Consider the following 72,089-nt stretch of genomic DNA (forward strand, 5'->3'; position numbering starts at 1 on the left):
TGATTCATTATTATGCTAACTGATACTGCAATGATGTTCTTCTTCTAAGTCATTTCACCTCTTTCACTTCCTTCAAACTTTGTTAGTATTCTCTCCTTGCATTCATTCTCTTCTTGTGTACTATCTCATACATTTTTGAATTATGGGGTTTTGACCTCCTTAAAAAGATTTCATGACATAGGGTTAGGTATGAATCTATGATTGAGATTCATCCATCTTTCCTGCTCAAATCTTTCCAATTTTTCTAATTGTTTTCGTGTTGATTGCATAGGGAATCAAATAGATTCAATCTTATCTTTTAATCCTTCAAGATTTATCATATGTCGGCTCGAAAATGGTTTACATCTTAGTTTGTGAGGGCACAAACTCTTATGTTGATTCTGTGTTACTTGGTACTTATTGATTACTGATGCTCGGCACATATAGAAATTTTGTGTTGCTAAGCACCTATAGGTTACTTGGTACATATACTGGCTCAACATCTATTAGTCACTCGACAGTTGAAACTTGCTCGGCACTATCTATCTACTCGGCATTTGAATGACTTGACACATATTGAATTTTTGGCTCGGCACACATTGTAACTTGACATCTATATTATACTTGACATCAACTTAGAAAGTTTCTAAAGTGTGTTGACACTCAATTGTCAAAACCAATCTGAGATCAATAATTTCTCTAAATTAGTTGTTGAGTTGTCGGAGGAACTATTGTTATCTCCACATATACACTCTCCACAAAATGTATTGCACCATTACCAATTCTTGATAGATGTTATCTCATTAACAAATTTCATGCAAGGAATTTCTCTTTGTTCAAATTTGGCACCTTCTTTTGTACATCATGATCTTTAGATTCAAGTACCTTCAAAATTCATCAAATTGAGGGGCCTACAGGGTCATGCTCTGGAGACCCATATGTGGGGGTACATTACTGCAACTATGTGTACCATTGCCTTAGTGTCAAGCACATTCAAGATACTAACTATTCATATGTCCATTACCAACATCGACCTTTGGTTTTCTAGTGTTTGGGTAATACTTTACCAATGATAAGTCTCAAGTTCAAACCCCAGCCCTCATTGTGTAGTCACCGGATTGAGGGGCCTACGGATTTGTGCTCCGAAGACCCATATGTGGGGGTACATTGTTGTAGTTGTGTGTACCATTGCCTTGGTGGTCAAGCACATTCAAGATATTGACTATTCATATAAGGTCCATCATTAACAACGGCCTCTGGTGTTTTGGTGTTTGGGTAATTCTTTACCATTGATAAGTCTCAAGTTCAAACCCCAGCCCCCATTGTGTGGTCACCAGATTGAGGGGCCTATGGGTTCATGCTCCAAAGACCCATATGTGAGGGTATATTGTTGCAGCTATGCATACCATTGCCTTAGTGGTCAAGCACATTCAAGATACTGACTATTCATATAAGGTTTATCACCAACATCAACCTCTAATGTTTTGGTGTTTGGGTAATACTTTACCATTGATAAGACTCAATTTCAAACCCCAGCCCCCATTGTGTGGTCACCAGATTGAGGGGCCTATAGGTTCGTGCTCCAAAGACCCATATGTGGGGGTACATTGTTGCAGTCATATGTACCATTACCTTAGTGGTCAAGCACATTCAAGATACTGACTATTCACATAAGATCCATCACCAACACTAGCCTTTGGTGTTTATGTAATACTTTACCACTAATAAGTCTCAAGTTCTGGAAGCACTAATTCTCTAATACCAATTGTTGGAATGTTTAGAATAACTGAGAGGGGGGGTAAATTAGTTATCCAAGGTCCATATGTACCAATTGATCAAACAAATACTTAAACTACTTAATATATGAACATCCATTAGCTCAATCTCTATAGGAAACTTTCAAGGACGTAAACTAGCAGTCCACTGTCTTAAATATAATTGACTTACATAATATAAACATTGATAGTAAATCATTAGAAATAACATCCACGTAAGTTTGACACTAGGATTTAACGTGGATACCCCATTTAGGAAAAACCACCAATAACATGTCACCAGTATTTTCACTCTTCTAAATTGAGCTCTTTTAGGAGCCAACCCTATTAAAAGTTACAAAACACACTGTTAAATGTGACCTTGTTAAAGGATTTAATCACCTTGTTAGGAGTGGCTTTGTTAGAGGATTTTACAATATTCCATTAGAATAACACCTTGATTAAAGGATTTACAAATGACTGTTAGGTCAACCTTGATTAAAGGATTTCAATACTGATACAATGGTTAGAAAGTAACATCAGATTTTGATCTTGAAAACACAACTCACTTTGCAGTTACAAATTACAATTTATCTCAAATGTTGATCCACTAACTCGACTTCATTGTCATCTTAGTCTTTGATTCTCTTGGCAACCCTTCAAGCAATCACTCTTCACCCCTTCTCAACTCTTCACAGCCTTATACTTAAGTTTGCCAATCAATAGCATCAACAACTACTCCAACCTTGCTAGGTTATCCCTTGTATCTCCTTAAATAGGTATTATGACATTTTTTCCACTTAAACATTAGCGTAGATCTTAGGGTTATGATCATATTAAATACATACAATGAATTTTTCCACCTTCTTATTAATCCTTTTCTTTTCTAGAAACTTCTCTTTGAATCCTCATATAGAAATGCATAAACATAGTTTCCCTTGATTTAAATGTTCCAGGTCATCCATCCTTATATTCAACACACTTTACATATTCCAATAAATTAGCTCTGTCAACTAGAAATCATGATTACCCATAAACTATTAAAATGTTTTCCCTTGGCCAACATTGTGTTCTAACACTCGATCATCATTGGATTACTTGATCGCTACTAACTTTCTATTCAACACATATACTATCACTCGGTCAATACTAATGCTCAATCAAGACTATTTTTTCTTGACACATACTGGTACTCAATCAACACTAGCATCACTCAACATATATTGCAAGTTACTTAATCTTCTACTCTATTTCTTAGTAAAGCCTATGCATTTGGTCAATCTTTGATCACTTCTTCAAGGCTTCAGCACAACTATCGTCTTTACTTGTAACATGATTAAACAATCACTTTATCTTGTCAAAGTCTAACAAATAAAGTGCCCATTATACTTTATCCTCATAACTCAACCTTTGTTATAGGTGCTTTTTTTATGACCAACCTCTCAAATCCTCTTCATCAATCATCTAGATATGGCATTTAAATCAAATAGAAAATTGTCTTACCGATAATGTTTGACATCAATGACAACATAGGAATTATTCCAATTGTATTTTCCAACATAATTACCCATCCAATAGCTAGAAAATCTACAACCAAATATGACCTTACAAGCATCCTTCGAGGCATAGAACTCCTCATAATTTTCTAGCTTTCCCATCAAAATCTAGTTATCATACCATAAGTCAATTAAAGCACCATCACCCACCTTCCACTTGATATCTCTGGCAGCAATACCTCTAGCTTTAAGAAGAACATTCCAAATGATAGGACACTCAGAATAAGATTTGAGATTAAGAATTCCTAAGAAGAGGGATTATTATAAAGATACTTGGAGGCCAATAATTCCCTCCATTCACCCTTATTAAGAAAGATTCTCCAAGATTGTTTATCCATTAGAGTTTGATTAAAGATTTTGATCTTTCTCAATCCAAGACCAACTTTACTCTTAGGAAGGAAGACGTTGTCCCAAGAAATGAGGGGGAGTCTCTTGTGATCATCAACTCGTGACCATAAAAAAAAATTTTGAATTCTCTCTATGCCCTCCACAAACTTAGAAGGAATTGGGAAAAGACTTAGAGCATAAGTAGGAAGATTCTAAAGTGTGGCTTTAAGAAGTTGGATCTTACCTGCCTAACTTAGGACTACCCCTTCCATCTTGCCAACTTCTTATTAAATTGATCGACCAAGACACTCCAAAAGGAGTTAGGGGTTTTACACCAAGAGGTAGCCCTAAATAGATAGTATGGAGATCAGAAAAGTCGCACCCTAAAATGTTTGCAATACACCTTTGTCTATATTGGGGAGTATTGATAAAATATAGAGATCTTGTCCAAATTGACCAGCTACCTAATAGCATTATTAAAACAATTTAGAACCCCTTTGATATTATTGGCTTCTTTGATACTAGCAACTCCTCCCATAATAGTATCATCAATAAACTGTTGATATGAGAAAGTGATGCCAACATAAGAAGGTTGAATGCATTGTAAGTCTCCTTAAGTAATACCAATGTTGATCATTCTTCCTAGGAATTCTACAATAATAACAAACAACATCGGAGAGAGAGGATCTCCCTGTCTTAGACCTCTAGTAGGTTTGAAGAAAGAGAACGGAGTACCATTAACCATGATGACTAGAGAAGCAGAAGAGACAAGCTCACAAGCTTTATGGTCAAAACCAAAGGCCCCAAGGACTTTAGAAAGAAAATTATAGTCAACACAGCCATAAGCCTTGGAAAGTTCTAGCTTAAGGTGGAAACCTTGATTAAGAAAATTAACCAAAGAGTGGATCAATTCATGAACAAAAATAATGAAATCAAGAATTTGTCTGCCTAGAAAAAACCTTGATTATTGATGAGAGATAATTGATGGTAATATAATCAAATTCTTGAGAGTAAGGACCTTCAAGATGATCTTATAGAAGGAGCTGCACAAGCTAATGGGACAGAACTTTTTCATTGAGTCAGTACCAGCCACCTTTAGAATCAAAACAAGGAAGGTCACACTAATTTCTTTCAAAAGGTTTCTAGATCCAAAAAGAATAGCTTTGATGACATCTCCTTTCAGAAAATCCCAAAAAAATTGGAAGAAAAACATGGGGAAACTATTAGGGCTCATAGCTTTGTCTCCTTGGAAGAAAAATATGGCCTTCATAACTTCCTCAGCCTTCAGGATAGTATAGATCATCTTGTTTTGAGCTTTAGTGATAATTGAGGGAATATTCTAGAGAAGCTTGTCCTACTCATCCAAAGAAAGATTAAGATCGACAGAAAGAAATTCAAAGAAATACCTTTTCACCTCCTAAGTGATCCCTCCTTCATCACAAAAAGTACGAATGCATCTTCTTAATTAGATATTCTATTAGTCACACTATGTTTAAGAGAAGTAAGATGAAAAATTTGGTGTTTCTATCTCCCTCCTTAAAACGAATAGGTCCAGATATTTTCTTCCAAAACACTTCCTCCTTAGCGATAATATCATGATATGAGGACTACAAATTGTTTTCCTTGGAAATTCTATTTGTTTTGCATCCCAATTGTTGAATTTCTTCTTGAATCTTCTTAACATTCAAAAGGATGCTAGCTTTGGTATCACAATTTTTGTCAAAATCAGTACTATTCCACTACTTGATTTTTTCTTTAATAAGCCTTAGTTTCTTAGAAACTCTGAACAGTATTGTGCCTTCAATCCCCACATTCTACCATTCCTAGATTTTATCCCTTAAAGATGGATGGCTCAACCATATTTTCTTAAATTTGAAAGGAAAATTATTTTTCCTATCTAGGAGGTCTAAAACAAGGGCAATAGGGGGATGATTAGAACCAAATCTAGCCAAGGCCAAGAGGGAAGAAGAAAAAAAGAGAGATCCAGTAAACTAGAATCAAAGCCCTATCCAATCTTACCTAAATACATTCATCTCCTAGGCTCCTATTTGATCGGGTAGATTTGGCACCCTGAAGATCCACATCAATAAGCGCCAAATCATTAATAAATCCCATGAGGTTCATTCTACTATCTAGGTTAGCAACTCACCCCCCCCCCCCCCCCCCCCCCCCCCCCCTTTTCTATTTTCCTTAAGAGGAGTATTAATATCTCCCATAATGATCCATTTATTAACAGACAAAGAATCACTTATATTCCTGATTCTACCTCAATATTTAGACCTCACCCTCTTAGATTTGGGAGCATAAACATTGGTAACAGTCCAAAAATCCCCATCTTTGACATTGGTAACAGTCCAAAAATCCCCATCTTTGACATTGGTAAATTTTAAAAACATGATGTTCTCTTCTTCATATAGGAGTTCATCTTTAAATTTTTTTTTATTCGACAAGATAGCTAGACCACTAGAATCCCCATCTAAGCTAGATCCAACAACAGAATAGTTCTTAAACACTTTAAGGTATTCCACTCTCCCTGGTCATTTTAGTTTCCTGGATCAAAACAATGTATGTTCTATGATCTCTAATAAGATGTATCATAACATCTTTCTTGTGTGGTCCATTGAGACCACAAATATTCCAAGAAATGATTTTCATTTTTTTCTTCAGAGAGCATGCTTCCTAGATGGTGAGTTGGGTACCATCCACTATGTTCTTGCTTGCTTCTTCATCCCTTATTAAGTTGGCTCTTTTCCTGTCATGAGTTCTTGCTCTTTCCCCAACATCCACTTTTTGCCTTCTCCTTGTGGTAGTTGGAGACATGGGAGAAGTGTCAATTTGTGGTGAATGATCAAGTAAGTGCCATACGCTTTTCACAATTCCACGATGAGATTTGGGGTTGATTCAGGTCCCGAGCATGGGTTACCCAATACAGCCATGGGCAATAACAGTGATTGTTGAGAGTTCGAGGGTGTAGCCCTTGGAAAAATAATTAAGGCTATTTTATCGGCTATTTTCCCATGGGCCAACATGTTGTAACTATTCTAATCCTAATTTTGTAAGTGGTAAAAATCTTGTATAAAATGACTTAGGGATTTCATAGAGTGTAATGTGATAATAGCTTTTGGCAGTGATTCACTAGAAAATTAAATATTGGACTCATTGCTTAGTGGACGTAGTCCAAGGATTGGTGAATCACATTGCATCTTTGTATTTTGTGTTCTCTTCTATGCAATTTATTATTTTATGATATTGGTTATATTTACATGTAATTATTATTTATGTCTCATTAATCCTAACAAGTGATATCAGAGCCTAGTTTTTTTCAGTTATCCTTTGTAGGAAGATCCCACGGTTGAGCGAAGAGGAGGGTAAGCTGAAAGTTGAGAAGTTTAATGGGCAGAACTTTCAGTTATAGAAAATTCAAATGGAGGACTACCTTTATCAGAAAGATTTATGGTGGCCATTGGAAGGAAAATCCAAGAAACTGACAACTGTGACAAATGAGGACTAGGATATTTTGGACATAAAAGCACTTGGAAGTATTTGTCTATGCTTAGTGCAATCTATGGAATTTAATATTACAAAAGTGAAGAAAATTGAAGAGTTGATGCAAACCCTAGCAAGGTTATATGAAAAGCCCTCTACTTCAAACAAGGTATTTCTGATGAAGCATTTATTTAATATGAAGATGGCAGAAGGTGGATTTGTTGCAGATCATTTTAATAAGTTTAATATGGCTCCCAGTCAATTATCTCTTGTAAATATTAATTTTGATGAAGAAATTAGGGCTCTCTTGATTTTGTATTCTTTGCCTGAAAGTTGGAATGGCTTGGTAATGGTTGTGAGTAATTATGTTTCTAGATGTAATACCCTAAAATTTGATGATGTGATTGGTGTTATTTTGAGTGAGGAAACTCATAGGAAAACCTCGGGTGGATCTACATAAGGAAATATTTTGAAGCCACAAAGTAGAGGCAGAATGAATGAGAGGAAGTAATTCAAAAAATCATGAGAAATCAAGAGGAAAATCAAAGAAAAACACATCTTAATCCAAAGGACCAAGAGATTGTTGGTATTATGGGAAACAGGCACAAGAAGAAATATTGTTGGACTCAAAAGAACAATAACGGAAACAAATAAGATAGAAACAAGGAGGAAAATGTGATAAGTAACAAATCTAAAGAGGATGCTTTTAGATTTAGTGGCTTCATTTCATGCTACACCCTATAGAGGTTATTTTATTGATTATGTCCAAGGGGATTTTGGGCTTCTTTATTTGGGGGATAATGAACCCTGTCAGATTGTTGGAAAGGAGAGAATTAAGATTAAGTTACAGAATGGGAATCAATTGGCAACTGCAAGAGGTAAGACATGTTGCAAGGTTGAGTAGGGATTTAATTTCAGTAGGGGCAATTGGGTGATGAGGGTTGCACAGATACTTTTAATGATAAAAATTAGAAGGTTTCAAAAGGTTCCTTAGAGAAAAATGTGTGAAAGAAGGCACCTTATATCTTTGTACAGGTCATGATGTTTCTTCTGCTTTAATTATTTCAAAGAAAAATGAATGTTTACGAACAACTGTTATAGTTGAGCAAGGAGAACAAACAGTTGTTGTAGATTCTGAAACAGCACTACGAAACAATAGAATTGAGCACATGAGTGAGAAATGTATGAAATTAATTCATTCAAAGAAAGTTTTACCAAGTCTAAAATCTATTAATATGAATTTCTATGAAATTTGTGTATGGAAAACAAAAGAGAGTTAGTTTTGTGAGGAGTGGGAAGGAAAAGAAAGATGAGAAATTAGAACTTGTGCATACAAATGTATGGGGACTAGATCAAGTATCTTCCCTTGGTGGCTTTCATTATTATGTTATATTTATTGATGATGCAACTAGAAAAGTATGGATTTATTTCCTTAGCTAGGAAACTGATGTATTTGTAACTTATAAGAAATGTAAAAGCTTGGTTGAAACTGAGATTGGTAAAAGGAAAAAATGTCTCATATCTAATAATGGTGATGAGTATTACAGAAAATAATTTGAATATTATTGTTCCACCAATGATATTCGTAAACAAAAAATTGTTCCAAGGACTCCACATGAAAATGGAGGGGTTGAACACATGAACAAGACAATAATGGAATGTGGAAGGAGCATGACGTTACATGTTGAACTACCCTTAAACATGAGGGTTGAGGTTGTCATAATGTTGTATATTTGATCAATAGAGGTCCCTCTACTCCTTTGGATTTTAGTATTCCAAAGGAAGCATGGATTGGTAAGGTGAGGTGAGTTATTCTTTTCTCAAAACCTTAAATTGTGAAGCATTTGCACATATAGATTCTAAAAATAGAACCAAGCTGGAAGTGAAGTCAAAGAAATGTGTATTTGTTGGATATGGCATTGATGAATTTGGTTATGGGCTTTGAGATTGAATTCTAATAAGCAGGGATGTCCTATTCATTGAAAGTGGTGTACAAAGAATCTTTTGCAGCACCATGAGAAAAAAGAAAATGATTATGTGGTACGGGATGATACTCCAAAAGTGATGTTTTAGTAGTTCCTTATCCTCTGCAATAACAGCAACAACAAATACCACAAACCCCAGTGAATGTTAGACTGTCAACAAGGCTAAGTAGACCTCCAAAAAGATTTTTCTCCCTCTTTGTATTCTATTTTATTAATCGATGTTGGTGAACTAGAATGTTCTGGTGAAGCTATGCAAGTGTATATAAAGATTCAATGGGAGTCTTTCAATAATAGAGGTAAGAAAATATTTATAGCTAGGTTAGTTGTAAGAGGATTTGCAGACAAAAATGACATTGATTTTGATGAGATATTTTCTCCTATTGTTAAAATGACTTCTATCTGCATTATTTTAAGTATTGTGGCTACTAAAGATTTTCATTTGGAGAAGCTTGATGTTAAAATGACCTTTCTTCATGGTGATCTAGATGAAGAAATATATATGGAACAACCATAGGGATTTGAGGTCCAAGGTAAGGAGAATTTAGTGTGTAGATTGAAGAAAAGTTTATATGGCTTGAAGCAAGCACCTCGACAATGTTATCTTAAATTTGACAGTTTTATGAATGAAAATGGTTATACTCAATGTCATTCATATCATTGTGTTTATTTTATGAGGTTGGATGATGACAACTAAATTATTTTATGTTTATATGCTGATGATATGCTTGTAGTTGGGTCTAACATGGATCACATTAAGGGGTTAAAACAATAGTTAGCACATTCATTTGCTATGAAGGATTTGGGGGAAACAAAAAAAATCCTTGGTATAAAAATTTGCAGTGATAGAAAGAACATAATATTGACATTACCTTAGGCCAATTATATTGAGAGGGTGTTGTAATATTTCTCTATGGAGAATGTCAAAATTGTCAACACACCTTTGCCTGGTCATTTAAAATTGACTAAGGAGATGTGTCCAAAGACACAAGAAGTGGAGGATAAGATGTCCAAGGTACCTTATGCTTTAGTTGTAGGGAGCTTGATGTATGTCCTGGTATGCACTACGCCAAATATTTCATATGCAGTGGTAGTTATTAATAGGTATATGAGTGATCTTGAGATTGAACATTGGAATGTAGTCAACTAGATTCTCGGATATTTGAGAGGAACATTCAATAAATGTTTACATTATGGGTGCTCTACTATTGATTTACAACACTATGTTAACTCAGATTTGGCAAGGGATCTTGATACCAAGCAAAGCGCTACAAGTTATGTATTTATTGTTGGTGGGATAGCAATGAGCTGGATTTCTTGGTTACAGAAGGTGAATGCATTACCCACTACAGAGAGTATGTTGCTACAAAAGAGGCAACCAAGGATATGATATGGATTCAATTCTTCATGGAAGAATTGGGACATCCATAGAAGGATAATTATCGATGCACCGATAGTCAGAGTACCATTCATCTTGCCAAGAATTTTGCTTTGCATTCAAAGAAAAAAACACATACAGTTATGGTACCATCTCATTTGGTTAGTTTTGGATGATGAACAATTAAAGTTAGACAAGATACTTATAGATGATAATCCAGCAGATATGTTTACAAAGGTAGTGACAAGGGAGAAGTTGAACTCCTCTTTAGCTTCTATTGGTCTTCTAGATAGAATAGAATAAAGGAACAGCTAAGTCTAAGGTGGTTCAATCCATTGGAAGCCTCATAGAGTAATGATATTACTACAAGATTAGTCTCCAAGTGAGAGATTTTTGTCTAGTATGGAACCCGATTAGTCCCCAAGTGGGAGATTATTAGTTTTTAGTGACTAATCAGGGAAGTATTGTACACTTTCCATAATTTCTTGTCAGGGTTCAAGGTCGAGTCAAGCCCCAAATGGGGGTTAGGGGGCAGCAGCCCCCAATACAACCATGGGCAATAGCCCACGGATATCAAGGGTTTGGAAGCGTAGCCCTTGGAAAAAAATTGGGGCTATTTTACCAACTATTTTACCTTTGGACGACATGTTGTAATTATTCTAACCCTAATTTTTTAATCTGCAAAAATCTTGTATAAAATGGCTTAGGGTTAGGAATTTCATAAAGTGTGATGTAATAGTAGCTTCTCGTGACAGTATTGAGCTATAAGGGATTATAGATTGTAATCAGATTGTAATCACTGGATAATAAAATATTGGACTCAATGTTTAGGCTACATAACCCAAGGATTGGGTGAACCACATTAAATCTTTGTGTCTTGTGTTCTCTTCTGTGCAATTTATTATTTTCTAATATTGGTTATATTTGCATGTAATTTTTATTTCTATCTCATTAGTCCTTACAAGAAGGTTCCCTATTATTCTCCTCGGGTTTCTTCCTATATATAATCTTCCATTCCTCCTCAGCAGTAGACTATCCACCTTCACACTACACTAATAAGTACTCCATGTTTCTATCCAAAGGGCATTCAAGTGAGGAAATATTCATACCAACCATTGACTCTAAAATGTGAGCCTTGGTATTACCCAAGATGTTACACTGTTGATCATCCATAAATGGGGGAACAGTCGAGGTAACACTTTCCATGGAATCTCCTCGCCTGTTGATTTCTCCTACCTCTAAAGACTAGTATTGGGCAAAATCAGGGATAGCAAATATATTATCAAGATCCTCCCACATAGAGTTTGAGGCATCTTTCTCGCCTAGAACCTAGATTGAGGAATCCACATCCTTATTTCCTTCCTAGCTTGCTTAGGGGGGAGGAATGGGTACCTCAACCTCCTAAACCAATTTTCTGATTTTTTGCCACATCTAGCATTCTAAATCTCTTCTCCTGGTTGTTGACACTTATTGTTTCCTTTATTATCTTCCTTTCCGAAGATTTCTTTATCCTTGGTCTTAGCCTTTTGTTTAGCCTCCTCACTTGGATTATTTAAAACTTTCTCCTTTTTCCATCCCTTCTTTTGTGCCTTCCTAGTTTTCTTTTCTTTTTCTTTGAAAATAGGAGAGCCCTTTGCAATATGACCTGCTTTTTACAATGAAAGCAAGCAAACGAAACACTCTTGTAATCAATATTTTGGATCTATTTACCTAACTTCCTGTGAATATCAATCATCATTGGCATATCCTTCCCCTTCTCAACCCTAATGAAAATATTGCACAGGTAAGTCTCTTGCGGGATACCATTGTCAGGTCAATGGAGAGGAGAACTAGCAATCGTACTAAAAATGTCCTCAAACCAGAATTCCAAAGGGAGCTCTGTGAGTCTCACCCAAATAAGAGCTTGAACAAAGAGGGCATCATTCAAATCAAGATTAGGAGACCATTTCTGAAGAGCCAAGGTAAACTTACCAATTACCCATGGACCAAGGCAAAAGATTCTGGTATAATCCTCTTGACAAGAAAAGGAAAATAAGAGGAAACCTTTCGCCATAGCAGCGATTTCCACCTGACCTTAAAGGTCCCACTTTTTCTTCGCAAAGATCCTGACCACATCAATGTTGGGCCTTGGCCCTAAAAATTTCCCAACCAGAGTCATTGCCATAAGTTTGATATTATGATTAGTAATTAAGTGTGGGACAGTGATTGCAAACTTTCCCTTCTCTTTCTTGAAAATGCCTTTGATGTACAGGAATCCAGATTGCTCCATTGGATTGACACCAGATAGAGTAGTCCAAGGTTTTGACAAGACCTTCTCATCCCGTGACTACAAGGGATCACGAGAAGAACCAACCCACCCAACATCACATCTTGATGCTCCATTAGGATGAATAACCTCCTTCTTGTTCGCCACCTAAGGAGTATTCTCTTTTTCGGGGTCTTTTTGGAAGGTCAGTGGGTCCCCATCCAACTGACCCTCATCAGCTTGCCCTGCATCACTCAAAACTTAGGATCCAGCACCACCTGATTCGTGTCCTCCTTACCTCAAATAGTTCCCCTCGGAACGCAAATTCAAATTTCTCCTCTTCCCCCCTTGTTCACTAACATCCTTCCTTCAGTTGAAAAAATGGATCTGATTATATATGTCTTCTAAGTTATCCTCAATTATGAAAACTAACTATTTTGTTAATAAAATCTATTTGAAAAATTGGATAATACTATTAAAAAATATTACAATTTGAATTATCATATACATCTTCCAAGTTTTACTCTATTATAAAAAAGTATTCATTTTGTTAGTACAATTATCATATAATATGTTTCCAATTAATGACAAAAATATATTGTTCGAATAGATTTAATTAAAATATTATGTATTTCTATTTAGAAATGTGAGTAATATTATCAAGAAATTATATACAGCAATTTTAGTTATCATACATGTCTTCCAAGTGATACAGTTGCTGCTAGCTTATTTATATTTATTCTGAATGTGTGTGTGCGCGTGCACACACACACACACACATATATATATATATATATATCAAAGGAAATATCTATCAACGTATCAGAATAAATAATTTCCAACATGACTGGTAGCAAAGATGTCAAAATAAAACATGTATGAATTACTGACACAGTGTTTTCAATCTATTTTACAACTACACATCAAAAGCACTTTTTAGTGCTTTTAAAATACCATGGGGACAAAACCATGAGCCAATAAACCAACCCATAAAATATGAAAAGTATATAACACATTTCCAATAATTTTTTATCCTATTTTAGTACTTTTATAATATCATAGTGACAAAACCATGAGCCAATAAACCAACCCATAAAACATGAAAAGTATATAACACATTTCCAATAATTATTGGTCCTATTTTAGTACTTTTATAATACCATGCGGACAAAACCATGAGCCAATAAACCAACCAATAAAAGAGGAAAAGTATATAACAAATTTCTAATAATTCTTGGTTCTAATTGATCTATTCCTACTTTTGTTATTTGCTAAGCATCACAAGATTGTGAACACCCCCTTCAGATGGCAAAAGCTCAAAGTTTCAATGGTTTCACATAATCAGATATAATCACAGGCAATTTGATCTAAAGAAAATTCATATCTTTATGGTCATTATCATCATCACAATCTTGATTTATTTGTAATTACTGCTATCTCTGAACATGCTCTAAAATTATTTATAATTTATGTTTTTTTTGTGGGCATAGGCACCAAGTTTTAACATAGGCTTCCTCCTTTTATCCAGTTAAAAAAAATATTACAAACAATCAATCGGTCATGATAGTTCTATTTGGAACTTTAAACAGCCTTGCCACCTAAAAATCACTTTCAAATATAAATTTGACAATAGTTTTGAAACAAACAAAATTAAAATTCCTACTCCACTATACTTCTTGTACTATCATGTCCCCTTATTTCTTAAAAGGATTTAATGATAAATAATAATAAATGAATAAGTTGTTGTCTAATTTACGAATATGGTAATGAAAGAATATCATATGTTAATTGAACATTATATAATGAAGATAATATCATAGAAATGAATCTATTATTAAATACATTATTATATAATATAGTAATATATTATATTATAAAACAATAATAAGATAAGAACAATAATATCTTCCATATTGTTAATTAGGATTAGTCTCAAGACCAATAGCGAGTAATAGGAAAGCTTGCTAAACATTCATGCTAGAAGGACTAACCATATAGGCTAGCAGGGATTTGTCTATTGGAAGGAGAGTTGTGAGATATCCACTCATAAATAATTGGTAGAGCCGTTGATTAGGATCTCAATGTGTTAGACCCAAGAAAATGAACAAGTCAGAAATAAGAATTAAAATATCAATTGAATATTTATAATTGACTAAACTATTAATAGGAGTGATTAATTGTAGAGACCATTAACACATACGATGACACGATGAACAAGTTAGGCGACCTATCGATATTCACAAGAATTAACAAGAGCTCTGATGGAGCTAGAATCCCTGCCTTATGTTAAAAATGGAGAATAGACTTAATTTTGTCATTCATTTTCCAAAATGTTCAAAAAGTCTAAATCAATAATTGGAAAAAGAGAAAAAAGAAAAAAACAGTCTTATATTTATATCAATAATTGTGAAATATTGTTAAGAGTTATCAACTCCAATGGGCCAAATACCTCCACAAAGGTATGGTATTAATCATTTTTCTAACTTAAGAGTGTTCTAAATATTTGTCAGACCTAAAAACTTATATCATAATAAAATGTTTGAATTTTGAAAACCCAAGCAAAAAATGATTATAATTAAATTTAAAAATAGAAAACTGAAATTAATAAAAAATTGATAAAAATTAACTTCAAATGATAAGAGACGTTTGAATAATGAAATTAATGAGCAAGATGAAAATATTAAAAACTAATAAAAAGTAGTCATAAATATAATTAGGTAATTTTTACAATTAAAATTATCAAATTCTTAAGTTAAAAAGTATCAATTTAAATTTATACTTCTTAACTTACATAAAAACTTTCATAAAAAATGTCCATCATGTTCTTAAACTTAAGATTTAGATTTTGGATTAAAGGAAATGTTATTTGTATTTATTTTGTATTATTTTAATAAATTATATCACAACAAAATTATAAACAACATTTAATAGTTATTAATTTATATTTTTTAAGTGAGTAAATGTGATTGACAAGTGTCTTTTCATTCTAAAGGTTAATTAATGCATACTTAATTCTATTGCTATTTTTGTCATTTTTTGAGCTCAAAAGTAATTATACCCCTACAAAAATTGTAAGCAACCAATCAAAAATTAGAAATTAATAGTTAAAAATAAGTTCTAAAAATAAAACTCTTCAAACTTTAGAAATCAATTTTTAGGTTGTAAGAATTAATATAATATGGTACATTTCTATTAGACAACTGATAAACACCATTAACATATAATTAATCTTGGGGAGGCCATATGGAATTTAAGGCAAAGTAACCACCTATCCCAATGGTTCCAGTAAGTGTTGCAATTTTGCTATGTTCAAGTACTTCAATTTGGTATGTCATTCTGAAACGTCATTTAATAACTAATATTTCAAGTTCTACATCCCCTTGCCCCACCGCCGTCCCCCAACCAACCCATCCCAAAATTGAGGGCCCTGTATCCCCTCGTCCCGACGTACCCTAGTACCAGTCCCGACGTACCCTAGTACCAGTGTCACTGGATATAAGTCTAAGCACAAATTATTAAAAGTTAAAATTATAGATTAAGAATAATAGTTCAGGTGCAAGTAGGAATGGAGATAACGTTGGAGAGCATCATCTCATCACACTGGTATAAGAGGGAATAGAGAGAGATCCCTAATGGGGTATCCAGCAGGTACATATTATTACATGCTTCCAAAGTTTGATCAGAAACATCGATTGCACCATTATCACTCTAAATCATAGTGTGAAGCATTAGGACATATTATTTTTACCATATGAGGAAAAACATAGTTGACTCCATAGTTGCTGGCTGAGTATAAAAGAGATCATTGCATAATCACATTCACAGTGGCACGACTGAGATTCGATAAAAATTGCAGTCAGCAGAGGCATTTCAAGGCACTAGGAACTTACCAATTGCTCATCAGACGAGTTACTGTAATATTTGGAAGGAATTAATAAATTCATCTTCTCCCACCAATAAGATTATTGTCTGATTCATTCTGGTTGAGGATCCTCAGCATACGTCCAAGATATAGTAGAAAGTAGAAACAATAATCCTGTGTTGATGTCCGATATGGAATAAAAAAGGGAGCAATCTAGAAGATAAAATTTGTTACTACATCAGGGGAGGAGTCCGAGATATAGTAGAAACAATATCCTGGGATGGGTGAGTACTGGGATGGGTGACCTCCCGAGAAGTCTCGGTGCTTCACCCCTGTGAGCATCACCTAGATCCAATGAGTGTTAAGTGTTCCATTTATTCTCATGAGAGATGGATTCATGTTGAATCACTACTCATGAAACATGGGTCAATGAATTTGACTCAAAATCACACAGTTAAATCCTGATATTCATATCACAATAATCATATGTTAATATTCACTATGGAATAAAAAAGGGGGCAATCTAGAAGATACACATGTCACGTATCAGTTGCAAGTAAACATAATTCAATTGATAGAGTGGAAAAAAAAAAAATTCACTATATAAAGAACTCAGTAATATAATTCCTGCTATACAAAGAAATATCGGTAATATAATTCCTGCAAAGAACCAAGACATTGTATCTCTTTTAATTATTTCCATAAGAAGGCATTACTAGCAACATAAGAATTTTACAATTTGATAGTCATATTCTATAGTTCTGCGCAGGGACATTCAATGTACTTTGTTATAAGTGAATCTACATCGACAGAACAGCAGTTTCTAAAAATAAAAGTACTTGAAACAAATGAATGTCTAAGACCCTTGCAATGGAGCTGATATCATAATTGTGTCGGCTCCCAGTTACAATCACAGCACCCTGATTCTCAAAATGCCTAGCTGTCTTGAAAACATTCCAATCAGGCACAAAAAGTGCATGTGAATGATACTTCTACCAGCGCAATGTGTAACATAATTTACTTTCGTCTACCACCACCAGCTTCTGCAGTTTTAGCTCTCTTGCCTCTTGAAGTTCCAGCTTTTGCAGCTCTCTTTCCACCTTTTCCTTTGGCAATATTTTTATTTTTTCCATGCCTACCAATTCCTCTAGACCTTGAATCTTTTTTCATTCGAGGATCAACAAGTACTTTTCCTTTACCTGGCTTAACTTGCACACCCTTCTTTGCAACCACATACTCCTTCTGAGGCTTCTTAGGCATAGCTTTCTTATATAGGCGTTCAATCATTTTATTCTTGGATAGGTTAGAGATGTCAGTTTGATTAGAAATTGCATTTGCCTTGTTTCGAACTGCGTCCAACTTTTTCATTGCAACACGCTTCTTGCGAGCTTTTGCTTCTGCAACTTTCTTTGCTGGACGAGCATCAATTTCCTTAAATTGTGCTTTCATGGCCTCAATTTCCTCTTTTGTTATGGGTTTCTGAGGCTGAGAATGCTGTTTCTCATCTGATACAAACCATTCTGGCAAACCTTTGTCATCAAATGTATATCTATTGTAAGAAGCATCAAGAATATCTTCCCTTTGCTTCTTCCTCAACATTTTCTTTGCATATGCTAAGATTTCTGCTTTTGAGTCAGTGTCGTAATCAGATTCGTCTTCTGAAGAAGATCCATCACTTGAGGCCATAGATGCAGCAGGAACTATTTCAAAGTCATCCTCTTTCTCTTGCTGGAGATTTTGGTTCAGGGAAAACTTGTTATCACCATCAATTCCCTTCTTGGACATCTTACCATTACTTTTAACTGGCAACTTCTGAAAAGGTGCAGCTTCTTTATCATCCTCAGAAATGTCAGAATCATCATCATCCTTCTTGCCAGTGTCTTCAAAACCTGCAAAAACATCCTGACTGAACCATTGACTTGTCAGCTGATCTTGTGATGGTGGTTCTTTCATTGATAATGGTACCACTAAGGGATTGGCCTCGTCGTCTTTATCACTGTAATCTGAATCATCCTCTTCATCAACACTATTCTGATCATCTGCTGTATTGTTCTGTAGTGAAAGAGAGAATGCATGTTAATCAAGAGAGAAAAAAGATGGAGAGACTCTCTTACAGACTATTTAATTGTCAATAAGGATAATGAGCTACCTTCCATAGCTCACTATTATCACTGGTTATAGCCAGCTTTGCACGCTTACGCTGCTTTGTACTGCCTTCTTTTGCAGTCACATACCGCTCATAGGCTTGATCCAGAATAGTTTCAAGTTGTTCATCATATCTAAAAAGAGAAATAAACCAAGAAATTATGTTAACAAACACAACTGACCAAAAAGTAGGTCAAAGAGAAATGCATCATTTAACAATATAAACTTATGTTTCAAAATAACAAAATGTAAGATCAAGTGAAAAAAAATCATTTGTACTAAAAGCTTCCTTGAACAGATTCCCACAACTTACTTATAGATACTATTAACTTTCTATGCAAGTCTGTTCACATCTGATCAATAATGTAATGGATTTATAACTATAAAATTCGCGAGCTGATTGGGATGTCTGCCATTATGTAGGTTTTGTTCATGTTGCTTTATTTGAGTAGAATCATTTTTCAACTGGCAAATAAAAATTTGTGACTCTTCTAATTAACATTGAACAGATTACCTTTTCCTCTCTTCGTCAGAATCAATGTCACTTGCATCGCTGTCCCTGTGTACTTCTTGATTTGTTTCAGTGGCCTCGTCTTCACTCATAAAACCATTTTCATCATCAGACTGTGCAGGAGAATCCACAGCCCGTAGGTCACTCTTTGCCTGGTAGAATAGGAAAAAATATAATCTTTTAAAACTTCAACAGACAAATTTGTTCAAAAGATATTTCAATGTTGATAAATTACATAAAAGCCTGACACAGAGATTGGTTAATAATAAATATTACACAAGGTTAATTTTTTTAAAATTGAGATGTTTGCTATTATTACCTTAAAGCTAATATATTATGAATAGGCCCAGCTGGAAAGAGTAATCTTCTTACCTCAAAGCCCGAGCCTGTTTGTATCAATAAAACATATATAACATTCGCTCAAGGTTTGACTGACCAGAAAACTATTAAAGAAATCTGAAAAGCACTGTCATGCCTCCACCATGAAAGAGATATCTATCTTATAGACAAAATCATTATCAGTGGAGGTTGGCTGATTATGAACAGCAATTGGCATCAAGGATGAAACAGTGATGCACATAGAAATTAAAGGTAGTGATCATTATTTGCATTTGTATGTTAACAGTAATTAAGTGCTAACATGAAGGGGGGTGATTAAATGAAAAAAGTCATTCTTTAGAGAAGTGTACCCTCACAAAGGAACAGCAATCACAAAAGGTCACATCTTCATGAATGATAACGTATAAATAAGGCCACAGCAGGGATGAAGATGCATAGATAATGGAACACACAAGCAATCATTTTCTCTAGCACATTGATCATACCACGAAAAGGAAAATCATCTTGAACCAAGACCTCACAATTTTCCTAATCAAAGATATATATACCAGCAGTTAAAAAGCGAGAGAAGGATTGATGAACATGGGAGATTAGTTAAGGCAAAGCAACTCTAAGAGGTGCAATGGATGAAGGATCAAAGAACAAGAAGGCAAAGGACAGCAATCTTGCAAACCATTACTAATAAGAAGTGACAAGCCTCTTCGATCCATGAGGGGATATAAATGAAGATCAAGCTCCAAATAATAAGCATTATCAGATACAAACAAAATTACATTCATCAAATAGGACAGCATTCGAAAGAGGAAGATGACTTCTGATCTTATCAGGACTGTTATCATCAACACCTCATAATCCTAATAATTGCTCTTCTGGTATAAATATCACTTATATTAATATACTATTTATCAAAATTATCTTTTATAATACAAGTATATATGAATAGAAATTAAATGCATGTCTGTAATAAATCTGTTTGAAACCCCCATCATGTATGGAAGGAAGGAAGGGGTAAATAAGAGGTGAAATATAAAGTTTTCATCTAAGTAGGCTACCCCGAGGGCGATGTCCATGTTCCCTGCCCCTGGGGCCAAGAGGGCAAAGATCTGCTCTAGGGCTTAGATAGGACAATGAAGAAGCCCCCATTGCGATCTCTCTCTGGCTCTACAATGATGGCTACTGACCTCAAGAAAATGTGGCATAGATAGGGAAAGTAGATACAAGCACCCCACTAAATAGGCCACCCAAAGTGGATGTCAATGTTGCCTGCTCCCCCAGGCCAAGAGGGTGATTATCGACTCTTGGGCTTAGCGTGGGATGGCTTCAGGAAAACCAATCATGCTTCTCCCCCCAAACCCTAATGTGAATGAATGATAATATAAATATTGTATGAATATTATGTGATATTATCTAACTTTGATAGTTGGAACTTGGAAGTATAGATATGTATGTATTATGTATGCTGCATTTTTATGTTTGCTTGGTTATGGTTGCCGGATCTAAATCCAGGACTGTATCATTTTAGGAAGACATATTACTTAGTAAAGATGTAATTCTAACCCTAACTTGTTGCCATTGTGATTCTAGGGAAAATTTGTAAGGGGACAATACAAACACAGTGGGAAAAGCTAGCCTCACAAAATGAAACTGCAAAATATGAAACTCTAACAAATCATAACAAGGAAAGAAACCTCAGTATCCCAAACTCTTTACTTCATAACAATGTTCAAGGGCTATCAAAAGAATCTGTTAATTCATGCCCACTAACCCACCCTAGTCAACACATTCTTAATGTTTTGGTTACAAATCCTGGAATGTTTGCCGAATGCATGCTTAAAGCAGGATCTCCTTTATAAGGTCACCTGCATAGTATTTAATATTATATCCTTGATATAGGTTTGACCCATGACTGCTAACATGTAACCACAGCTATGCATCTAAATAGGCTTCTAAAAAATACTCTAGTTTCTAGTATGCATATATCTAACATGCAATAAAGGAAGTTTTCTACAGTAGCAGTCTATTTTCCTTTATAAATAGAGACTGGCTACATTCAAACTGTGTGTTTTATCTAGAATTACAAAAACTCAAAGGTAATTCTGCATTTGTTCTGATGACTTAGTGATGGCATTTAAAAGTACAAGGTATTGAGCTGCATTTGACATACACAAACAGACCTTTATTGAAGCTAACGAAAACAATGCCTCATCCACATAACCATCTTCTGTAGCATCTACTTTCATTCCCATTGCCGTGCGTGCTTTAGCCTGTAATCAGGGTTTAAAGGATTCCATGTATATGAGCAAAAAAATTGGGAGACAACAAATTTTAAGCAGATCTAAAAGTGGATAAGGCCCTAATAATGCATTGAATTAAGTCAGCATACCCAGTGACCAAAACATGTTTTACCTTAGCCCGCCTCTTTGCAACAAGCTTTTTTGCTTTCTTCTTCTTTTGTTCGGAAATAGAGTGTAACTCCTCCATTTCATTGAGTATGTGTTCATCATCATTGCCCTCAACTGCTTTTTCAACCTCCTTTGTCAAAGAAGAACCTTTCTCTTTAGGTGACAGGGCCTCCCGGATGTGTAAACGCCATCTGACAATCAAATAATTATATAAATATGCAGCATAAAAAGCAAACATGATTTTAGCAGATTCTCAATATATGCTGACCACAAAAGCCAACCAGTGATAGGAGGCTCAGGTAATGTGTGTTGATGACTGTGGATAGAATCAGAAAAGAACATAAATAAATACACATAAATGACCACCACTCTAAGGTCAATTCATTATAAAAACGCACTAAGCAGAATGGCCATGGAAGAGCAAGTTTATATACATTGGTTCCAAATTTTTTGACTCAACTTAGGAATAAACAGATAATCTATTATTCCTGCCTAAAGGAACTCCCACTTATCTCTCTAATATCTCAGTGATGACAAAATTAACAGGAGCACCAAAAGGAAAATCAAAGTAAAACCTGTTAAACTTGGAGCTAAGAAAGCTTGAAACTAGTTTTGTGCCACGGAAAACTACTAAATTATCTTCTAAATATTAATTGACCAAAAGTAATCAAGACACGTAATTTCTTGCTGGTCCCAGAGGGGACAAGTGATGGCAACCAGGTAAAGGGACAGCACATAAGTGTAGGATATAATTTTAGAAATGCATAGCTTATGGAATTGAGTATTTTTATGCAAGACCTTTTGCCACACAACACTTGGAAGTTCCATGCATGATAAATTATCTAAATTCCATGTGCATTTTAGAGCATTTTACACATGCTAGCTACAATGGAGCTCGTATAGCTAGCTACATGCATGTTGATTCATATTGCATATAATTTTACTCTTCTAACTGCAAGCTGGATTTTATAGTACTAAGAACATGGTTTAAGCAAAATAAATCTCTATGTCCAACATGCTTGCAAAAGCCATCCATTTAACAGCTAATAAACAGTCCATTCATTTTAGCAGTCCTACTTTCTATTATACTCACATCAATGTGAGTCCAACTGAGCTCCTTTTAAGTCCTTCTGACCAGTTGTAACACGATTAATGTGTTTTTAAAATGATTTTCTGAAGCCTGTTCATTTATAATCCTGCTAATCTATATTCTTCATTCTGCTGACAAACTGATATAATTACTTTTAAACAAGGGCAAACTCGCCTTAACTTCTATTATCGATGCATTAATAATTTAATATTTATAGCATGCACATTTGGAAAACAAAGTATAAGGTTAAGATTTTAGTAAGAACCATGGAAAAGAGAAACATACTTCAGTATATGCTTGAAGTCTTGTTTCCCTAGAACTCGCAAATCATCACATAAAATTTTTATCTGCAAAAACAATTAAGCAAAGAAAATGAAAATTCTCCATCAAAATATATCTGCCTGTCAGATCAAAGAACACAACAAATTTCCTCACATTCAAATAAAGCAATTAAAACTGGTTCCTGTGTATAAAAAACTACCTCATCAGTTGTCAAAGAATGCTCCTTGATGGCAGAGCACACTGGATCCTCAAATGAAATGGAAGTAACTGAGCCAAGAACTTCCAAAGGTTTGTCTGACCACACAAAATCAGAAGCAAGGCAAGTCTTCCGTGTTGTCGCGAGTCCTTCTTCATATCTACAGTCACAACGAAGGCAGGGATGAACACAATGATCTGAGAATCTGTGAACTTTGAAGCCACCGAGACAAAAAATAGGATGGGGGCTGTAGTTGGTTGCGTTGATTCCAAATCTCACAGAAAAATACAAATTCCAGTACTATAGAAAGAATGTCAAGTCCCACACATAAAATCTAGTATATCACATTTTTAACAACCAAAGACAAGAAACTTATAGTGCAAACTAGAAGAAATGTAATATTTACCCTTCACGATTTCGTTTTTGTTTAGTTCCCCTGAGAACGTCCACCACCTAACCAGATAAAGAAAGCAATTATTAGATATTATTGGAAAAATGAAAAACATAGTATTAGATATCCTCAAACCAAGCTGACAAGATATTAATAGTCATTCTTATAATGGTATCTAGAGAAAAAACACTTGCTGAACAAATGGAAGCATTTAAAAATTGAAAAATCAATACCAAAGATGTAATAAGTTTACCTTTGGTGGCTCAATAACTTGTTGGAAAAGATGTTTAACATCAAGAAGACGTGGATCAATCTTAGCTGGTGCTTTATATCTTAAACCAACAATATATATTTCAGCAGATGTCGATCGACTAGCAACTGGTTTGGTCACTTCTACTTTTTCAAACAACTGCATTTAACATTTCAAATATTCAGTAAATAAAGACTTCCGTTCATAGCTTAAAATAAACCAAATAATAGAAAAATGAAACAAAACTGACATGATTATTGACCAACATTACCTGCTTGAAACAATAAAGTAGCGCATTGTAATCCTGAGATCTGAACACCTATCACATTTCATAACAAGCGACATCTTTTAAAACAGTAAATTTTAAACAGAAATTGATTTTACTCTATTTTCAGTGCCAAGTAACCTAGCACAAATTCAATAAGGTAACTTCATTCACCCATCTTGTAGCTTATTGAAGTTCCCAAAAGGACAAATCAATATAAACTAAAAACATGAAAAGAACTTAAGATCAAAAATCTTTCTTTTCACTATTTTTGCACCAATGGTCATAACAATCACAATGAACTCGAAGATTTTGTGTGGCCCATCATACTTCTCACTGCACACTGCCAGTACAGAGAAACCTGTCAGAGCCATTTTGTGATTAATGTAGGAAGCCACTATGTCATAAAAGGAATTTATCATCCTTTAAGGACCAAATAAGCTATTCAAGGTCGCTGTGCTCAGATTTGAGCATTGCATGAACCAAGTTACTCAGGCTTCCATTCCAATTAGATAATAGATGAAACTCTGATACAAAACACCATTTAAAAAGTACGGCAATTTGAAGATTTTACTGTGATTCATTGCATTGCAGGTATATGTTTATTAATGTGCATTCATTTGAGGAAAGAGTTGCAGATGGTATCAAACTTTGGTCAACAAAATAGATAGAATTGGAAATTTACAATTAACTTAAAGGTTCTACATTAATTAAGATCACAGTTTGCAAGCTCAGTGATTTTTTCCCAAACTCATGAGAACTCGACACTTAATTTGCTCACTGAAAACCTTCCAAACAACTCAAAAACAAGGTGCTGCCAAAAGCATTCCGTTTTTCAAGAGATAGCAAGTTAAAGCAGACCCCTGAAAACCCCCAATTTTGTGTTTTTTGTCATTATCTTCTTCAGAAATTAGGATCTCAGTGGTATGAACTAATTGTCGAGAGCAATAAATCAAAAAAATGAAGTGCAAGATGACTGCCGTTGTAGCATGCTCTATTTTCAAGTGCCAAGTAAGCTACTGTAAATTCAAGAAGAGGACTGCTTTTGTCCATCTTTAGAGCTTCCAGAATCCTAAGAGAAAAAGAAAAATAATAATAATAAATCAAAAGAACTCGAGAAATGGACATATCTCTTTTCACTATTCTTGCATCAGCGATCATAAAAATTACAAGGAATTGGAAGATTCTGTATGGCCCATCATACTTCTCACTGCACACTGCCAATGCAGAGAAACCTGTCAGAGCCATTTTAATGATTTATGTAGGAAGCCAGAGTAACTCAAGGTTGATGTAATCAGTTTTGAGCATGCATGAATCAAGTTGCCTGAGCTTCCTTCCCACTTGGTTTTAGAAATACTACATCAAAACACTATTATTTAATAAGTGCACTGACTTCAAAATCATACCACGAATTCATGATTGTTTTATACATATAGCATTATGTGTATACAATTGAGAAATAGTTGCATGAGGTCAAAGAAATTAGGTCAGCGAAATAGATAAAATTGGCACAATTACAATTTAGAGGAGTCTTCTGAATTAGTTTAGATCATAGCTTGCAAACTCGGCAAGCTCTTAACAAAAGTAAATTTTCATGACAAATAACTCACAAGGTAAGTCCTGCAAAAGGTACTACCCCTTGACAGAGAGGACCTGTTTCCCCCAAATCCCTGCTCTGGTTTTAGAAAACAAAATGTAAAATCATTTTGGGTTATGCCAGAAGTTAAAAAGAGCAATTTTTTCCCTGTTTATCAGACTTGCAATAACAAAAAAAAGCAATTTTCACTGCTGTTTGTCTCCTGAGTAATCAAATTTCCATATATACATGTATTGGTAAGGGCTACCCATAACCTCTTCCCTACTCTGAATGAACTGGAGGAGAAAAAATTAGGGCTAAAATGATAGGCAGCGGCATGAATATGTTGCATTGTTAGTTCCACCTCTGCATTCTTATGTGCTAGATGGGTTCATATGTGTTTCTATTGGACCCACACTAATGTTTAATTGCAACTTTGACCCTATTTATAGCTCATATAGATGCCCCAAGGAATATCTATCCCCATCCACCAACAATAGAATCCTAAACAGAGGATTTGACACCTTAAACAAAAAAGGTTATTAAAAGTTTAAAACTAATCACGATAGGGAAAAGTGAACTAAATCAAAATATATATATATGTATAAAAAATTACAAAAGACAAATAATAAAATTATAAATTATTTATTATTAAAATATGCTTCAATATACATTATAGAGTTTGTTGTATTGCAAGTTTGCAGTGTTGTCAATAGTTTTTTGTTGTTGTGTATCAATTTTTATTTTGTGTAACATGTATTCTGATGTTATTCCATAATTTTTATGTTGTTGTGGGGCAAGTAAATTTTAAACGATGTTTTAGTCATCCATTTGTCAAAATTAGTCTCATGAATTTCAACAACTTCAAAGCAACAGTATTAATAAGGGTTGTTGATGCTGAGTTTGTTATTAAGATTTTTACTTTTATGCACAAAGGAGTGAAACCAATCCACAATCATAAATATCAGAAAAAAGCATTGTAAAATATGAATACAAAGAAATGAATTTTATTAAAGCTAAAACCTCCCTTTAGGATCTCCTCCATGTTGATCACCAAAAATAATCGCCACAATTCTTTTGTTTTGATCTTCTTATGATGACTCTACGTCACCTTTCACTCACAAACATTTAGTTAAGGTTGGGCATTGCAGCTGCAATACTGTGCAAGGTGATGAAATTTATTGCAAACCAAGTGACTCCTAAACGCACTAGATCCTTGCATTTATGGGCTCCCTTGTGAGATTTAAGAACCTGCATGGTTGAAAACATATTTTTTGGGGTTCCTAGCATCTTGAACTGCTTTTTTCACCCCTCCTGGTATCCTCAAGGAGGCCAATGCAGTGGGCAGCAGAAAGACTCCAAATCAATCTTAGTATCTCCCTCTAGCATTATATCAACTAACACAGTTGCATTGAAAGTCACCAATTAAAAAACATTCTCCACCTCATCAACCAATTTGCACAAGGTGTCAACATTTTTCTCTTAACTGGAGGCATCAACTTACTTCAAAAACAACAATTGCCCTCCTAAAGCCTCAAAGAAGTTGATTAAGGTTCAGTCCTTGCCATCCATCCACTCATCAAATAAAACGCTTTCCAAATTATTTCGTGTTGCTCTACTAGCAAGTTTGCATTACTAACAGCATCCTACAATTACAGCAACTCAACTCATATTGGGCCGATGCCATGACCAGTATGGTGATCGATTGGTCCCAATAAGAACTTACTACAGCATTAAATGGAAACTTGCTGTGGTACTGAACATTTTACTTGCCATGACTGATATGCTGACCAATTGGACCCAATAAGAACTAACTACTACATTAAATGGAAACTTTTTGTGGTACTGAGAAGTGGCACCTATACCAACCTGTCCTCGCGTTGAAATTCCCTATACCAATAGTAGATTCCAATGAAGGTTGTCCACCAAGCTTGTTACAAGAAGCAAAAACTAGAACTACAGCTGTCCATTCTACCTAGCTTCATTTCCATAACCCAAAGGAAAATAAAAAGGTCCCTATAGCTCCCTTTGACCCTGCACAATAAATACTAGTCAATATCTTTCTTGTCCTCTTTTCTCTACTTTCTTCTTAACATAAGAGGCAAACCAAGATTTCATCCAACTCTCAACAAGCTAAACTGCTTATGCACATGGCTTTAAAGTTTAAATTTGGCAACAAATCCATGCAATCTGGTATTTGAGGCAGCTTATGCCTCCTCATATCCATCTCGCAATAGTTGCAAATTACCTAGCCATACCATGTACCTATCTTTGCATGTTCCAAGCAAGTCTGTAGGCTTGCTGCCGCCTCTCTTCTCTGTAGAATGCATTCCCTTCTTAGAAGAAAGGGAATTAACACTAGTTAAAAGAAAAAAAAAAAACTAAACAAAAATCTAGCGGCAATCCATGGCTTGAAAAAAATTAGAAGCTAAATAAACTTGTTGCCAGAAAACTCTAACAATAAATAATAATGAAAACTAAAAAATAAACACAAAACCCTAGTATTTTTCCAAAAATGACTTAAAACAATTAAAAAAACAAAACATACTGTTGAAAATGCCATTACTAAGAATCCAATTAGAGCTGAACTGAGCACTAAAACGCCTAAAAACTCTTCTGCCATCACAGCTAAAAAATAACAAGCAAAAATGATTGAAAATGTTTGTTTGATTGTTTTGAGCCGGATGATACAATGCAAGCACAGTTAAGTTTTACTGAGTTAAGTTTTACTGAGTTTCTGTTGCGTAATCTATGAGGTAAATTGAATAAATCCCCATTTATATGCAATCCCAAAACATCACATGCACTGTTTCAAACCTTCTCCAAGAAGGTATTTCTGAACTTATTGGAAGTTAACATTAGGTGTGTTTATTATTCATTCTCTTGGAGAGAATAAATAAATTGCAAGAGCCCTTGCAACTAATGATCATGATACAGGACTGGACTCAATAAGCTTATTCCAAGTCTAAGAAAGTGAATTGATGAAAGGAAACACATTTTTGATTAATGTCAAATATATCATCTCCGTCACTTCACCAATTTTCAAAATGAACAGGTGTATTTTCAACACGCTTGGCCAAATGAAGGTTGCAATACAAAATAAATACCAACAAAGGCCTTGCAAATTGTCCCTTCTCGAGGTTATAAAAGGTTTATAAAGAGAATTCTAGAGATGTGCAGTGGAAGGCTTCACAAGAGGATTGCCACCATCTGTTGTCAGTGGGCCAAACTTGCCACTCTCAGGAACTATCCAAAAGAGGCAAAGTTATTTAAGAAGATTATGTTACAATATGATCAAATCCTATGGTAGACTATTGACTACAAAACCAGCCATTCACTTCTTGTCTCAATCTTCTGGTTCCTCGATCATTGAGAGCTTAGTTACTGATTCTCTCCTGGCAGGCCTGGATGCGGAGGTGGATGCACTCTGGAGGTGCCCAAGAAGCACACCACAGGCCTGTGGATGCACTATGGAGGCGCTGGAGAGCATCTCAGTATGAATTTTCTTTGTCTACTATTCATTTGACCTGATGTTTGTCATTTTTATGACGAAACATCACTGCAATCTGAGGTGCCATCAGGGTTATGTCTGATTCATCTAATTAGCAACCCAGTGACAAGGGCTATCATCACAATTGACAGTACCAAGCCCAATCACTCACCATTAGAGGACTATTCATAGCAGTCCCACTTCTCAAGGTCCTTTATTGAAGGCTGATAATTCAAAGAAAGAAGCAACTATTTACCTAGGAGGACATATACAAGCACAGATTTGAATTAGGGTCATAGATGCATGCACTGCAGCATCAAGTCTGATCACACTGAACGCTCATTGTGGCACAGGCAATTTAGCAATCAGGTTTGAGGCTTAAACCACCTCAAACACTAGCCCTGGTGTTAACCATTTTCTTCTAGACAGAGCTATATGACCTACAGCAGTTTCTCACACATTTGCATCGATTTTCTGATTTGCATTGGAATCGTGAAAATGGGACGTATATGATAGGTCTTATTGTTATTTGAATCAATTGGCATTTAATATTTATCTTGATCAATGATGAAGTATCATTACCATCATATGATTTGATTTTGCATATTTCTTGCATTTCTTTGCACATATATATAAACACATCCAATACTCCCACAGAAAATTTGTCTGCATCAGCGCACCTGAATCAGCAACTTGGGTTGAGAGGGATTGATCTACATATATTTCATCCAGCTTACTTCTAGGAGACAGGAAAAGCTAGTAACTGTACATAGTGCTCTGCATGTCATGGAATTAATGATAGCTAGATTAAACACATAGTTTCAACAAGACAGAGATAATTAGAAGTAGATTAGTATTACTATTGAACATTAAAATTTGATATATTATAGTTGTGACAACCCTGATTGAAAGAATGCAGACTATTGAAGCAAAGTTGAAGCATACTCAACGCACATCAATGGACAGACAAAATGCCTCAATTAGAATGAACATCATGGCTTAAATAAATAGTTGAATACGCACATGATAAGATACTACACAAAACCTTGCAAGTATTAGAAAATACAAGTACCAAGTCTGAATCCTGTGTCTTCAACCCTTGCCAGTAGAATCTACTTCGATTCAAGGTTGAAGCATGGGACAGATGTAATGCCCCCTTTCACATATATTATAGTTGAAACAGCCCTGAGTGAAAGAGTGCAAACTTTGAAAGAATACAAAATGCATATCAATAGACACACAAAATGCCTCAACTAGAATGAACCCCATAGTTTAAATCTAGGATACCGATTCGTCTGGAAATGCAGAGGCTTCCGCATCGGATGCGGACGGATGCAGGATGCTTCTGGAAGCCTTGTGGATGCTGGCCGGAAGCCACCTGTAGGCTCCCGGATGCGTTTGGAAGCCAGTATCCAGCTTCCAAACGCATCCGGGAGCCTGCGGGTGGCTTCCGGCCAGCATCCACAGAGCTTCCAGAAGCATCCAGGAGCATCCACGGGCCCAGCTGCATGAAAAGTGTAAAACTCATTCATGTTATTTATCTTTCCAGCATTCATGTTATTTACACGCTGCTTATCTTTGTTATATATATACATATATGTTTTCTTTAAATGCCAAACTTTGATATTGCTAGTGCCTAGAATATTTGATTATTAAACAGTATGTAGATACAACTTTGTTTATGATGTATGATTCTTAATATTTGCTGCTAATCAAAATCTTTGACCAAAAGTATTCACGCAGACTGTATGTCTTTACTGGGTCTTCAATACTAAATACTCATCTCAGTTGTTATATATTAATATATATAGACATATATTAGTATATTTGATATTTCTTGCATTTCTTTGCATATATATATATACACGTTTCCTCCCGCATCCGCATCCAAAAAAAATAAAAATCCCCGCATCCTGTATCCGCTTCCGGAATCCGCTTCGGAATCCGCATCCAAATCGGTAACTTAGGTTTAAATAAATAGTTGAATAGGCCCATAATCAGATTGTACACAGAACTTTGCAAGTATAATAAACTATAAGTACCAATTCTAAATTCTGTGTCTCCAAACCTTGCCAGTAGGATCTAATTTGATTCCAAGTTGAGCCTTGGGACAGATGTAATGTCACCTTTTAATCCACGGCAATTTGTGAATATTCATTCTGGAGATGATCTATCAGCAGTTAGTTGGGAAATGAATGTTATGTCAATAGAAACATAAGAGTGAATAATCTAATAAGGCAACTGAGTAATGCTCTTTTTTCTAATCCAAGGTTGTTACATAGAAATGAATAATATAATAAGGCAACTGTATAATTCTATTTTTTGATATTCTAAACCACAGTTGTTTAATCATTGGTCTTCCAGCATAGCCGTAGAATAGTTGGAACTGTAGTTACTGTTCAGTTAGGACTCGAATAAGGAGAAGGAGGGCATGTGGTCAATTATTTGACTGTACTGGAATGGAATCAAGGTTGAATTGTGGCCAGTTAACTGTTTAGAACTGCCCAAATTGAAGAATCTGTCAATTATGTGCCCAGTTTGAGGACCTAAATTCGTCAGTTAACTTGAACAGTTACTTCCAACATTTGAGAAAGCAAAATTACATTATGTGCTGAGAAAATGATAACACCAAAATTTGATCAAACAAAAGTCATTTCTTTCTCCTGGGCTGAATGCTATTTTTCAGCAGCTGTAGCTTAGAGTCAAAACCTTCAAATGCAGATAAAAGGTTTCTTGAGGACGGAGACCCTTATGCAGCAGATCAGCATTCAGACTAACATCTGGACTACTACTGGAGTCTTTCTCCATGCCGATGTGTTTAGTAAGTTGTACTGTATTGATCAATGTCAATGTGTATATGCATTGTTTTAAAAGAAATATTAAAGATTTTAATAAGAAATACTTGTTGTAGCATTTTGTATTTGTTAGTGTCCCTTCTTAATTCACAGCAATGTGTAAGTGATCTGGAGGTGTTCCGTCAGCAATCAAGTGGGAAGTGAGGCAGGTGGACCTAATGCATTTTAATTGTGGTGAAGAATTCTTCTGCATGCACGTCAACAGCAAGATAGGAATGAATAATCAAATAGGGGAACTGAGAAATCCTCTTTTGATGAATATTTGTTGTAGCATTTTGGGTTTTTTATTTTGTATATTTTTCGTGGGACTCATTGTAATGGTATCAAAGCTGTGATCCTGCTGGCCAATAAATCGTGGAAGGAATTTCAAAAATCTGATAAATTGGTGCAGGAGCACATGAGAACCGAAGGAATACCTATGGGGTCAGATGAAGGATCCATGAAAGCATAGGGTCAAATGACACCTATAAACCATTTTATGATGTAACTATGACTAATAAGGTCATTGGAATGCATTTTGAGTCATATTAAGGCAATGTAGTCAATATTGGCAATATGGACAAATAAGGCTTAAAACGGTTAACGTAAGGGTTTGAAGGGTAGGACTAGGGATTTGCTTATGTTTCACATTTATAATGTCTATAAGTGACCATTTGACGTAATGAGAGCAACGTATAAGTGTTTGAATGCAAAATGTATGTAAGCTGTCAAGTTGACATAAGGGTTAAGAAACAAACCAACCAAAATGTTGGTTGCAAGGTAGCTTAGAAGGTTGGTAGTCAGTTTGCTATGTTGATATTAATCCATAATATGATGTAATGGTCCGAGCACGAGAGGGGGAGTCAGTGTGTGGAGACTCTGCCTCAAAATAATAAAGGTTATCTACATATTATGCATGTTTTAACCTAGTATTACCGATGTGTCGCTAGAGTCAAGGGAGGTGGAAGCGGAGGCGGACGAGCATGCAGAGGCGTGAGGAAGCCCTACAGATGCCATCCGGATGCCATGTAGGCATCCTGATGCAGATGGAAGCTTGTGGACACATCCAGATACCTATGGATGGCATCCACAGGGCATCCAAATGCATCCAGACGCCTTCACGGGAAAGCCATGGGAAACAAACAAACAAAAACACTTTTTTAACTTAACTTTCATTTAAAACATGTGCCATTTTGGGTTATAATATTATTTTATTTTGGCCAAACCCTAAAACAACCCTAATAGAGGCCTTGAAAGCATTCAACCATCACTTTGTTTGAAGCTGGGTTTGCTCCTCGTTTGGCTTCCATTTTGGCATTTTGAAGGCAACTTGATTGTTTTCAAAGAGGAATGATTGTAGGGCGAGAGTTGGCTTCCACAAGTTCATTAAAACACTAAGAGTTAAGCATTTTATCCCATTCTTGAGTATTTCAATGAATTTTTTTGAGATTTTGATGAATTTTTTCAAGTTTGTGAAGAAATTTTTCTAGTTTTTTTCAAAAAAAATAAAAAAGAAATTGAGAAGAAGGTTAAGGTATTAATTTGAATGGTTTTGTACCATTGTTTTTTACTTTTATGCTTGATATTAATAGTTTTTTTATTGATTTAAATTTATTTAATTTCTTATTATAGAAAGAAACTACATTGTACTGTGCAAGAATGGCTGCCACCGGTAGACAAAGTTTAGTGGGAGGACAAGGTCAGAGTTTAGTGGCAGGGCAAGGCGAGGACAATTTCAAAATTGATTTACGGTCTCCTCTATGGAGACATACAATAAGAATATCACAAGTTGCAAGTGGTGGCTCCTATATTTGGAGTTGTAATTTTTGTTAAAGTAAACAAAGGAGAGCCTTTCAATAGCACTTATTCTCGTGTAAAGCTTCATTTCATGGGCGCTTTTGGTAAAGGAAGGTGCAATGGGAAGGGGTTGTCTAATGCAAAAGAATAATTGATCATTTGGTTAAAGGATCAAAAAAGAGTTATTATCAACCTCCTTCCTCAAAAAAGAACAAAATGCAACCACCCGCTGAAATGGAATCAATTGTATATTCCAAACATCCATTCATGCAAGTACTTGTACCAAGAGAGGAGGATGCAATAGAAGATTTTGCAGCAGCCCGAAAAAGAGGCCCCTTGCACTTTGCATTTAAAATGGAGGAAAGAGACCATGCTAATGAAGCCATTGCACATTGCCTCTATGCTAATAGCCTTCCTTCCAACTTGGTAAGATCAGCATATTGGAAGGAAATGGTAAGAACCATCAAAGAAGCACCAGATGATTACACAAGTCCTGGGTATGAAAAGGTGCATACCACACTCTTGCAAAAGGATAGAGTTTCTATAGAGAAAGCACTTCAACCCGTTAGAAATTCTTGGAAATCTTCAAGTGTGACAATTGTGTCTGATGGTTGGAAAGAGACAAGAAACGGGCCATTAATTAATGTGATTGCAATGTCCCCCAAAGGGGCAATGTTTCTAAAGGCAATTGATTGTCAAGGGGAGGTGAAGGATTCACAATTCATCTCTAATATTCTCATTGAGGCCATAGATATGGTGGGTAGTGAGAATGTAGTCCAAGTTGTTATAGACAATACCAAATATTGCAAAGGAGCTGGTGCTTTGGTTGAGGGTTGGTATGACCATATTTTTTGGACACCATGCACTGTACACTCCCTCAACTTGATTATGCAACAAATTGGCACTCAAATAGATTGGGTGAAGCAAATATACGAAGAGGGAGAGGGCATCCAAATGTTTGTGACTAACAACCTGTCACAATCCATTTTTAGAACATACTCACAATTCGAGTTGCTGAAGGTAAATTATTTTTTTGCAATTAATAAATTTCATGGATTTGTAATTTAGTTAATATTTATAATTTTATCGTCAGTTGACATATTGTTAACTTGTTTGGGTTGCTGAGACCCGCTTTACATCTCATACTATTGTTATGAGACGACTTTTCAAGGTGAAAGATGCTTTGAGCCAAATGGTCATTTGTCCTCAATGGGGTGCGTGGAAGGCTTCAATTATAGAAAGGGCCCTAAATATTAGGGGTATGATCTTGGATGAATGTTGGTGGGTTCATGTGCGATATGTATTGGATATCACTGAGCCCATCATGACTATGCTTCGCTTTGCCAATACAAATACACCTTGCTTGGGAGTTGTGTATGATGGCATGGACAATATGGTTGAGAAGGTAAAACATTCTATACAAGCACATGAAGTGACCCTATAAAATGTCAAGCCTTATACGGTAAAGTGAAAGCAATAATTATGCATCGTTGGGAGAAGAAGACTACCCGATTGCACCTCCCTGCATATGCTATATCTCTGAGGTATTATTGCGAGGCGGTACTTTCTATGCCAAATAGAATTGCACCATATGCTAATGAAGAGGTTGCTAATGGGTGCTCGAAAGCTTTTGCAAGAATCTTCCAAGATGATGAGATGCATCAAAAGGTGAGGCCGGAGCAAAGCTTCCTCCATTTGCAATTAAGGACCAAAATAAAATGGAAGCAATCACATGGTGGTACATGTATGGTCAGCCCTACTAGCATCTACAACCTCTTGCAATTAAAATCCTCTCAAGTATGTTTTGATTTTTGTTTATAGATTGTAACTTGTATTCTGTCATATTGTCATTTACTTTTCGTTTGTATGTTTAATTTTTTTTTAATAAGTTTGTGAACACGATGCAGGTTGCAAGTTCTTTTGTTGTTGAAGGAACCGAAGTACATACTACTATATCCATTCAGTGAAGTGCAACCAATTGGGGTCAAAGAAAGCTGAGGACTTGGTCTACTTTCATACCAACTTGCGTCCTTTGTCACATAAGGATGATAAATATATGGATCGAGCAGCTAAACTTTGGGATGTACTCCCTAAGTGTGCAAACTTGGATGCAACACTTCATGATCTTACTATGATGATGGATGATGGTGATGATAGGTTTGTGACAATGGTGCATCTAGCGCAAGTGGAACCATTTTTGGTTCAAATGATATGGACCTTGCAGCGGTTGGAGATGAGGAGGACCAAGATTTTTTTGAGAATCATTATGATTCTGACTAGTGAACATTGAATCATGAACTATGTTTCTAATTTTGTAGTTTGGATATGGAGTCTAGAACACGAATATTTGTGCCTATGAAGTTTTAATTCGAAGCTTGGGCTATTTAATTGACATATAAAATATCTTGAATCTTCATCAATGGTGAAGTATCATATGAATAAATTGCTAATGATACTATCAAATGATGTATGTTTGTATATTTCTAAGTTTCTAACTCTAAGTTCTTGTATTTATAAGTTTCTTAAATACTTTGCATACATATTAATATTATATATAGAGACATTTTCAAACGCATCCATACCCAACCAAAAAAAAAAACCTGCATCACGTATCCACTTCTGATTCCACATCTAAATCGGTAACTTAGCTACAAAGTGAATCTAAATAGGTTATTTTGGCTTCCAACATCATTTGTAATTTAATTTTAATGTTTTGAATCTTTGATGTTGAACAATACTGAAATATGTGATGGTATGCTCTTGATTCATGATGCTATGGTTACAACTTACATGTTTAAAGTTTATGCCTATAGTGTTCTTCTTGTTTAAATGATTAAATCATATGATTTTATGATACTATATGCTTCTAGGCTTTATATATATATATATTTTACATGTTTACGTACTAATGAACCCAAAACCCTTTCCAAAATTTTGCCGTACCTGCGAACCACTTCTTTGAACCTGTATTTCGAATTTGAACCCCGGTAACTTATAAAAATGTTTTTAAAAATTGGTATTACCAAGCATTAACATTCTCATGTCTTCTTAATTTTAATAAAATTTTGAGTAAACCAATAAACCATATATTTAAAGTTTCAAAATAAGCTTGAAAAAACAGTGACATCCGTTAGATATAAGGGTTTCACGCAAAAGGGGCAGAGAACAGAAGGGAAAATTCAGAATTACATACCTTAGAGACAAAAGTTCCCTTGGGAGCCAAAAACTCAACGGCAAGCCTCAGTGCATCCACAACCAATGAAGCCTGTGTGGTCGCTTCCTGGGACCAAGCACCTCCCACATTAGGGGACCCATCATGCAGCACAACATCCAACATGTTGCAGCCATTCTCCTTCATTAGTTTTCGGATAGAAGCCTTACACTTAGGTGTAGTAATATCTTCTTGTAAAGAAAATGCTCCTCTAATGGGCCGAATGGGCACCAAATCAACCCCGATTATCAGGCTGCCTACTGGCATATGCTTTACGGCCACCTACAAATAATAACAATTCTGAGATACAGAAAACTTGGTGGATCCTTCGATTTCGTAGACTACGAAAAACATATGTATACAGGTTAATATTTCACAAAAGATCTAAATTTAGGGGAACCAAATATATAAATTGCATCAAAACATGCTATCGAAATCTGGAAAACATTGCAGAAATTCAAATCCATAAAAACTTGTCCAATATATTTTAAATACAATTACAGAAAGGCATCTATCTTTTGGGGGGAAAACGTTAAACTCGTAAAAAATTAGAAAAAACAGATTGCCAGAATTTATTACTTGCATCCACCCGCCAGGAGCTGCGCAAAGATCCAAGAGGGACCTTGCCGACGAGAAAAAACTGAACTTTGTGTCTAACTGTACAATCTTAAAAGCTGCTCGAGACCTGTAACCTTGTTCTTTTGCAAGGTGGTAAAATTTATCCAGACGATGTTTTCCTTTGGGCTTTCCCATTGCCGACGCACTTCAGAAAATAACTCCACTGCTCGAATCCAGATCCAAACGAGGTTAATCTTCAGGCAAAGAAGAAATTAAAATCAAGAGCCCTTTCCAAAACAATGCTATAGGGGTGTTGGGGAGTTCGGGTGTAAAAAAAAGTGATAGTAATAGTAGATTATGCAATATCTATTAATACATATATGCCAGGGAACCAGAGCTGTCTTCAATATTTTGGGGTGTTTTTGCTTTCAACAGCTTTAAGGGTTTATAGTTCACCAGCGTTATGTTTTTCTACTGAATTTAAAAGAGAGAGAACAGGTTCTGTTGAAGCTTTTTACCGTGAACGGCAAACACCAATGTGAGAAGAGATTGGTATGCACCGGTAGTCTTTGAAACTCGGGAACGTTAAATCGTCGATCCGTAGTCTTCCGATAATTTTGCAAGCAAGGTTTATAATTAGTTAGGGTTTTAAGAAGAGAAATTTTAGGGTATGTTTTTCTCTCGTTAGAAAAAATCGTTTTTGAAATTTGCAAAATAATATTTTTATAATTTGGAAGGATAAAAAATGAATTATTTTTAAGGACTGTGTACGGTATAACAAGAGACTCATTGTGTCAAAGTTCCTACTAATAGTTAGGAAAGAAAGAAATTAGAGTAAAATATATGAAAACAAGAGCTCTGTTACAGCAAGAGTCCAGCCTAATAGTAAAAAAATAAATATTGTTTGAATAGATTGAACAAACATTGGCATAAGTAAATGACTGTAAATAATTATAAAAAGAAAATTAAAATAAAATAATATAAACTAATAATAATTATTAAAGAGTAAATCAAATAAATTAATTTTATAAGTTTTAAAATAAAATTTAATTCTTTTATAATATAAGAACATAGAATAATGAAATAGAAAATTAGAGGAAAGTGTTGTTTGAACATATATTTTTTATTTTAAATCAATAGGTACAATATTATTTTAAATCAATTGACTTAAATAATTTCATTTATATGATGACTTCAAATTTTCTTCATAATTTATGAATTTATTCTAGCGTATTTACTATCAATCTATTTAAATAATATGTATTTCATTACTATCTACTAAAATAAAAAATTACTCAAACTTTTTTTTCAATATAAACATTAAATGGGTAAATATTGTGGTGCTTATCTCTAAATGCAATTCTATTATTGACCCTAACCTAACGTAATAGTAAATCTAATCTTAATTGAATTCCCATACTAAACTCTAACTTTACTTGTAAAACTAATTTGAATGCTAAACTTAAATCTCATTTTAAAATTATAATAATGAAGGAGATTAGGGAATATATATATATATATATATATATATATATATATTCCAAAAAAATTATTATATAAAATAAAGTATATAATAAAATTTAATAACATTTATAAAATTTAATTAACTTCTATAATAAATTTTATAATTTAATTCTTAGTCCTTTCCTTTCTCCATACTACTAGTTATATATATTATATAGCATATAATATATAAAGAGAAAGTCTAGAGATATGGAGACTTAAATTTACTTCTTTTTTTTTTAACTTTTAGTTGATTAGACAATTTTTTTGTAATTTTCAGAATGAAAAATTAATTAAACCCCTAGCAAAAATAGGGTCAACCAATAAGAAAAAAGAAATACTTTTTAAGAAATTCAAAAAAAAAAAAAAGACACTTCAAACATTGGAAATCATATTTAATCTTTTGCAAAGGCACAGCTTTTAAGGCAAACTAATAGCCTAAAATCAGGTGAAAACATAAGTCTCAGCCTATAAATAGGCTGGACTAACAAAGTTAAAAGAGATATGTGTAATAGTTAGAAAAGAAGGAAAATGGAGATTTATATATATGAAGACAAATTGAAAAGGGAGACAATGATAATACAGATTTATAGATAGAAATGAAGGATATGAAGAGATTTAAAAGAGAGAGAATGACATGTTATTATAGGGACACTAAATAGAGATAGTTAGAAGAGAATTTTTAAAAATGAAGGATTATGTTATTTTAAGAAATATTTAAATAACAATTATAAAATTGAGTTAAATCAATGAAGCATTCGTTTCTACTTTTTTCAATATAAATTCAAATATTAAATTTTAAAAAATAAATTGTTGACTACTTGATCCAAACCAACAAAAGAGTTAGTGAGTTTGAAGAACAATATTAGTTTTACAAATTTTAAAATGCAAAAAAGAATTAAAACAAGATTGAAAAAAATAGTTAGTTAAACATAGTATGAAAAAAGTTAGCATTTTACGATTGACAAAAGTAAAGGACAATGTAAAACTAATAAATATATTAAAAATAGAAAATATAAAACATTAAAAACTAAATGTAATTTTTTTTGTAACAAAATTTATAAATATTTTTGGTAAAAATTTATCAAATAATTATATTCTTAAAAATATATCTTTGTTATTTATTAATTTAATTATAATTTAGAATAAATAATTAATTTTAAAATTAGAATAAAATAATTTTAAATTGTTGTGAAGAAAAAATTAAATAAATGTATTTTTAAAATGATATGATAATTAGTTTTAAAGTAAGATATTAAAAAAACTTAAACTCACAAAATGATAAAAATAATAGATTGATATCTTTACAATCTTTGGTAAGAAAAATGATTTAGTTATTATTGTTGATTAAACATGCATTTATGTCTTAGGTGGTGAGGTGGAAGATAAAATAATTACTTTTTGCAAACTCTAATTAATTTGTCACAATTTTGAAAAAGATAAAGCTATCATTAATGCATCACATCATTGTTGTTGGAAAAATATGTGAATTTTTGTTAAGAAAATTTGATTTTTCTCCCTAGCAAAAATAGTATGGACCAATAGAATGGGCACAAAATGTCATTTATAAAATAAGAAAAAATGAAAAATAGATATACACATTGTAAGTTCCATATAAACTTTTAAATTATTTGATTTGATTGGTCGAGTTAATGTCATGTTAGCACTAACATGAATGCATAAGTATTCTTGCCAATGGCAGGAGCTAAAAATTGGGCTTCAATTTTATTTTATTTATTTTTTATGGGGGAGGGGAAAGGGGGTAGGAGAAGAGGAAGTCTTATGAACAATTTTGTGGTTTTTTTAATAGTTATTGGGTCTAAGTCTTGATTATTTAATAATATTTTTTATTATTTGGTGAGATTAATTATTATGTATTATGTTCGAGTAGACTTGAACCTAGACCCCTCATATGAGAGTAGACTCAAATTTAAGACCTCCTAGATGAGAGGTTGGGCTCCACATAATATATCAAACAACAAAATTGAAAGAGAACCAAGTCCAACAGAAGATGCAAATACAAGTATGTATAGCTACATGTTATTTTTCAAAAAAAAAAAAAAATTGTTCTTGAACAGTTATAAGAGGGGAACTAAAATATTTACCATCTTGTAGATCTTCTTACATTCACAAGGATGCATAGAATATTTCAAGAAAAATGAAAGAGAGTCAATGGCAACAACAAATATATGTATGTATATATACATTTAATTTTTTTTAATTTTTTTTTTCTATTATTAAATTGACCTTTTCTTGTGATCATGCAAAAAAATATATTTCTAAAAAATAATTTGTAAAGGTTAGCATCATGGTAATAACGAAAGAATGTAACTGGAATGTTTTATATAGCTTTGAACAAAATCTACTTTCCACAAAGAAAAATATATTTTTGAACTCGTTTTCTTGTTGCCCAAATGAAATTTCATTTTGTATAATCACACACAAAATTGAGATCAAAGACAACTTTTGAATTCAAAGATACAACCTTTACATGATCTCTAAAATTAGAAGAAAAAAATTGTAACTTGTCCACATTCCAGTGTATAGTCAAGCAATCAAGTCACAACAGAAGCATAATTCACATCTTTTCTTACGTCTGATTCCACTCTAAGTTGAAACCATGGAGCAACATAGGGTGCCCCTATCCTACTAGTTATCATTCCAAATTCAAAACATTATTAGCACAAAGTAATTATTTATCACCCATAATCTTCAAAATTTAAAAGCCATCAAATTTTTGGGTATTTGGGACAACAAAATTTTACATCTCTAGTGTAATCCTCGCAATATTCTTGAAATTGATTATATAATTTTGTCCCTCATCATTGTTTATTAAACTCTTTTGAGTTTATGTCAAGATGAAATAACAACAAAGAAAAGGAATTAAATACTTAGATATCCAAATCTACAAATTTGTCAAAATATCTTAATTTCAAATAACTAACCAAAGATATCCAATAAATTGTTTGCTCTCTAAGATGCCCAAAAAATCTAAATCTCAAATAGTGAGCAATCACATTTACTTATGGACTTCCTCTCCATAAATACAAAAGACAACTCAGCTAAAATGTGTAATGCTCCATTCCTATATAAAAGCACTCATTTTATAATCTTAGGGGGTAAAGAATTTCCTTTTTTCTAGGGGGGAAATGTTTGCCTAGGAAATCAACTACTACTTTGTCATTGGAGAAGGGCAATAGGTTTGTTAGACAACTTTGTGCCATGACAGGCGACATTTCCACGAGTTGCAATAGTTGAATTAGTATAGTTATTATTCCCTCAATTGCCAGATACAAAATATAGAGAATTTAGATGGGTCAAATGAAATTGGTCATGCAATCCTTTGCTCCTCCAAGCACATGCCTTGACAAACAAAACTACCACATAGAAGTGAAAATTTGTACTTCATCTCCCTTCCTACAAATCCATTCTCATTAACTTTTTTTCTTTCTTTGAAAAAATATATTTGTCTTCTGGAAAAATATATTTGTCTTCTTCAACCTCCAATATTTGTTAAACCTTCTAGTGAATTAGATTGAGGTCTTACACACCTCTTTCTTGTCAAAAAATTGCTGATATTTCTTTGCAATGTTGTGATGTTTTATTACTCATATATTGAACATTGCAGTATTTGAGATATTAGAGTTGTATTGGGTTTTTCTTTTGCATGATTTTTATTATTTTTGATACTTGACTACCTCTAGTTTTATAAGATTTTGTTAATTTACTAGAGGTATTCTTGAATATATTTCATATTATTGTGTAATGAACAACCAATGCCTTACTCGCTTCTAATTTGGCATTTTGTCAAGTTGGGGACTTAAAAAAATTAACAATAAGAACAATTTGCCACATACAAGTAAAAAATAATATAATATGTGATATCTATTGCATTGTATGCTTACACATAAGTGATTTTTATCATTATTTATTAAGTGTCTATTATCATATCAAAATAATAACATACTAGTACAATACACTAATACATTTCAGCCTCTCTTTTGATGACCATTTGTGACAGCGGGGGGCACATGTAGTATTAATTGGTGTTTTCTTTCTTGCATTTGTGTTTGATGGATCATAACTACGATAATTATGAACACATAAAAAAAATACAAAGTAAAATTATACCAAATTTGTCCCAATTGATTTTTAGTCTATCTATCGTGTGTGCAAGGTATTAACCACAGAGTGAAAGATTAAACTAGATGAGTGAAGTCGAGCTATGAGATGCAATTTAGAGGTAGAGGGTATATTTGAGAGAGGACAATCAACAAATCCGTAGGAGAGAGCATTTGAGCAATTTGCAAGAGAGGCAATTCGCGGGAGAGGGCATTTGAGCAATCCATAGAAGAGGGCATTTGAGAAATCTGTTGGAGAGTGCATTTGACCAATCCGCGGGAGAGGAGGTATTTTTTTCACATGAAATACAAATTTCTTCATAAATTCCTTCTCAGAAACCCCATACATATTCTAGGATTTTACCTTGTTGACATTGCCTGTAAAGTTCAATAGCTCAAACTAGGTTTTACCCTTTTTAGAGTCCCTAGAGTGATGCTCCTATATAGGAAACATGATCTTGTGGACTTTGTGTTGGAAACTACAATTGGAGCAATTATTATGTTATCATTGATGTCAAACCTATTGGTAAGACAGAGTGTCAAACCTATTGGAGAGACATTTCCTAACAGTGTAGAGTGCCATATCATTTGATTGACAAAGAGGATTTGAAAAGAACATATTATGAGATGACCTAGTGAAAAGTTGAGTTGAGATGTGTTAACTATCATGGAAATACAATGGGCACTTGATGAGTTAGTCCTTGACAAGATAATGTGTTGTACAAACAATACATGAAGTGTAGAAGACAGTTGGAAGCTGAGAGTTGAACAAGTCAAAAGGATAAGCTTGATTGAGTATCAGTGTTGCACAATCAATGAAGGAGTTGAAGCAGAAGATCAAGGAACTTAAGTAGAAGCCGAAGAAAATAGTTCAATTTGAGTGTTAGTTATTGCCAAGAAAATATAATGAAGTATAGTCATGACCAAGCATAGTGTTGGAAGCGAGCATGTTGATGTCGAGTGAGAAAGTATAGTGATTGTCGAGCTACACAATGATGACCGAGCTAAAGAACATAGTGATTGCTCAAGTGACAACAAAAGTTACAGTTTGAGAACGATTTTATTTTTGAGGCTGACACATTTGGAATTTTGAATTAGTCAAAGCGCATGGAAGATAAGGATTGATAAGTTGGCATATTTAATGCATAAGGAGAGTATGTTACATGATCAAAGGCAAGGATTTGATCAAAAGTTTCTAGAAGGAGAACAAAAAGATGGAAGGATTTGATCAATCTGGCCTAACCCTAAGATCAATAGTGATGTTTAAACAATAAAAGATCAAATTCACCTATTTAAGGAGGTATAAGGAATGAATTTTGAGGTTGGTTCATTATTGATTGACAATCTTAAGGAGAAGTTGTGAAGAAGAGAATGACATAGGTGATGTATGAAGACTTTGTGAACAAGTAATTGCTTGAGGAGATGCCAAGCATATTAGTAATGGATCTATCAATGAAGGTCAGTCAATGAACCAACAAACAAGTGAATGGAGATCTAAATTTGCAAAGCGAGTTGAACTTTACATATCAAACCTATTATTACATTCTAACCATTGTATTAGTCCAAAATCCTTTAATCAAGGTTGACCTAATCAGTCATTTTGTAAATCCTTTAATCAAGGTGACATTCTAATGGAATGTTCTAAAGTCCTCTAACAAGATCACTCCTAACAGGGTGATTAAATCCTTTAATAAGGTCACATTTAATAGTGTTTTGTATAACCTTTAACAAGGTTGGCTCTTAACTGAGCTCACTTCAGAAGAGTGAAAATTTGGTAGCATGTTACCATTGAACCCTTGGTATTTGTTCTTTGATTGTTGTAATTGATGTCAATAATGAGCATATGGTTGGGCTAACATCATGTAATTATCTTATTTGATGTCCTTCACTATTGTTCAAAACATATTCAAGACAAATACTTAAGTGTTATACAATTAACACTTAATATTCACATTGTTTTTTAAAACGGATGTAGAAGAAATAGTTTTGGTCTATTAGAAAGTCAACAAGTTTTTTTATCAGATAGATCTCAACTATGATACGTTTTTGGAAAGGTCTTGGAGTTAGCTAAAATGGGTCTTCATTAGTTTTTGCATAACACATGTATGGAAAGAGAGAAAAAAATGTTTATCAAAAACGGGTACCAAATTTTTAAGATAGTTTTGGCAATTTTGAGTAGTTTTGGTCTAATGGAAGTTTGGGGTATGTAACTACCTCCAAAATTTTGACTTTCTTAGTTTATAAGTAGAGGATACATTCCTCTAAAACATCCAATTGGTGGTTTTGATAGAAGTAGAATTGGTGTGAAATTCCTTGTAGACCGAACAGTTTGTAGGCAAATTTTTAACAACAAAGAAGAGGGTAATGCTTTATGTTTCTATTCTCATATTTGTGATTTGATTTTTATTGAAGAAGTTTATCAGAGGTAGAAGAAGGGTTATATATTACTGCTTCATTCATTCATATCAGTATTTGATCAGATCTTTTAATAGAAAAAGAAAATATATTTGGATACTGGATGTTTTGAGGAGAATAGAAGTATATCCTACATTGTGTTTTCAATACGAAGTTGAAACTAGTGATTCATGATTTGTGTTGTAACAGAGATGATCCTCTAATTTTTTGTCTCATTTGTTCATTTTGGAATTTGGTGAGCTTCTTGTATTCATGAAGTTGGTGCTTCAGGTGTAAGGGATTGGTGTTCCTTGAAATTGGTGTTTCTAAAACAGGGTGTTAGTGCTTCCTAGAGTTGTAGCTCTAAAAGATTTGCCCAAGAGGCCAATAAAGCTTCAGATTCAAAGTGGTTTTTTACCCTAAGGGGTTTTCCACATTAAACTATTGTGTCACTTTGTTATTCATTAACTATCTTGCTCATGTGTTAAATTTTTACAACTTGTAATTGTTTCAAGTTTTTAAAAGTATTTTAGACCACTGATTCACCCCCCATCTCAGTGGTGTTTGTATTCCAACAAGTGGTATCAGATCAAGGTTCCCTATATCAAGTTTAACAACTTTGGGTAGATTTTGGTTAAGTGGAATACTTATCTTTTATGGCTCAAGATAGTTCTTCAAAGGTTCCTATTTTTGATGGATCAGATTATGCTTTTTTGGGAAGTAATGATGCAAACATATTTGTTATCTATTAATGTTGATGTTTGGGCTTCAATTGTTAATGGTTATAAAGTCCCTAATACTTTACCTACAAATCTTGATGAAAAGAGGAAGTATGAAACTAATATGAAAGCTAAATTTGTTATACTTAACAGTTTATCTAAAGATGTTTTTGTTAAGGTAATGCATTGCAGCTCTTCTGAAGAAGTATGGGACAAATTGAAAAACACATACCATGGTAATGATAGAGTTAAAGAAGCCAAGATACAACATTTTAAATCAAGATTTGAAGACCTTAAGATGGGTAATGATGAAAAGGTAGAAGACTATCTCCTTAAGATAGATGAAACTGTAAATGGCATAAGAGGACTTGGTGAAACAATTAATGATATCGATGTTGTAAAGAAAGTTTTGAGATCTCTTCTTGATAAATTTGATTATAAGATATGTTCCATAGAAGAATTTAGAGATATTAACAAGTATGCAATGGAAGATATTCATGGAGCACTTGTAACTTATGAAATGAGAAAGTTTGGCAAACAAGAATCCACAAGCAAAGAAACAACATTCAAGGTGGAAAAGAAAGTGAAGAAAGTCTCTTCAGAATTAGAAGATCTTGATGTTCCCAGGTAAATACAAAGGTAAACTTCCTTTCAAATGCTTTAATTGTGGTAAAATAGGACACTTTGCATCTAAACGTCCTTATAATAGTCATGATGAAGTAGATGATGAGAAAACAAAATCAAGTAAAAAGAAATTCTATAACAAAAAGAAGTTCTTTAAGAAGAAGAAGAGTTTGATTTCTGAAGTATCAGATAGTGACTCTAGTAGTTTTGAATGTGATGAAAATGAAGTTTCATTCATGGCTATAAAAACTACTTGTCGAGAATCAGATACTGATGATGATGTTGAACTTGTTGAGGCTGATTTAGAATGTGAATTTCTGTATGCACTTAAAAAGATCAAGGAATTAAAAAGGAATTTAAGTGTTCAAGAAAATAAATTCTTAAAATAAAAAGAGAATTTTGAAAAAGAAACTAAGGACTTAAATCAACAAGTTATAGAATTGAAATTACAAGTTGAGGAACAAAAGAGAATTTTCTTTGTCACTAAGGAAGAGTTAAGTTCTAAAGATCGGGAATGTACAAGTTTAATGAATGAAGTAGTATCATATAGAAGAAAGTTATAAAAATATGAGAACATTACTTTGGATGATATGTTAAGGAAGCAAAGAAGAACTGATGATCTAACAAGAATTGGTTTTGAACTTGGACAATGTTCTAGTGACAAGAAAGATAAATCTTTATTCGAGATATTTAAATCTGAAAGTAAGGACACAAATCAGAAAGATATCACTTCAAATGCATGGAAAAATGTAGATTTTAATTAGATTTCTAATGATAAAAATCAGGTTATATCAAGCACTCCATTCATGGGTACAAGATACTCAAACAGGTTCACTTCTTTCTTTGATGGGTATTGCTTCATGTGTCATCAATATAGACATAGAATAAGTAATTGTAGATACATGTCAAGGAGGTATTCAAAGTTTCATTTTGGTTATTCCTTTCCTAAAATGAATAGTCTAAGATGTTACAAATGCAATCGCTTTGGTCATGTTATGAGTAATTGCAAAACTAAGTCAATTCAAAATGATCAATCTTATGTTAGTCTACAAGTTGATAAAGAATTTGATACTAAAGTGACTAAGATATGGAGGCCTAAGATTAATAAGTCTATGTTCATTCAAATGGCTCTACATTCTGAAGAAAAATATTTTTGGATAATTGATAGTGGTTGTTCTAGACACATGACGGGAGATAGAACAAAGTTTAACAAATTGATCAACTACAAAGGTGACAATGTTAGTCTTGGTGATGATTCTTCAAGGAAAATTAAAGGTTTGGGCTCTTTGATTCTTAGTGACAAAATGTCCATTCATGATGTGTATTATGTTGATGGATTAAAGTCCAATCTTCTAAGTGTTAGTCAAGCTTGTGATAATGGATATGAAGTTTTTTTTTATGACCATGGTTTCCAAATCAAATCAAAATTTAGATAGTTGGTTGCATCAAGTAAAATATCTAAAGGCAATGTGTACAATTTATAAGATATCACAAATACTAACAATCATGAAGATGTTTGTCTTATGGGACAGGTGAATGAAAGTTGGTTATGGCACAAAAGGCTTGGGCACTTGAATTTTGACAACTTGTTAAAAGTTAGTAAGCATCAGAAAGTAAGAGGCATGCCATGTATAAGCACGCCAGAGAATGTTATATTTGAAGGGTGTCAATATGGTACGCAAACAAAGGCATATTTTCCTTCAAAAGAATGTTTTTCTTCTAAACGATTGCAATTAGTACATATTGATTTATGTTGTCCTACAAGGACAATGTCATTAAATGGTGAAAAGTATTTCATGCTTTTTATAGATGATTAAACAAGAATGACACGGGAAACATTTTTGAAGCATAAATCAAAGGCATTTAACAAGTTAAAAAATTTCAGAAAAAATGGTTGAAAATGAGTCGGACATGAAGATTAAATGCTTACAATCAGATAAAGGTGGTGAGTTTACTTCAGATGAATTTGTTGATTATTGTGAAAAACATGGCATCAAAAGACAATATGCAGCATCCAAGACACCTCAACAAAATGGAGTTGTTGAGAGAAAGAACCAAACAGTGAAAGAAATGGCAAGGACTATGTTAGATGAATCTAAAGTACCAAATAGGTATTGGAAAGAAGTAGTTCAAATAGCAGTATATATTTTTAAAAGGGCACAACTAAGGGTAAAAACTAAGTACACTACTTATGAGTTATGGTATGGACATCCTGCATCTGTTAAGCATTTTAGAAATTTTGGAAGTAGATGCTTCATTAAGAATTCTAATGATAAAATAGGAAGCTTTAATTCAAGATGTGATGAAGGAATCTTTTTAGGATATTCTTCTCAAAGTAAAGCTTACAAATGTTTTAATAAAAGGTTGAATAAACTTATTGAAAGTGTACATGTGAAAGTGGATGAAGTTGTGCAAGATAAAAAGAAAATAAGAATGGATAATACTTTCCTACAAGACAGTGATAAAGACTTGAAAGAAGTAGGTAAGAAGCAAATAATAAAGTTGATGAAGGTGAAGAAGAGATAAAAGATCAAATAGAAACACCAGAACCCATAGGTACAAAGGCTACATGAACAAGATTGAAGAAGTATCATCCTCAAGATCAAATTATAGGGGATAAACATGCAAGTATTCAAACGAGAACAAGAACTACATTTAGTGAATGTGTTAATCTCTGTTTGTTATCTCAAATTGAACCTAAATCATATAAAGAAGCTAGTATGGATGAGTTTTGGGTTAATGCTATGAAAGAGGAACTAAGTCAAATTGAAAAGAATAAAACTTGGGAATTAGTGCCTAGACCTAAAGATTAAAATGTAATAGGTGCTAAATGGGTCTTTAGAAATAAACTTGATGAAAATGGAAAGATATCAAGGAACAAGGCTAGATTGGTTTGTAAGGGTTATGCACAAATAGAAGGTGTGGACTTTGACGAAACTTTTGCACCGGTGGCTAGAATTAAAGCAATTAGAATCATTCTTGCATATTCAACTTTCAAGGGCTTTAAAATGTACCAAATGAATGTTAAAACAATATTTCTTAATGGTTATCTTGATGAAGAGGTTTATATGGATCAACATGAAGGATTTCAAAACAAAGACTATCCTAACCATGTCTATAGGTTAAAAAAAGCTCTTTATGGTTTGAAACAAGCTTCGAGGGCTTGATATTCTAGGTTGGATCAATATCTTATCAAAAATGGCTTTAGAAGCGGTGGTGTTGTTAGCAATTTGTACATATATGGTACATGTGATGATGTTCTCATTGTTATTTTTTATGTTGATGATATAGTATTTGGATCCAATGATGATGCTTTAAGTCAAGATTTTTCAAATCTTATGCAATATGAATTTGAAATGTCAATGCTTGGGGAACTATCCTATTTTCTTGGGTTGCAAATTTCTCAGTTGGAAAATGGTATATTCTTATCCCAAACTAAGTATGCAAAAGAAATGTTAAAGAAATTTCATATGGAAGATTGTAAGCCTATGGCAACACCAATGATAATAGGATGTAAACTTACTAAAAATGATGATTCTCCTAATGTTGATCAAACTACTTATAGATCCACGATTGATAGTTTACTATATCTCACAACTTTAAGGCCTGATATCATGCATGTTGTATGTTTGGTTGCAAGATTTCAATCTTTATCTAAAGAATCTCATGTTATGGCAGTCAAAAGAATTTTTAGATATACTCAAGGTACTTTGGATTATGGGATTTGGTATCCTAAACATGATGATTTCAGATTAGTTGCTTATACTAACTTAGATTGGGCAAGTTGTCTAGATGAAAGAAAAAGTACTTTAGGAGCAAAATTTTTCTTGGGTAATAGGCTAATGTGTTGGCATAGTAAGAAGCAAGAATCTACTACAATTTATACTGCAGAGGCTGAATATATAGCCACATGTTCTTGTCGTCAATAGGTTCTTTGGATGGTTCAAACTTTATCAGTTATGAAAGTAACAATGTCTAAACCAGTTCCTATCTATTGTGATAACCAGAGTGCAATCAACATTTCTAAGAATCTAGTTATGCATTCATGCACCAAGCACATTGATGTTTGTTATCATTTCATAAGGGAACATGTCTTGAATGGTAATGTTAAATTAGAATTTGTTCCTTCTTCAAATCAACTTGTTGACATATTTACAAAACCTCTCTCAAAAGATACATTTGAAGGTTTAAGAACAAGATTGGGGGTGTCATCCCTCTCTTCTCTTGCATAAGTTCATAAATGAGTGATAGGTTATATTTTGCTTATCTTTTTGTTACATTGAAACCTTGTTATATCTCCTTTGTCATTGATGTCAAAGGGGGACAAAAATGAAGAAGATGTTTGCATGATGGATATATAGGTATAGGTACACATGGATATACAGATATACAAGTACAGATACAAGACATGGATATATAGGTGGAAGTTGGTGTTGACATCAATGCCAAAGGGGGAATATGTTGAACCCTTGGTATTTGTTCTTTGATTGTTGTCATTGATGTCAATAATGAGCATATGGGATGGCTAACATCATGTAATTATCTTATTTGATGTCTTTCAATATTGTTCAAAACATATTCAAGACAAATACTTAAGTGTTATACAATTAACACTTAATATTCACATTGTTTTTGAAAACAGATGTAGAAAAAATAGTTTTGGTCTATTAGAAAGTCGACAAGCTTTTTTATCAAATAGACCTTAACTATCATACCTTTTTGGAAAGGTCTCAGAGTTAGCTAAAATGGGTCTTCATTAGTTTTTGCATAACACATGTATGGAAAGAGAAAAAAAAAATGTTTGTAAAAAATGGGTACCAAATTTTTATGATAGTTTTGGCAGTTTTGAGTGGTTTTGGTCTAATGGAAGTGTTGGTGTAAATAAGTATTTACTTATTACACTTACTTAAGTTTTACTTAGGTTAATGCATTATTTAATTATTTTGCATTATTTTATTATTATTTTAGGTGAGACACTTAGGAGTTTGTGAACTCTCATTGAGTTACGCAACTCTAATTAGGCACATGGTGTCTACAACACAAGAGTATGCATCATTCACTAAGTTGTCATGATGACAACACAGTTTTCCGCACTCCTCATTTAGCACATGTTGTCTACTCCACTGATTTTCGCGCTACACCATTGTAGTCTTATCCTCACATCATCGCACTTAATCCCGTGCTTAATGGAGGATAATCCATATCTGGTGGACATGTGCCTGGTTGTATGACATGTCATGGTGCTAACTTCTAGGCATTCTAGAAGCTCTCCTGAGGCCTTTATATTCAGGCACTCCTAGTGTACTCGCATATGTTGGTTGTATCCATTATTGAATGAATATCATCATTCTGATCATACTCTGCCTATTTTGGTCTACTGTGTGCTATTGTTGAGTTCTTTTGTTCTTGGGTGAATTCTGGCCTAAGCCAAATTCTTACATGGTATCAGAGCTGAGGAGGATTCTCATCACATAGCCGTTCAAGACCTTTCATGCTTCAGCACATCAATTCCGGAGGATCCGCAGAAATTGGGAGCGTCTAGAGCCAAATCTGACCTCTCTGTTGCGTCTGGAGCACTGAATCGGTGAAGATTGACTATAAATTCGCCTATCTTGGGTGAAAGTTGATCGTGAGGCAAATTTTTTTTGCAAATCAGCACCTGAAGGCACCGATTTGCAAATCGGGTATGATTGTTTCTTTGATCTGATTATTAATTTTCAAATCTAATATAATTTTTTTTCTCTGCAATATTGGGTCTTTTTCGGAATTTTTTTCGAATTTATTGCCCAATTAATTGTTTAGTTAGAAACAAAAATTTTTTTTTGCCAAACTGGGCAGTGACACCCCGGCTCGGCGATATATATTGGTGGTGGATTTTCGAATTAATTTACGCAGGGCTTAATTGATCTAAGTGGGATGCACCTGCGACACCACCGGTAGTCTATACATTTTCGGCAGATTCAAACCCGGAGTTCTCAAATCGGGCACGAATGAACCTCCGACCGACAACTCCCTCACACTGGCGAACACAGACCGCCAGACTTGTCTTCGTTTGAAGACTCTACGGAAGGTTGTTTTTTAAACAACCCTCGACCCCATCTCCCCATGAATGTGGGATTATATCAAATCCTACCGACGACGCTTTTTGTAGGTTTCCAGCAGCACAGTAACCTTCGGCAACCGCTGCAGCACATTCCGGCAGGTCTACTGCGATATCCTTCTGTGACAGCACACGCCCCAAGAACCAATCCGTGCACGACACGTGGAGCCCCTACCAATCACAGGATCCAAATCAGCAGTTGCGTCAACATACAGTCAGCGCCGATTCATCTGCCAACTCAGATCCACGGCAGCAATCCACGCGAATTTTTTCGTACGATCCGTACAGTACGAAACTCCAAGTCAGCAGCCACGTCAGCCATTGGGCCAGTTTTCTGCTGACGTCATCATTTTTATGACCTGAAAATTGACAACTGTTTGGATGTCATCGTAGGCCATTCTATAACTGCAGTGACGGCCGTATAACCGTCAAATTTAACCTTCTCTTTTGCTAGTGCAACCCCTCACCAAATTGATTTTGGTTTTGGCAGTCCGACTTCAAGAGGCCATAACTCGCACATCTAGACTCCAAACCAGGTGCCATTTTTTTTGAAATTGGGTAAAATTTTCTAAATTTTTTAGTGATGCAGCTATTTTTTGGTTTTGGTGCATGGATTTTTCAGAATTTGCATTTTTTGGTGACTGTACCTGAATAATCCTGCATTTTGCAACTTCAACTGCTCCGTATGGGCACATCTGGAGTCGAAAACAGGTTCTTTTTTTTTGAAAGTGCATATTTTTTTGTCTACTTTCTAGATCTGGCATCAGATTGTAGTTTTGTGTGGACAAAATTGTCACTTTCAGCATAGGGCCTTTCTTTGCTTTGTAATGCTTCAGTATTGTAGCACATTGTAAAGTTTTAGATTTATCCTCTATTGAGAAGTTGTAACAAGAAAAATCAAAAGTCCACAAAGGCCTAAATTGGCAAGTGGCCCATTGTAATCGCACTACTGATAAAGTGCCCAAAGCATCTATTTTGGGGGGGGGTTTCTTGATTTAGTGAAAAGGGGGGGTATTCTTGGTGTTGTGTTCTCTCTTTTATGCAAATTTCTTTCATTTTTCTGGATTATGGGCAACTTTAAGTTTCCTAAGTTAACTCCTCATAACTATGCTATGTGGTCTATAAAAATGTTGTATCACTTAATGCATAATGGAGTTTCACAATATGTAGATGGTACTCTTCCTAAACCAGCAGGTGATAATGTATCAACAAGTGAAATTTCTGAATGGGTAGCCATGGATAGGAAAGCCCTAGGTGATATATGTTTGGGGGTAGATGATAAGATCATGTATCAAATCATAAAATGTACTACATCCAAGGAAGCTTGGGATACCCTCGAAAACCTTTATGGTAAAGTGTCTAAAGAAGATGTGTTCAAAATAGAAGATGAACTAGTTTCCTTAGATCCTAAGTCATATGACTCAATACAGGACTTCATCATCAAGGTGAATGAATTAAGGACAAAGCTTACTGATTGTGGGAATTCTATCAAAGATGACAGACTAATCTATCTTATTCACAACAAGCTGCCATCCGAATATTCCACATTTGTATCTTCTTTTAACACCTCAAAGACTACCTTAGGGTCTGCCTACAAGAAAGTAACTTTTGATGAATATGCTAAACTGTTGGATGATGAAGAAAAGAAGTTGAAAACAATGGGGATTCTCAAATCACCTCAGACCAAAGCATTGGTGGCCAATGAGGGTTCTCAACATTCAGCTGGACAATCTTCAAACAAAGGAAAGGGTAAGAAGAAATGGAAGAGCAAATCTGAGGATGTAGAAAAGACAACACCACAATCAAATCAACAAGGCAAGTCCTCGAATTCCAATAAGAAAGGGGACAACAATAATAAGGAGAAGAAGAAGTGTGCTTATTGCAAGAAAACGGGTCATGAAGAGCATGATTGCTATCTTAAAAAGATTGATGAATTGACCAACATCATGAAGAAACATAATGTTCCATTGCCTAATGCTTACAAGGAGAAGGGATCTTCTTCAGATTCAAAGAACAAAGGGCAAGCACTCATGGCTAATGCAAACTCTTTGAAGGAATGGATATTTGACTCAGGTGCCTCATATCATATGGGTTCTTCAAAGGGGGATTTTTCTTCATTGAATCGCTCAAGGGTACCACACATCTTCATGGGGAATGATAGCAAAATGGAAGTTGAAGGAAAAGGAAACGTGGAAATGGAAAATGGAGAGTTTCAAGAGGTTCTCTATGTTCCAAACCTAAGTTCGAATCTCCTTTCAATCTACCAAATTACACACCTTGGAGATGGACATAGAGTTGAGTTCCTTCCTGACTCAGTTCAAGTGCACAGTCTTAAAGATAATTCCTTGGTTGCAGTAGGGAAAGTGAATGATCACAAGAGGTTGTACTCTTTCTTGCATTTTGTATCCAAGACTCCTTCCAAGGCCTTGTTATCTCAATCACATTCAAACATGCAATTATGGCATGAGCGGTATGGTCATCTTGACTATCGCTATCTTCAGCAACTTTGCACATACCAAATGGTCAAAGGTCTACCACAAATAAACTTTTCTAAGGGTAAGTGTTCATCAGATTCAGTGGATATGCATCCAGAGGGGAAGTTACAAAGAGGGAAGTCTTCTAGAGCAACAAGTGTTCTTCAAATGGTATTAGCAAGTCCTTTTGCATTCAACCAGGGTCGCTACATACTTACCTTAGTTGATGACTTTTCAAGGTTCACTTGGGTCTACTTTCTGCATAGTAAGGGTGAAGTTTTGGACGCATTTCTAGACTTCAAGGCTCATGTAGAACGACAATCCAGAAAGGCCATCAAAGTACTCCGCATGGACAATGGAAACATGGATGTGAACAAAAGACTTAAGGATTTTTGCAGACATGAGGGCATTGATCTTCAGATTCCTTCAGCATTCAATTCGCATAAGACAGATGTTGCAGCTTTGAGGATCCGAACTCTTAAGTCTATGGCAAGTTGCATGATTCATGCCAAGTCTCTAGATCCATCATTCAAAGTTGAAGCAATCTCAATTGTCACTCACATTCTTAATCGTTCTCCTCATCCCACCTTAGATGGCAAAACTCCTTTTGAGGCATGGTGTGGTAGAAAACCTATTGTGACACACTTCAGAGTCTTCGGTTGTCCTGCATGGGCAAACAGATCTTCCAGGGGTCGCAAGGCACCGACATCTCGGCCTTGTACTTTCATTGGTTATGAAGACAGTGTGAAGGCATATAGACTTCTTGATCCTAAGACACATAAGATTTTTGTGGAGAAGGATGTACATTTTGAGGAAAGTTCTCTGAGCTTGTCCTCTCTTCCTCTTCGCACATCATATAGTGTGGATACTGATAGTGACACCAGCGATAGTGCTTCAACAGCTTCAGAAACGTGGAGTTCTGTTGACAGATATAGTGAGAGGTCACTTCATCAGTTCAGTCCGCATGCATACATCGCCACAGTGATAGGTCCAGAACAGCAGGGTACATTCAGTCTTCCAGATACAGGTTCAGTGACAGATTTGGGGGACAGTATTCATGATCTGCCTCTTCTTCTTGATGCAGAATTACCTTCTTTAGTTGTCATGGGAGTTTCAGACTCTCTTGTTCATTCTCTACATGATCGATCCTTACAGGTTGAAGTGAATGTGGATACTTATGATCAGCAATTGCAGCAGGGTTCTTCATCAGTTGCAGGGACAGACAGTTCTTTGGGACAGGTTCTTCAGCCAGTTGAGCAAGTTTTAGAGACATCACTTATCCATGGGATTCTTTCCACACACAGCGGAAGCGTCTCATTTGTACCCTTGGCATTGTTTCTTCCTAAGGGGAGGAACACCATTCTGCAGTCTTGGATCAGCTTCTTCATTGGAGCATTCACTGTTTGGCATTCTTCTTTGGGGGGGGGGGGGGGAGCCCATTCTATCTCTCTACCTCTTCTCATCATTCTCTTATGTATATATTGGATGTATGTCATAATGGGGGGGTTTTGATTACTCCATCCATCCATGCATCCTATCTATCTCTCTTTTTGGGGGAGGGTTTTTCCCATGAGGTTTTCCCTCTTTCCCCGCTTTATGGGAGATTGCATATCATTATGTACATGGGTACCTAACATGGACTAGTAGCCGGGACCCATCTTGCATTTCATCCTAGATTGCGTAAGCTTAAGGGCATTCCCCTAACTTGCACTTAAGGGGGGGTGTTGGTGTAAATAAGTATTTATTTATTACACTTACTTAAGTTTTACTTAGGTTAATGCATTATTTAATTATTTTGCATTATTTTATTATTATTTTAGGTGAGACACTTAGGAGTTTGTGAACTCTCATTGAGTTACGCAACTCTAATTAGGCACATGGTGTCTACAATACAGGAGTATGCATCATTCACTAAATTGTCATGATGACAACACAATTTTCCGCACTCCTCATTTAGCACATGTTGTCTACTCCACTAATTTTTGCGCTATACCATTGTAGTCTTATCCTCACATCATCGCACTTAATCCTGTGCTTAATGGAGGATAATCCATATCTGGTGGACATGTGCCTGGTTGTATGACATGTCATGGTGCTAACTTCTAGGCATTCTAGAAGCTCTTCTGAGGCCTTTATATTCAGGCACTCCTAGTGTACTCGCATATATTGGTTGTATCCATTATTGAATGAATATCATCATTCTGATCAGACTCTGCCTATTTTGGTCTACTGTGTGCTATTGTTGAGTTCTTTTGTTCTTGGGTGAATTCTGGCCTAAGCCAAATTCTTACAGGAAGTGTGGGATATGTAACTACCTCCAAAATTTTGACTTTCTTGGTTTATAAGTAGAGGATACATTCCTCCAAAACATCCAACTAGTGATTTTGATAGAAGTTTCATAATTGGTGTGAAATTCCGTGTAGACCGAATAGTTTGCAGGCAAATTTTTAACAACAAAGAAGAGGGTAATGCTTTATGTTTCTATTCTCATATTTGTGATTTGATTTTTATTGAAGAATTTTATCAAAGGTAGAAGAAGGGTTTTATATTGTTGCTTCATTCATTCATATCAGTATTTGATCATATCTTTTAATAGAAAAAGAAAATATATTTGGATATTGGATGTTTTTGAGGAGAATAGAAGTATATCTTGCATTGTGTTTTCAATACGAAGTTGAAACAAGTGATTCATGATTTGTGTTTTAACAGAGACAGTCCTCTAATTTTATATCTCATTTGTTCATTTTGGAAGTTAGTGCTTCTTTTATTCATGAAGTTGGTGCTTCAGGTGTAAGGGATTGGTGTTCCTTGAAATTGGTGTTTCTAAATCAGGGTGTTGGTGCTTCCTAGAGTTGTAGCTCTAAAAGATTTGCCCAAGAGGCCAATAAAGTTTCAGATTCAAAGTGGTTTTTTACCCTAAGGGGTTTTCCACATTAAAATATTGTGTCACTTTGTTATTAATTAACTATCTTGCTCATGTGTTAAATTTTTATAACTTGTAATTGTTTCAAGTTTTTAAAAGTATTTTAAACCACTGATTCACCCCCCCTATGTTATTGTTTTGCATTCTATATTTTTACAGTAGTTTATTTACTAGTAATTGACACATATAGAGATAGAGAGTTAAGATATTGGATGAAATGTTAAATTGTTGATGATATGCTATAGAGATTGAGTGAGTATTTGTGATTGACTAAGTTGTTTGAAGTGTTTAAAAGGTGAATTGGTACATCTAGACCTAAGGATAACTAATTCATCCCCCTATTGTTTTAAATTATAATAACACTTTGTGTCAAAATATGATGAAGAGAGTGATGAGAAACTTGGCATGGTAAGATGAAATGTGTTTAGCTGTACTGCTCTTATGGTCTCTACTATTCTTACTTGAATGTTAACAACTTCTAGTAGAAGAGGTCGACCATCTAGTAACCTACCAACCTCTACAACCATTAGTTCTAAATCTACAAAACCTTTAAGCTATACTCTAATCGCTCATCTATAAGATTGTATATATAGAAAAAGATTTGAAAATATATACAATTTATTGATGCAAGAGGTATGTTTGGTGATAACCTTTTTTAAAATGAGAAAATTTTGAGTTGGTCTAGGATGCATTTATCAGGAAAAAATATGTCCCCAACATTAGTGTAGCTTACTACCTAAGTGTTTCAAAAATACCTTGTCTTAAGGAGTGGATTGTTGGAGCATCTCAATCTAATATGCTCACAAATTCAGTAAGAAGTGAAATAGTTAAAAAATACACCATACTTTTAGATTATTATATATCTATTAAGACCCTAAAATTATTTAATTCAATTTAAGAGGAAATAAATAGTATAATGGTTTGCAACATCTAGCCTCAAAGACACAACTACAAAAGAGGCATCAAAAAGTCACATAGTTGCATGAAACTCTTAGAAGGGTTGAGATCGAATTATGGTTCTTGGGAGAATTGGTGATTGTGGTGTACAAGGAAAATAATTGCAACAAAATATTCTCACAAAAATGTTGTTCCATATCTAGGCATTTTATTAGGAATCAAAATTTCTATGATAGAGTTTGCACATTCAAAACTAAAACTTGAAGGAACTAACAGTATAGATTTTGACACAAATGTCCTACATCATTGTGTTATCTTCATGCCAAAGGGATTTAAAAACAAATGGGGGGTAATATGTATCTAGGATCTAGGAGAACATATTTCTAGACTACATGTTGCAATACAATAAAATTATATATGGTAAATTTGATTATGTTGATGAAAGGAATTGGCATAGGTATGAGGTCAATCCTACAGTCATAGAAAAACTAAAAAAAAATGGGTCATGTTAATAGACAAGGATGACATAGGTAGAGATGTGGAGATACTAGAATTACCATAACATCCTTATTTTTGTGGAGTTGAGGTTAATTCAGAGTTCAAGTCTAGGCAAGGTAATTTTTTAAATCTCTGCTACACCACCCTTAATACTATATAAAACACTTCAAAATCTACAAATCTAAAACATTCACATAATGGCCGAGAAAACAACATAACCCTTACATAACAACTGATTGTACAACAAAAAATTTGATATTCAAGTTTGAATATACCAAATTATTCTATAAGTTTGTCAACAACTAGAATTAAACGTTTGGGTTTGACAACATTGTAATTATTCTAGTTTTTTACTATGCAAAATTGATTAGGTGTCTTATTTGTGAATTTCAATGTTTCATATATACAGGGGGCTTATTGATAAAATATCAATTAGAGCATTAAGTTTGTAATATTAGGATTAATCTTTGGGGAGTATAAAATAAATACATATGACACAATGTATATGGAACAACACTTAATCCTAAAGTGGTTATTCAAATGGGCCATGCAGAGAATAGGGTAATTGAGAATATGCCAAATATGTATGTTTAGATTTAGTTTCTCTTGACCTCTCCAGGTTTGATTCTCAAAACTTCAACTATAAGGAAATCCATATTAATTAAATTGTCCTGACCCACTTCTTTGCCTCATTTTTGGCTATTAATGTATTAATAATGGGCATTGATGAAAATTTCACCTAATATTATATTTCTAGGAGAAAGGAGTAATTGATAGGTCATAAAACCTTACTTTTCCAGCAAGGGCAATTTCATGAACACCTAAGAAAAGTTATTTTTTCTTCATTACCTTCATTTGATTGCTCATTAGTTCTATTTTTCTTTTTAATTTTTCCTATGAGTATATTCAAGGTATCAAAGTTTTGAGTCTTTGTAGCATTTGTAGGTCTTGAAGTTTTGTTTTTGTTGAAATTTCTAGGAGTTTGGTGTAAAGTTAGGTTCAGGTTGTGGGCTTCTTTTGGATCGAGTCAAAACTTTGGGAAGGGAAACACTAGACACCAACACAAATACTCATATGCTCTCTTAGATAAAGGATTCATCAACATGCCTCGATGTTCTACCAACTTGTATTGACCAACCATTGGCCTTCTTTATCTTATAACATGCCTTTAATAACATAAATATTCCTCCTCAATTACCCAACTCTTTAACATAAATCACCAACTCCCCTTGGTTCATTGACCCAATACCACTAACCCTTCATTGAACCTATTCACCATGGCACAACATGCCATGCTCCTAAAAAATTAGTTTGTAGCAACACCTTTATCACCAAATTGATAAAATGAATGCCTAGAATGTGGATAGTCATAACTATAAAAGAGAATATCATGTTCTTGAATTCACAATACTTGCCAACCCCTTGAATAACCTTAAGTCAATATGGTGTGATGGGATATGAAACAATATTTAATTTTTTAAACTTTAAAGAACTCAAATACATAATGAAACTACATTAACATGTAATTCTGATTGATTATTGATAGTAAGACAAATAGTGAATAATCAATGAGAATGACGCTTTGAGGATAGTAAAGACACCCAAAAATGATTGATCTAATAGTTAGATATGCGAGGAAACAATATGTAGTCACAACCCATTCAATGATATAAAGAAATATGGAAACAAACTTAGTAAGTGTTAAATTATCACTATCTTGTATCTGATAGTTTAGAATTGTGATAAAAATTGAGATCCAACCAAACTTCCCAACCTATTCATTAGAACTGCTTATACCTTAGTCATCCTACAACTATCAAAATAAAAATAAAGATGAACCTTTTAAAATCAAACACTTGGGAGATTTTCATAACTTTCTTTATATTTCTTGAGTCAAATTTATGCAATTCATTTACTTATTTAATCAAAATTATTAAAAAAAAGCATTGAAATACATAGTCATAGTTTTAGTGTTATTCAATTTCACATATTTAGCAACTACAAACTATGGTTAAGAGGAGGAAAAAGCTTTCTCCAGGGAGCTCGTCTGTGAGGAAAAGGAAGACTAAGGAGGTGGATTTTGAGATGGACACAAAACAAGAGGAGGAGCCGGAGGAGGGTATAGGGAAGAAACCACAGGAAATTCTAGTATTACTACTAGAAACAAGTGAAAGAAAATTGATAGGGTTTTAAACATTCTCTCTGATGATGAACCACTGGTAAAGAGGATGGAGCAAAAAGATAAGAATGTGCTTTCTCAAGGGAAGGCTGATGACAAAGGTCTTAAGAAGGAGGATCCTGAAAGAGACAATATGGAAAGGGATGAGGATAACCTAGTGCATAAAAAGGGCTATGATGAATAGGGGTATTGGAAGGGAATCATTGGTAATTTGGGTCTAATGAAAAGGGATATTAGTAAAATGAAGGAACATATGTAGGACATTAGAAGAGAGTTTGATTAGTTAAGCATGACCACCAGAGGTGAGAGAACTCTCAGTCAACATCTTGATAGACTTTCTGAGGTGATTGATAATGTAGGAAGAGGTTAAGAATCGTATGAAGAGATTTCCACCCTTGGAAGCCAATAACAAAGCTATGGAACAAAGGATGAAGGATTTGTAGAAAAGGTTGGATGGTATGGATAAAAAAGTGGTAAATACTGAGAAGATGGTTAAGAAACTTACTAATTAGAGTTGCTTTGTCTTGAAGATTGTGGTGGACAACATTAACACTCTGTTGGACAAACTAGAACAGGGGAAAGTTCAAGGCTTAAAGGACTTGAAAGAGGACCATGACCCTAGCAAACAAACCAAGCTAACTTTAAGAAGATTGAGGTCATTGAAGCCAAAGATATGGATGATTTGAAGGCCTTTGCGGTTAACATGAATATCCTTGTAGGTCAAGCTGCTGATATACTAAAGACCCTGTAGCTGTCATATTGTTATCTTTTTGCTGGCTTTTCTTGTTGTTTGTATTAAGGCTTATAGTCTTAGTTAGTTTTGGTTTTTGGTACTGATGCACAATTCTTTTGGGCTTCTTTGCTCTTTTTGTTAGTTACTTTGTGAAAGTTTTTGGGTCCTTTAAAACTTGTTTTGACTTAATCAAAACTATGGACTATGCAATTTCAATTTCACATATTTAGCATTAGGATGGTCTTAGTTCATTTTATTATTTTTCCTATATAAATTTTAAGTGATTCAATCTTATATTGGTTTGACCTATCAAATGTATTTTGTGCAGATAAATATTTTAATGAAAGTAGATCTGATTTCACCTGAATGAACATATACTTCATACTTAAATAATTTAGTCATAACCACAGTTTAATTTTTAAAAAAATCAAATTTTCTTTCAAAATTTCCAAGTATTATGCCCTACAATTTTGGATGCCTACAATTAATGTCCCCCACAATTTTCAATACTTTTTGAATAAGTCATATCTTTGTGTTTATAGAACAAATAGGGGAGGACATAACATGATTAGAGAAAAGGTGATTTATGATGGATAATGAATTGGATATGCAAGTTATATCCATAGGCTACATTATCATGAGTTGGTCAACTATGACCAACAAAACATACAATTCAAAGATACAAGTACAAAACTGGCACATGAGCATGTATTTTTATATAATCACTCTCCACAATAATTGATGGAGAAATTAAAACTTATTTTCTCAACACGAATGGAGGAAACCAACCACCTCCACTTGGATCTACTCTCTTACAGGAATGGAGTGTAGGTATATTGGAAACCACTACTATCAAAAATCAAGAGGTAGGACATTATCTAGTTGATTATTATGAATTCCCAAATGATTTCAACTTTTATTCACATTTGTTTCAAGTTCAGATTTTTTCCACTCAAACTAATCTAATAAATTTATGGTTTGTGAGACATTTTAGTCCATGTATCCTATATCATTTTTCTAAACTTTAATAAATGCATGCTTAGACAAGGAAATTTCAGTTGGTATGGATATTTTCAACATTTCAAGCATCTCAAGGACAACTTTCACTCAACTCACATCCTCGACCAATGCTACATGTTTGACAAGCTCTCAATTGGAAAGAAGACACTCTTGAAGATGCACTTGAACTATCACTTGATGATATATTGCTTGAACTATATATTCAAGAACGAGAGAACTCATGTAACATTGAGGAAGGAGAATATGATCCTAGATATGAATCTCACTAATGCTTCTATATTTGTTGGAGACAATGATGAATGTTGTCCAAGGAATTTAATTGATGATGATGATTGATAATAAATCTAGACTCATTGGTTTAGATGGACTTTAAGAGAAAACATTAAGAAATTGAACTTTGAAGATAAACGTAAGTAATCAATCATTGGGTGACTAAACAACATATGCAATTTCTTTTTCAAGCAACTAGGAAACATTTTTAGACTTCATGGTTTTAAAAATATATTTATATTAATGCAATTTAGATTATTTCCTTTAAGAGTTTTTTTTTGTGTATATTGGTGTTGGATATGTACTTCTTATGGTTTTATCAAATCCTCAAGTAGATGCTTTGTATTGAACACCTTAAGTTTGAAAAAAAAAACATTGATTCGTGAATATTATTTGTTGTTTGAAGGGTGAAGTTGACTTTAATTGTACAAATAGTAGTATTCCCTCTCAAGTTTTTTATTCAAAAATTCTAACCCTTTATGTAAATGTTCATGTTTGTGTTTTTGCAAACAATATATCTTTGTAGTTCAAACATTGTATGCCAAGATATACTTTTTCCTCCATAACTAACTTTTTAGTATCTATATATAACTAGGTCTAAGAAGATTTGTGTACTTTCGACATCATTTTGCTTAGTTTGTGAAGGTTGTAGGCCAAAGTTTCCATAGCCCTATTTTTCCTTCCTATGAAGAAGGATCGTGTTAGAAATATAAGTGAAGAACAAAATAGGGATATAATTGATGGATTGTGGTCTAACTTGAAAAGAAAAAGTGATGGAAAATGTTACTGTCCATGTAAAATTATTAAGGGCTTGAATTGTAGAAGACTAGTAATTAAAACAACTAAGAGACATTATTGGGAGAATGGTTGCGTTGAAGGGGGGCATGATTATCATCCATTGGTAAGTTGTTCATTATATCATTTTAACAATTATATACTTATAAAATATTTAGATGATGAGATAATGTTCATTATTTTTTATAGGTTGATCTACCAAGTGAAGTACGTGATATGGACTACCTAAATATAGAGAATATGGTTTTCAAAGTGGAGGAACATAGAGCTGCTAATACCCAGGTTGAAGTTAATGATCCTATGGAAGATGATGATCATGCACCAAAAAACACAATTGAAGATGAAGGTACAAATACATTGATCCATGATATATTTAATCCCAACACAACAGGTCATGATGATGATGATGACATAAAAAATGTTCACCATGTACCTCTACTTGAGAAGGCATATGAGCCCCTTTACGAAGGCTCTTAAACAACTCTTCTCTCTATTTTATTATTGTTGGTGAACTTGAAAGTTATGAATGGTTTATCCAACATAACAATGTCACATATGTTAAGGTATGTCATATATGTCATTATAGTTAACAAAGTGTGAATCGCACACCATTAATGTTGTTTATATTAACAACTTATACTTTTTGGTGTAGGTTGATAGGCAAGTTTCTATTACCACCATCGAATATTCTACCTCGCTCTTATAGATAGTTATCTACTGCTATGAAAGATATTGGAATGAAGTATCAAGCAATAGATGATTTTCCCACTGATCATATTATACATTATAAAGAACATGATTTTGCAATAGAATGCCTTGAATATTATATGAGTAAATTTCGAATAGATTGAATAAAAAAAAGTGTTGGAATACTTTAGAATAACTAAGAGGGTGGGGGGGTGAATCAGTTATCCAAGGTTTAGATGTATAAAGAAACTTTTCACAACTTAGTGAACCCATAAAACATTTATCATCATGCATCATCCATAAGATTATGCAATCACTTAAAACTTGTAGGTTACTATCAAATCAATTTGCAGAAATGTAAACATGAAACATAACAGATTCAACAACACATTTGACACAATGATTTATGTGGAAACCCAATTTGGGAAAAACCACCAGTAACATGCTACTCTTTTTCACTCTTTTGAAGTGATGCCCTATGAAAGGCCAACCCTGTAAGAGGTTATAATACACATTGTTAAATATGCCCCTGTTAAAGGATTTCAATCACCCTATTAGGAGTGAGTCTTGTTAGAGAACTTTAGATCATTCACTTGAAATGTCACCTAGTTAAAGGATTTACAAATGATTGTTAGGTCAACCTTAATCCAAAGGATTTACCCTAGACTAATACAATTATTAAAGAGTAATAGTAAGGCTTGATCTGATAAAAACTTACAACTTCATTTGTAGAGTATAGATCTTTATTTTCCTTCATTCTTCTTGGCCTTCACACATTTCAGCTCTGATAACTTGTTCACCCTTCAAGCATTCATACCCTTAAGCCTTCTTGCTTAACATGCCAATGCAGACTCTTCTCTTAGGTCACTTGATGAAGCAATGCCTTTGACTTCTTGTCTTCCTTAGGTTCTCGCACATGACAACCCTCGCTTCTAACCAACCATCCCTAGAAACAAGAAATTAAGATATTTTGTCATTTATTCTCCATCGTCCAAATTAGGGTTATGACAGATCAGGTAGGATTGAATGAATCTACCCCTCATTTCATATCCCTTCTAGAAAATTCTCCTTGAATCCCCTTTGAATTCACCTCAAAATAGTTTACCTTGAAATTTGTGCCACCAACTCATCAATCTTATCTTCCACCTAGTTCACACAATCCAAGAAAACAAACTTGTTGGCTTAGATCCATCAAATTCACAATTTGTCAAGCAATGCAACCACTCAACATTAACTTGCTTTTGATGCTTAGTACACACTGCGCTACTCAACATCCTCTATAGAATCACTCGGCATGAACTAAAGTTTACTAGTGCTCGATGTTAACTTAACTTTACTCGGCATCCACTATTTTACTCGACATGCACTAGAATAGACTTTTACTTGGGTCCAATTGATTTTCTGCTCGGCTTGCACTAAATTTTCTTGGCACCTACTATCCAATTGGTCAAGCTTTGTAGACAAACCTTATTTAACTTGTTCTTCTAAACTTGCTTAGTGTAACCAACCTTTGTAACCTTAAGTATATTATCAATACATCATGTTATCACTGTCTTAGTTGATTCTTGTACTTCTTTACATAACATAACTCAACCTTTCCTCTAGGTGCTATTGTTACATCTTTTGATCAAATCCTCTTCATCAATAAAATAAGTGATAATACTTAAATCTTGTAAATAGTTGTCTTGCCAAAAAATAGTAGGTTTGACATCAGTGACAAAATAATGATTGAAACATATTGATCGTACTTGTATCAATCTGTTTTCAACAATCTCCTTCTTTCAACAAAAATGTGCCTCATAAGGTGCTTCATTACATCCCCATTATTCCACGTATACAACAACTATTCAGGCACAATAGCTTGGTGAAATTTATGGATTACCATGCACCCAATAGAAGTTGAGATGACATTATTCGAATGTTTTTGGATGGATCAACATTTATGCACATAGAAAAAGGTGGATACACTACAAATAAGAACCTTGTAATCTTAGGCTTTCATTGGCAACATATACTTTCAATCTATTTAGAGAAATGAGATCTTTTTACTTTGTGTGACATGTTTTTATTATCAACAATAACATTCCTCCATGGATGTCAATAAAGAGGGAGAACATTAATTTAAATGTATCTACATGTACTTATAAATCTTGTTGTAAAATGATCACAATAATAAAGTTATCTAGTGTTGTTGTTTATTCAACTAGGTAAGTACCAAGTTAAAGATATGAACATATATATTGAGCCTCTTATTGACAAGTTGTTGGAGTTATCACTATGTATGACATCTCTAGATCAATAGAACAAAGATGTTAGAATGAGTGTATGGGAAACAAGATACTTGGGGGGGGGATCTTAAACTTTTGACTTCTAAATCAATTTCATAAATCCACACCTAATTTATCTTATCTAATAGATCTACCATTAAAACTATAAAGCTAAAACATAAATGAAATACATCACATCCATAAAGTTTTCAACACATAACACAATGATTTGGTAACCCAAAAACACTTCAAGATGAAGGTAAAACTCGAGTGGGGATGAAACCCACAAATCTTCACTATCGTAACAATAAATTTAACCTATCAGGGTTATAATGTTCGATCATAACATATGATCTACCATGTGAGGGGTCTACCCTGTTAAAATCTTTAGAGACTATTAGGTCTCACCTTGTTAAAGGATTTTACACTCATAATGAAGTAAGGACTATGTTAGGAGGTTTACATAGGTATGTTAAAACCACCATGTTAAGAGATTTATCCTGTCTCAATTAACAAAAGTTAATTCAGTACCTGACCCTCAATTTTCTCTATAAGTTTATTGAGCTGTCATTTTGCATGATGTTAGATGACAAGGATCCTTTGGAATCCCTCTCTTGAAAAGTTGATCAAGGACCAACTCGAAGGTTCCAGGTGGGTTTTTCAACCGACTGGGTAACTCAATTGAAGACAAATGTGTACGTTCACAAGGTTTGCTAGTTCTAGACCAATCTGCATAATCTGTCGTTGTTTGAAACATAACCACAAAGAGATATATTTTTGTATTTTTTGTTTTATGATGAATGCAATTTATCAATGCAACTATATGAATTCCTATTTTCACCAAAGGGTTGAAAAGAAAATAACAAAGATAGAGTAATGAGAGATTAAAGCAAATGACATGAAAGGGAAATTCCTAATAGACATAAACCAAGGTAACAACACGTCTGCAAATTAAATTATGAAAAGGATTAGGTAGGAAACCAATGAAATTAGGAGCAACACTTCCTCAACTTACACTGATGCAATTATCAATGGGAACTCAATATAAATTGAAAGATGTTTCACATTTCATCAAAATTCAAGGTCACAGAAAGTGCGCTCATGCGAGACAAGATGCTATGCAAGAATAATAGATGTCCTTTCTCTATTTTTTTACAACAATGAAATTTAACGCAAGGTAAACACCTTAACTAAAATATCACATGATCATAACAACACAATAAAACCATTGGCTCCATTATTACTCATGAACATGTATTCACAAAAATAACACACTTTGGCAAGAATAACTATACTTAGAATGAGAGCATCAATAACATATATTATTGCATCAAAATAATGGCCTAGAGTACATATTGCATCCGTGTATTTATAAGAAATCATATCCTCACTTTGTGTTAGGAGTGAGAGTTCTTTAAATGCAAACTTATGCTAAAAACTAATAAAACAAATCTGATTATATACAAACTAACTCTCTAGAAGGTGTTAAGTAGGTCTCTACCCTTGTTTATATCATGGGTGCATGGACCTTTACATCACACAAAAGAATGAAAGAAGAAGAAGAAGAAGAAGAAGAAGAAAGAAGTGAGATGATTTGGAAGTCTTTAGAAGCTCTAAAAACAGGATCTCAACCTTCTTTAGGAATTTTTGAGAGTTGAACTACCATTAAAATGCATTTCTGGTGCATGGAATTCTCTAAATTAGAAACTGGCAATTAACTATTGGCACACTGCTTCTTTTTCAAAACTGTTAGCGAACCTGTGCACCTTGGTGATAGGTTTCAAAAATCCAAAAAAATCTTTTAAGTGTCAAAACTAAATTTATAGCATCTAGGTTTTCTTGCCTTTTAGACCAAAATGGTGGTTGGATGTTTATTCTTGAATTTATGTATCATCTCTACTACTTGATTAGCTTCCAGTAAATCTAAAGCCTCATACTTATTCTTCACTATTGTTAGTTATTACTAACTTCTATCCTTGTCTTTGCAAAATCCTCAAGCTTAATGTCTAGTTCCAATGATGCCTCTTTAGTTTTGAATGCTTGTCTTATATCATCATCTAATGAAGCTTCTTCAAATGTTCCTTTGAATTGTTGGACTACTGATTGCACTACAAAAAGATTGGTCTTAGACTCATCCTCAAAAATCTCAAGGCTAGTTGTGTTATAGTACCTTTCCACTTCCAAAAATTTCTCTTTGGCTTTGTCCTTTATCTGTTGGTTTTCCTCATGTAATCCCTCAATTACTTTATTACTTGTCAATATTTTCTCTATCCAATCATTGAGCTTATCTAGCTCCTCTATAGTGTATACCTCCATAAGCATCTGATACCTGTGACCCTTCATTGATTTAAGTGCCTATAAATCCTTGTCTGAGGTACGTACTTCATCTATTAGCCCAAAATCTTGGTTCACTATGAAAAAACAACTTGTCAACATTTGATTGGATGTTGTGCAACAGGTTCAAATTGCCCTGCATTATTTGCACTCCTTTCTCCTCAAAATTGTCACACCATTGCTGACATGCCTCCAAAAATGAGTCCCATTGCATCCCTATTTGTTTTATTTCTAGTGTAACTCTAAGAGAAACCTCTAGATTTTCTAGGTTTATAAGTCCCACTACTTCATTTAGGTAGCCTTTGGGTAGCTCGTTCTGCTTGGGCAATGTTATCAGTTTTGATTCATCCCGATCCATGTGTTAGAACACCTCTTTCAGGCCTGTAGTGATCAATACTTTGGGCGTATCCACTGTGGGCTTTCCCCAACATGACCTCCTTGATTTGGTAATCTTTAGGAGTTAGTTCTTCGGTGTCGGCATGAGGAGGAATGTAAGAATTTTCCTTAGGGCAATATTCTCCCAAGATCAAGAGGCTCAACACAAGCATAAGAAATAGACCAAAGTATGATCAATATAAAATGAGAATGTTCTCTGTAATGTACAATACACACTAGGAGTGCCTTTATATAAAGGCCTCTGAGATGCATCTAGAAAGTGTCTAGAAGGAGCTAGGAGATAAGCATGACAACTAAGCACACGTCCTCCATTGTGCATGAATGTACGTGCATCAATGAGAGGATAAGTATGATAAGGCATCACACACACAAGAATGTTGTAGACACCATGTGCTTAAGTGGAGTGCTAACTCCTATGGTGTAGACACCATGTGCATAAATGAGGTGCAAACTCCAGTGTCGTCAACATGACAACTCACTAGAGTATGCATACTCGTAGGTGACAACTAAAAAATAATAAAATATGCATTAACCTAAGTAAACTTAAGTAAAATGTAAATAGTGAATACTTATTTACACCAACACCCCCCCTTAAGTGCAACTTAGGGGAATGCACTTGAGCTTATGAATGCATGATGGGTCCTGGTTACTAGGCCATGTTAGGTACCCATGTACAAAAGAAATGCTCTACATACAATGTGATGCAACACAATCTCCTGTAAAGTGGAGAAAGAGGGAAAACCTCATGGGAAAAACCCTCCTCCAAAAAAAGAGATATGTACAACATTATTTTGCTTCTTACTTTGGCAACAAATAGGGTTGTAACCAAGGTGAAACATGTAACTTGAAGTAGAATTACGAGAATCAATATCCCTTGCATAGTCTGAGTCTATATATCCAACCAACTAAAGTCCTATACCTGTTGCATAATGTATCCCATGTGTATGTGTACCTTGTATGTAGTGCAAGATGCACTTGGTGGCCTTCCAATGAAGCTCATGTGGTTCTTGCATGAAGCGAGAAACCATGCCAAGTGCAAAAGCTATATCAGGGTGTGTATGTGTCAAGTAGATAAGGCTACCAACTAATTGTATGTATAAGGTAGCATCAACAAGTGGAGTGGTGCACTTGGCCTCTAGCTTGACACCTGAAAAAAAGGGAGTAGGAGCAGGCTTGTAGTCACTCATGTGAAACTTAGAAAGCAAGTCAAGAGAATACTTGGGCTAAGAAAGTGTGATCCCTGCTGAAA

General features: G+C 34.3%; 1 protein-coding gene across 2 annotated transcripts; it reads right to left on the reverse strand.

Moving 5' to 3' along the window:
- Positions 1 to 17,202: 17,202 nt before the first annotated feature.
- Positions 17,203 to 38,531, reverse strand: LOC149560360 (FtsJ-like methyltransferase family protein). Of its 2 annotated transcripts, none has more exons than XM_089824655.1 (13): positions 38,425 to 38,531; positions 37,928 to 38,129; positions 37,331 to 37,630; positions 24,447 to 24,494; positions 24,179 to 24,334; positions 23,941 to 23,987; positions 23,538 to 23,694; positions 23,342 to 23,403; positions 21,971 to 22,157; positions 21,739 to 21,828; positions 19,229 to 19,377; positions 18,719 to 18,848; positions 17,203 to 18,621 (listed from the first exon to the last, which is right to left on the reverse strand). In XM_089824655.1, the coding sequence occupies exons 2-13, from the start codon at positions 38,099 to 38,101 to the stop codon at positions 17,587 to 17,589; spliced, it is 2,535 nt and encodes an 844-aa protein (XP_089680781.1). In that variant the 5' UTR covers positions 38,102 to 38,129; positions 38,425 to 38,531; the 3' UTR covers positions 17,203 to 17,586. The 2 variants fall into 2 exon arrangements, with proteins under 2 accessions (XP_089680781.1, XP_089680780.1); XM_089824654.1 differs by having other exon boundaries at positions 37,928 to 38,160.
- Between the last annotated feature and the right edge of the window lie 33,558 nt (positions 38,532 to 72,089).

The sequence above is a fragment of the Cupressus sempervirens genome, chromosome 4 (assembly GCF_028749045.1).
Source record: "Cupressus sempervirens isolate cs-2001-9-10 chromosome 4, ASM2874904v1, whole genome shotgun sequence".
Lineage (NCBI taxonomy): Eukaryota > Viridiplantae > Streptophyta > Pinopsida > Cupressales > Cupressaceae > Cupressus > Cupressus sempervirens.

Bases quoted from the DNA above. Each gene is read 5' to 3' on its own strand.
- LOC149560360 (XM_089824655.1), bottom strand. From the start codon at position 38,101: ATGGGAAAGCCCAAAGGAAAACATCGTCTGGATAAATTTTACCACCTT. The intron at 22,158-23,341 runs GTATGTTTCTCT...TTTGATTGTCAG, and splicing joins GACTTCAAGCATATACTGAA to ATGGCGTTTACACATCCGGG. The intron at 21,829-21,970 runs GTAAAACATGTT...CCCTGATTACAG, and splicing joins TTGCAAAGAGGCGGGCTAAG to GCTAAAGCACGCACGGCAAT.